This window comes from Hemiscyllium ocellatum, chromosome 26, assembly GCF_020745735.1.
Source record: "Hemiscyllium ocellatum isolate sHemOce1 chromosome 26, sHemOce1.pat.X.cur, whole genome shotgun sequence".
Lineage (NCBI taxonomy): Eukaryota > Metazoa > Chordata > Chondrichthyes > Orectolobiformes > Hemiscylliidae > Hemiscyllium > Hemiscyllium ocellatum.
The window spans coordinates 12,054,854-12,126,942 of record NC_083426.1 but is presented as its reverse complement, the minus strand read 5'-3'; the positions used below and the strand labels follow the sequence as shown (position 1 = coordinate 12,126,942).

Sequence of the window (72,089 nt, the reverse complement as noted above, 5' to 3'; positions counted from 1 at the left end):
ATAAGAATCATACCATTGTTTGATAATCTAGGTAGACATCAAAACAAAAAAAAACCTGTTTAAAGTGTAAAAAAGATTGAATATCCTATTGTCCAATATACAGAGAAGTCTGCAGTGGTAAAAATGGAATGTCTTGAGTTTGCAATTGTTTCTGTTATTTAAAGCACTTTGATAAAATATTGTTATAACAGTCACAGTAACACTGATCAACTGTTTGCATATATTACTCACAATATAAAAAACTGTTTTCTTCTTACTCTTAAACATCAAACACCTCAGTTTAGCTTTTATCCCTGCAATTCTATATTAACCTTAAAATGTTTTGCTACAACAGAATTGTAATGAATCGTACCCATTTCTCTGCTACTAATGGCAAGTATGTTTTCTCACCAGAATGCTAAACTCACCCAATCCTGCATCACGAATCTGATTTCTTTTGCATTCAGCCTGTTGATAACAAACCATGCCTCTAATTTACTATTTACAAAAACCTATTTCACAACTGACCAAATGTACTTCTGCATTTTCAACTGAAACATGCTCCAGTCTATCATTCTTCCTGTTTGCAATACTTTGTCTTTCTGATCTGATTTATCTTCTTTTCTCTTACCTTATCTTCCCTTTAATGTTTTTAATCCTTTCTGCAATGTTTTTGCTGTTCTCTCTGCTTCTCCACCCAATTTTTGGTCTTCTATTTCAGTATAAACTATTTCCCCATTTGCAAGTTCCTCCTCAGCAAGATAACCTAGTCTATTACATGTTCAAAGACCATTTTTGCATCCTCTACAGGTCATTCCTCCTCTGACAACTTCACATTGCCTGGAATCTGAACCCTGTCCCACTGAAACATTTCTACCATAAGATAATTACTTTCCTTGTCTTATTCTTATACTGGCTGCCCTAATGTAATGAGAATAACCCTGGGCTAAGTGTCAGTTGCATTGAGGCTTTCAGACAGATTTTCATCATGAAATGTCTTGCTGCTTTTAACCAAATCAGAAGTAACTCACAAGTCAACAAATATTGCAAACAGACTGCCATCCCTTGTACCTGCAATATCTCAATATGCCTGTTATGGATGTAGACAAATACCATTAGTCTAAAGTTGCCAATCTGGTCTGAGGTTGCCATATTGGCCAGTATAGTCTCTGCCATCTGGAGGAAGATACAGCATGATAGAAAGAAAGTCAACAAGCTTCTCCACTTCTCCAGTATGAGTCCCACTATCTTCTGCCCAATACATCATATTCCCTACCTCTCTGTCTCTCTCTCTCTCTCTGCTACTCACCTCCCACCTAGGCTCATGTTCCACTTTTCTCACTGTTGCCTGCAGCATCTGCCTTCATCGTTATCCTTCATCCAAAACTCAGGCACCACTATCCCTGAACATCCCCTGCTTTGCCTGCTCACTCACTTGGGATAATTTCCTATCTACACCAAAAACAATTCAGCTGTGTCATCATCTTTCATCTCCCTTAATACCGAACTCTCTCTCCTTCCAGAAGGGTAACAGTTCACAGTAGGGCAGAAAGAGTCAAGACAGGAGCTGGGCTGTCAGATATTCAGCTTCTCAGCCCTTAAATGAATGAAATCCTAACTGTGACCTCCCAAGTGGCTGACAGACTGAGTTCAAAACTCTAGTCTGGTATCAGAGACTGGTCTTGACTTCCTGTGCTGTGAAACACCTGAGAGAAGGCTATCCTTCTTGATTTGATTGAGACCACCTGACAATTATGAGCTTCCAAACTTTGTACCTATGCTAAATGGTGAGGCATGACACAAGTAATATAAGCCTGGTACCTCGGACTGAGAGAGTAGTATGCAAAAAGACAAGGCATGGAGAGGCAAGTTGGATGTTATAAGAATCCAGGTAGGTTTGGAATGAGTGCAAACAAACAGGCCAGATATGCAGCCTGGTCTAGTCCATGAACTGGGCGTATGTCCCTCACTACAAAATTACAATCATGGTTGCTTGTGCAGTGTTAAAGTCCAGATATGTACAGTAAATGGTTTGGAGATGTACCATGAGGGTTCTTAAAGACTGGCACCAGTTGTAGTGTCAATGTCTGTTGATGTGTGACTGAAGCCCATGGAATGGGCAGTGACATGTTGGTGCCCAGTATTCAACAAGAGCAAGTGAAGAGCATGATTTAGCTAGTTAGCTGCTCTGATACCATTTTGAAATTCTCGATGGCTAGCTTGTGAGACATACTCACTAAGGGCAGAAGTTAAATATTGATGAGGTGAGTTGTGACATTAATGAGGCATTTACAAGTTATAATCCTCCTTAACTGGTGTATCATCGCTTCTTGTTGAGACAAATACCTCACTATAAATCCACAAAAGATATAGCAAGTTTCTCCCGACGCAGAAACGGGCCTTACTGGAATTCTTACCCCATTCTGATACAAAATTGACCATATCCCAGCTCATTCACAATTCTATAGGAACTTGCTTCAAGTTCCTTCACGTTCCCTTGCTGAACATCAGTGGAAAATGTTGCCCTTGCCTAGTCCGGCTTACACATGACTCCTGACCCACAGTAATGCAGTTGACACTAATATCCTCCATGCAATTAATGCAGGACTTTAAATTCTGATCTGGCCAATGACACCCACAAACCATAAGGAATAAAGAAAAACTTCATGCAACAAGAACATAGAAAGGAACTACACGGTTTTCCCTCTCCAAATCCTGCTGCAGTTAAAGATGTTGTTACAGGATATGAAAAGATTAATAAAGATGTGTGCCAGTCACATTACCCACTATGATGAACCACATGGACCTGTCAGTGAACAGCTTAGGATCTCAAAGATGTTATGACCATATATAGAGATCCTATGCATAGTCTCTATAACAGTGTTTCTCATAACAATGTGACTTGTTGCTAATAGGCAATAATAGTAGAAGATGTCCATTTGAAAGATACTTAGATAAGAACATGAATAGGAAAGATTCAGGGAGTTATGGGCTAAGAGCAATCAGGCGGGACTACTTTAGTTTGGGATTATGTTCAGCATGGACTGGTTGGACCAAAGAGTCTGTTTCTGAGTTGTATGACTATGACCTTTGGGCTACTCCCTCATGAGAAAGAGAACTGATGATGGATTTAACCTGAGGATCACCATGCTTCAGGCAAGGGGAAAGGTCAAGGAGGTCTTCATGGTGTCTGTAGCCAGTGCGGAATTTAAACTCAGAGAGTTGGCATCACTCTACATTTTAAATCAACCATCCAGCCAACTAAGCTAACCAACTACCTCATGGGCAGCAAGCTACTTCTTGTTCAATGCAACAGTCACTTCTAGTTAGACCAGTAAGTGTTTTCTTTCCCTGCCACGTGGTACCAAGTAGTCATTGTAGATTCCTACAAAGAGGAAGCCAGTTGCAAACTTGGTTTCAATCACAGTGCACTTGATAACAGCCAACAATGGAGAGGCTGGAAATTCAGTTCCTCAGTGCTAAATGAATTGGAGAAAATCTCAAATTCAATTGTTGTTGCCATTATGAACACAGACTCACATTCACATAGAACCTTTCAAAACTCCAGATGTACCAAAGTACACAACAGTCATTTATTTATTTGAACTTCTGTAATGATGAGGAAATGGTCATGAATTTGTGCAGAGGAAGATTCCCAGTTAGTGGATGAGAATAACCAGATAATCTGTTTTCTCAGTGATTGTTGGATGAAGAGTAATTGTTAACGAGCATCTTGTGAAGTATTTTCCTGTTCTTGTTAAAATTACACCTTGGTTACTTTTCCACACAGGAACGTTTCTGTCCACATTAGAGGGTAAATATGGGGTTGCAGTCGCTGTCTGAAAAGCCAGTGAGACCCTCACAATACCTCTTTCCCAGAGGCCTGTGCATCTTGATATAATCTCAGCAGATGATAACTAGCCCTCCCCTCCAATCGGGGACCTAGTGATGGAGAGCCTGACACCAAAGGCAGCAGGTCTTCAGGACCTGAATGCCATTGGGAGGTGCTGACGATCGTTGGTATTTCAACAAACCAAGATTCCTGAATAAGCACAGAGCCAGGGACAGCTAAGTCACAGTGAAAGAGGTCTCATGGGGCATAGGTTATTGGGAAAGTGGCATGAAGAAGGAGATTATTGGCAGCAAGGAAGGGTTGGAGGCTTTCAGCAGGTAATCCCAGCGACCAACCCTCTTGAAGCAAGATCTCTTGGTCAGGTACTGAGGGGCTTTGGATAAGAGTCCCCCTGAGAACCCACAAGCAAACATGGCTGAGTTTAGATATTATACTGAACCCTCAGCTGCCACTGAGTTTATAACAATGGCAGCAAGATGAAGCCATGAATTGATCTCAGTTGAGGTCAGAGCGGAAAGCCTTTCAATAACAGTACTCAACAAAGTGGAAATGGGACAGTCTCCACCTCCCCTTTTTCCAACCAATTAATTGACTCTTACTACAAAACGTGGCACAAGTGGGAGGATACCAGATGACACACATGGCCTGGAAGTGAAGCGCCGTCCCTCAGCACTGATCTGAAGGGCTTTTGCCCGAAATGTTGATTTTACTGCTCCTCGGATGCTGCCTGAACTGCTGTGCTCTTCCAGCACCACTAATCCAGAACTGATCTAGAATGACAGCTGAGATCTTCAGCTGTGGGTGGAATTTGATCAACAACGTATTAGCACATACATGAGGGTGCCAATACAAAGCCACAGCTGTCACCACAACCATTGTAACTAAGGGATATACCTTAACCCTTTGGAAGCAGGTGGGGCTGTTAGCAGCTGAGGTTTGAATTGTAAGAAGCTTGAATCTCAACCCACCCAATTCTCATTCTGTTGGAAGAGTCAAGACACGGAATGTGCTTGATGGAGGCTCCAGGGAGGCATTTTGGCTTTTAAATATATTAATTAGTTCAAATTGCTTCATTGAATTCACCTATTGGCTGAGAACTATGACATTTCAAGAAGGTGTGGAACTGAGGGTATTGATTCAGTGGTATTGTATCTTTCATCTTCATTGATGGATCCTGTGTCTTCCCTTGGCCAGCAGCGACCAATCAGGAAGTCCCTTCTCTATCCTTCTGATCTCCTCCAACCTCATATAGCCACCAACATCTCAACCCAAGAAGCAGGTTTCTACTTTCCAACTCCACGATCAACCTGCAAACACAAGACATTATCCATGGAATTAAACCCCACAGAATGTGACTGAATCCCAATTTCCAGGTTCCCTGCTCTTGATTACTGCAGGCGGGTCAAGAAAGTTATCAATCTCTAAATGCTCCCACGAGACAAAACCATAGGATCTGTCACATTCTGAGGCTGTGACAAGTCACTGTACTAATATTTCCTTTCAACATAAACTATAAGAAATCCAACAGTGTTAATAGATGTACTTGAGATATTCCTATCTACAGGGCTAATTCTTATTAAAATGTGTTGGTTTGAAGTATTTCTTCCCTGTTCAACTTATGAAATGTTGTCTACCCAGCTTCAGGTGCATTGTCAGCGAAAAAGAAAGTAAAAGGAATTGTGGGAAAAACGATTACAATAAATTGTTCTTATGACAAACAGTACCAGCAAAACATGAAATACTGGTGTCATGATGGTACTAATCAATGTACATATGTGGTGAAAACAGACAATCCAGAGGGACAGTGAGGAAGAATGTCACTTAAAGATAACAAGGCACAAGGAGTATTTATTGTTACAATGAAAAACCTTCACAGGGAAGATACAGGATGGTACAGCTGTGGGATAGCTCGACCTGGCCTTGATTTAAAGTTTGCCCTAACGCTACAAGTATCTTATGGTAAGTGTCTCACTGATTTTCTTCCTTTCTCTCAACTGAAGTGTTTGATGAATGTTTCACAGTTTTGAATCCTACTGTGATAGATGATGAAACTTGAATTCACAACATTTTAGATTAGATTTACAGTGTGGAAACAGGCCCTTCGGCCCAACAAGTCCACACCGACCCGCCGAAGCGCAACCCACCCATACCCCTACATTTACCCCTTACCTAACACTACGGGCAATTTAGCATGGCCAATTCACCTGACCCGCACATCTTTGGACTGTGGGAGGAAACCGGAGCACCCGGAGGAAACTCACGCAGACACCGGGAGAACGTGCAAACTCCACACAGTCAGTCACCTGAGTCGGGAATTGAACCCGGGTCTCAGGCGCTGTGAGGCAACAGTGTTAACCACTGTGCCACCGTGCCGCCCACATGATCTGAAATTAAAATCTAATCGCTAGTGTCCATGTAATTACTGTTGATTCCCATAAAAATCTTTCTGGTTCACTGATGGCTTTCATGCAAGGAAATCCGTACCCAGTCTGGCTTACACATATCTCCAGACCCACACCAATGTGATTGAGCCTTAACTAACTTTAAAATAGTCTAGACCCTCAGTAATTGCTGGCCGGCTAGCAATGCCGATACTCATGAATGAAGAAAACAAACATAGGACCTGAGGTACAGGAGGAGGCCATTCAGCCCATTGAGCCTGCTCCACCTTTCAATTTGAACATAAAATATAGGACATCATCAGAACAGGCCCTGCAGCCCACCATGCCTGTACAGACTATGATACCATTCTGAACTAATCTTATCTACCTATGTATGGTCCATATTCCTCTATTCCCTGTTTGTACATGAGTCTTCCTAAATGCCTCTTAAACTTGGCTAACCTATTTACTCCTACTACTCACCTGGCAGTGTATTATTGCGGCTGCTGATCACCTCAATATCACCTTGTCACACTAACTTTGTAACTTTGATCAATCAATTTCAATCTTAAACAGACAGAAAACTGAGTCTCCATTACCTCTACAGCTCAAAGTTAAATAACCTCCCCTCTTATCCTGAAATTAGGTCCTGTGGTTTTACATTCAACAGCAGGAGAAACATATTATCTGTATCCAGCCTGTCACACTCTGTTTTAAGTTTCAATAAGGCCACCCCTTAACTTTCAAAATTCCTAGGAATGTAGACCCAGCGTCCCTGCATCATAATTCCACTCTCCCAGGAATTAATCTGATGAGCTCCTGGTGCACTCTCTGTGAAGCAAGTACGTCATTTCTAGAAAGGAAACCAAACTGTGCACAATCCTGTATGCGATATACAATTTGCTTAACTTCAGGCTATTGATAAGTATATTCCACAGGAATGAAATCACCACAGTTTGCTCCCTCTGTACTTGGTTCAATGTTATTACTATTAATAGTTGCAAATAGTCAGAGTATTGAACATGAAAAGTTAAATTTTGAGAAAATTTTAAAAAGATCATTAACATACTTAGTTGGTTAAGAGATATAACTACAGTCAGACATCACGTGTTGAACCGTGTGTGTTATGATCTGCCTGTACTGCATGCAAAACAATATTTTCACTTTACCTCGGTACACATGACAATAATAAATCAAATCAAATCATATCAGATCTTTATTAGATATCACACAATTAAATGCTTGAATTCAGGCTAAGGCTGATGAATTATAAATACAAAAGCAGTGAGTCTCAATTTATTACATATTACACAAATTCTCAGAAAATGATAAAGTTGGAATTAATCCAAGTGTTGGGAACTCAGCATGGTTCATAGGCTGCCTAGTATGCTGGATGGTACACATAATCAAACAATTTATCAGGTCAGCATAAAATAATTCAACTCTACGAGTGAACTAAATTTCTGTTCTGCACTCTCTTAATCTATAACTTAAGATATCGCAGATTGAAGGATAAATGAAATGAAATACATTCATCCCATGGAATCAGTGCATTTCATGAGACTGAATATCAGTGAGAAGAACAAAATGTCGTGACTGTTGCTCCTGCATCTCATCTGCCATTTCTCTGTTTCCCTGTTATAAATTCTCCAGATGATCTTCAAAGGATTCCATGTTTACTTTAGCTACTCTCTTGATATTCATGTATCTGTAGTAGCTCGTGATGTTATATTTTATATTTCTTACTAATTTCATTTCATTATCAATTTTCTCGCTCTTTAATAGATTTATAGTCACTTGCTGTTTCCTAAAATATTTCCATTCACCTGGTCTGTCACTAGTTTCTGCTACTTTGTATGCCTTCATCTTTGATTGGGTAAAAAATGAGGTCTGCAGATGCTGGAGATCAGAGCTGAAAATGTGTTGCTGGTTAAAGCACAGCAGGTCAGGCAGCATCCAAGGAACAGGAAATTCGACGTTTCGGGCATAAGCCCTTCATCAGCTTCCTGATGAAGGGCTTATGCCCGAAACGTTGAATTTCCTATTCCTTGGATGCTGCCTAACCTGCTGTGCTTTAACCAGCAACACATTTTCATCTTTGATTGGGTACTCTCCTTGGCAATCTTTGTTCATCCTTCTCACCAAGTCTGTCTTTTTGACTGGAATAAACATTTACTGAGGGTTATGAAATATCTGCGTAAATGTCTGCCATTGCTCTTCCACTGACTTCCCTTTTGTCTGTTTCCCAAACTGCATTCAACAATGTTTTCTCATACCTCTATAATTGCCCCTAAGTCGAGGACACTGATTTGAGACCCAAAGTGCTCTCCCTCAAATTGAATTTGAAATTCTATCATGTTGCGATTGCTAACCTCCAGGGCAATATTAATTATTAGTTTATTTTAATAACCCTAGGACATTACACATTATTAGATCTGAAAAAGGTGTTGCCTGGTTGATTCTGCAATGAAGAAACAAACCCTGTGTACCTTACAAATTCATCTTCCATGTTAACTCTCTCCACTGCCCAGAAAAGATACAGATTAGAATTACCCATGACAATTATAATGCTCTTCATACACACCTCCATTACTTCTAAATTTATACTTTGCCCCTCAATGATACAACTCTTTGTGCCCGATAAATGACTCCCATCCATTAATTCTCTCTCTTGCTATTCCTCATTTCAACCAAAATGAATTCCTATTGTGCCTACATCACTACTGACCACCACAAAACCTCTTGACTGTGGTACAAAGACAACAATGGAAACTGCTTCAGAACCACTACAAATTCTGTTCTTGTCACTGTACCTGAGGGCTATGTGATGGAAGGACTCATAATTGAGATGGCAGCAGAGCACTGAGCTATTGTGAATGTGTTAGCTCAGTTGGCTGGATAGTGAGTTTGCAATTCAGTAATAATGGCAACAGTGTGGGTTCAATTCCTGTATGAACTGAAGCTACATGAAGGGGCTGCCTTGTCAACTTAGCTTGTTGCCTGAGCTGTGATGACACTCAGATCAAACTCACCGTCAGTCATCTCATTCTGGTGAATTTACCTTTACCCACTGCCCATACTTCTAGACAGAATGGAAAATCCAGCTCATTAATGAGCTGGTTGTTGCTGCAATTAAATACTGTTAAAGTATACCAATTCTATCTTATACTGAGAAAAATTATTAGCACTGAATCTCACATTGACCTGTTTTCAGTATTTTTGTTGTTGTCCTGTTCAGTTCCTCAACTTATACTGGTCTTGAGAGTTCAGGCTTCTGGAAGGATGGCACAATATCGAGATGGAGAAGGTTTGGTGAAATTTCAACATGCCAGGCACTGGCTGAGGTAGACAAGTACTGCGAATCCATGAGCATTACCTTTCTACATATACAACCAATATTTAAATGTTTGTTTCCTTTTCACAGAAGCGGTATCTGTTCCAGTAATTTCATTTTCACCTTCATTAAATTTCCCATGCGCAATGTCAGCCTCCTGTGAATCTGACCAAAGATCGCTCCCTATTCAGTACGCATGGTATGAACAGTATTCATCTAAAAACTCAAAGGTCTCTGACACCAATAAACTGGATCTACGTTGTCAGTCCTTCACACAGCAACATCATCAATATTACTGCACAGCCTCAAATGCTCAGGGAATGAAATCCAGTGAAATGGTTAATGTGTCAGTCATCCACAGCTCAGATGTGATCTGCAGTTATATGGCACAAATCCACAACAGTAGTAAGTAATACTTTAAACAAACAGCATGATAATAATTTTTTTTATCAAAGTTTATCCAACAGATTGTAGTTCAAATTCCTTCAGACATTCATAAGCTATAACGGGTCAAATTTACCCTGTTTATTTTCTCAAGATTTAGAAACAGGGACATTGTTGTATGTTTCATTAGAAATGGAGGAGAATATTCCAAAGAAATGCTTCAACATTGGAGTAACTTCCATAATCCCATGAAGTTAAAAATGATGAAATCTTTAAAAATGACTTGGCCTGTTTCACACAAGTGGAATTCTGAAATGTAACCTCCAGCTGTTGTGATGAATTTAGAGGGCAATGGAGATAGGGTGAGAGATTGAGCCAAGCTGGGTAGCTCTTTCGGGGGCCATTATAAATCTGATGGGCTGAATGGCATCCTTCTGTACTGTCAAATTTGATCATTTTATAATAGGTTTTGATGAAGTAAACTTGAGCTAGTTGTTTCCATTCACCAGTCAGTGAGCAATTGATCGACATGAAGTGAATATCATCACCAAAATGAGATAGAGAAGTGCATAGGATTTTATGATTGCAAGTAATATGTCCAACTAGAATGGAACCTGCTCTTTCGTCATAATCTGCTACATATACAGTTATAAGACTTTTATCTTCAGCAGAGAACTTGCAATTGATGAGGCAACAATTATGTTAGCTCCTATAACAAAGTAATTGATCAGGGGTAAAGTAGAGCTTTTGGAAAGATTTGTTGCTCAGGCTGTGGGTGAGGTTGTAGATTAATTTGGCAAGCTGATGCGTTTTTCTTCAGGCATTCTGTCGCCTGCGGTGAAGCTTTGGAGGTCTGTCCCGCCTGGCGTTTGTATCTCTGTTTTCTGATACTTTGGTTCTGTATCTAGGTGTTTGTATGTGGGGTCCAGTTCAATATGTGTGATGATTGAGTTTTGGTTGGAGTGCCAGGCTTCAAGGAATTCTCTAGCATGTCTCTGTTTTGCCTGTGCTAGGATGGTTACATTGTCCCAGTTGATTTGTGTCCTTCATTGGCTGCGTGGGTGGGAATGAGAGTGTACTGGTCATGTCTGGCAGTGCCGAGCTAATGTTCATGCACTTGTATGGTCAGTTTTCTTCCTGTTTGTCCTATGTCGTGTTTTTTACAGTCCTTGCAGGATATCTTGTTGATAACATTCATCCTGTTGGATGCGGGTATTGGGTCTTTAACTTTTGTGATGAGCTGTTGAAAGATGTTTACTGTTTTGTGGGCCAAACTGAATCCCTGGGGGTCTCAGTAGTCAGATAGTCATTTCTGATATTTCCTTGATGTACGGTATGGTCACTATCATGTCTGATCATGTAGTATATTCTTCTTTGGGTTTGTTGAGTAAATATCAGAGGATAGTCTTCTTGGAGTACCAGTTCCACTTAAATCCCTTGAATAAGTGTTCCTGTTCTGCCTTCTGGATTTCTGGATTGCTGCAGTGTGTCCATATTGACTTATTTGAGAAGCTGACCAAACAGGTGAATGAGGATAAAGCAGTTGATGTGGTGTATATGGATTTCAGCTAGGTAAAAACAATGACTGCAGATGCTGGAAACCAGATTCTGGATCAGTGGTGCTGGAAGAGCACAGCAGTTCAGGCAGCATCCAACAAGCAGCGAAATCGACATTTCGGGCAAAAGCCCTTCATTAGGAATAACCAGTAAGGCGTTTGATAAGGTTCCCATGGTAGGCAATTGCAGAAAATGCAGAGGCATGAGATTGAGGGTGATTGAGCTGTTTGGATCAGAAATTAGCTAGCTGAAAGAAGACAGAGGGTGGTGGCTGATGGGAAATGGTCATCCTGGAGTTCAGTTACTAGTGGTGTACAGCAATGATCTGTTTTGGGGCCACTGCTGTTTGTTATTTTTATAAATGATCTGGATGAGGGTGTGGAAGAATGGGTTAGGAAATGTGCAGAAGACATGAAGGTCAGTGGAGTTGTGAATAGTGTCAAAGGAAGTTACATTTTACAGAGGGACATAGATAAGCTGCAGAGCTGGGCTGAGTGATGGCAAATGGAGTTTAATGTGGAAATGTGTGAGGTGGTTCACTTTGAAAAGAGCAAGAGGCATACAAAGTACTGGGCTGATGGTAAGATTCTTGGTAGTGTAGATGAGCAGAGAAATCTCAATATCCATGTACATATGTCCCTGAAAGTTACCACCCAGCTTGACAGGGTTGTTAAGAAGGCATATGGGGTATTAGCTTTAATGGTAGAGGGATTGAATTTCAGAGCCATGAGGTCATGTTGCAGCTGTACAAAACTCTGGAGCAGCTGCACTTGGAGTATTGCGTACAGTTCTGGTCGCCACATTATAGGAAGGATGTAGAAGCTTTGGGAAAGTTGCAGAGGAGATTTACCAGGATGTTGCCTGGTATGGAGGGAATGTCTTATGAAGAAAGGCTGAGGAATTTGAGATTTTTTTCATTAGAGAGAAGAAGGTTGAGAGATGACTTAATTGAGACATATAAGATGATCAGAGAACTAGATAGGGTGGACAGTGAGAGCCTTTTTCCTTGGCTGGTGATGGCTAGCAATAGGGGGCATAGCTTTGAATTGAGAGGTGATAGGTATAGAATAGATGTCAGAAGTAGTTTCTTTACTCAGAGTAGTAGGGGCATGGAACACCCTGCCTGCAACAATAGTAGACTCATCGACTTTAAGGGTATTTAAATGGTCATTGGATGAACATATGGATGAAAATGGAATAAGGTAGGTTAGATGGGCTTCAGATTGGTTTCACAGGTTGGGGCCTGAACTGCTGTAATGTTCTATATTCTATATCCTTGTTCATTTAAATAGTGTCCTAATGCAATTTCATTTGTGGGTGCTGTGATGTTGCTGTTATCCTTTGTTTGTCATCCTTAAATGCACACAACTGGAAGAATCCCACCACCACATCCTAACCAAAATAAAGCTCATTCAAGAAGAGGAGGACAACAGCAGACTCCCCTTTCTGGACATATTAGTGGAATGCACACCCTACTGGTGATCTCCAAATGAACACCCATACAGACCAGATTATAATTTCAAGGCAATCTTTCTTCCCCAACCAACAGCATGCAAAAACTGATTATCTGATGATTTATATCATTGTTTTTTGTGATATTATATGTGCACCAGTTGGTTTCCATCTTTCTTTACAACACAACCATGACTCTACTTCAGAAAATTATTGGTGATGTTTTATCTTCACCATGAGAAGATTCTCTGAAAGGTGTAACTCAAATAGAAGATATTGACCTTTCCAGATCTCCCATAGGGGATGACTGTTTTCATGTTGTTTGAGTCAAAAGTTAGTTCATGCTGTCTTTTGTCTAATCCATATCTGTTTTGACCTGAGTTGGTCAGGTGACTCCTCTGACCATAGTTAAATCAATATTTTGCCCCATAAATAGAAAGAATCAGCTAATGAATATTCCGATATGAACTGCCAAAGAAAATCAAAGATCAATATCAACATTATATATCATATGACAAGGGAAATTACATAAAGATTAAATCATTATGCACCCCAAAAAAGCCCCTAGGATCCATTTGGGAATAGACCTCTCTTGAATGACTGCGACTCAGAATCAGAAGAAATTTAATATTTTCCCCATTTCTCAGCAGGATTTGAATTTAGTTGTGAAGTTTTTCCAATAACATCAACCATATCAACAATAACTTCAACCACATTTTCAAGACCTGCGTCTGTCAGCAAAAGGTATAATATTTTCATTTGAGTGTTACCATTAGCATTGCTGTCAAATGAGAATAAATAAATATTTTGTCATAAGGGTTTACAATAGCTTGCTTCCTATCCCAGATAATAATTTATCAGAATGATTATGATGGCTGGATTTACACCATGTTATTTTATGAGCTTATTATCAGACATTGTAACCTTTGTGGGGGTGGTGGTGTAAGAATAAGAAGCAAAAACACTTGAATGAGCATTTGAAGTGTCATAACATTCAAGATTGTGGGCCTAGTGTGGGAAAATGGAATTACAAAGAACAAACAACAATGCAGCACAGGAACAGGTCCTTTCACCCTCCAAGCCTGTATTGACACATTTTGCCCTTCCAAACTAAAACTGCTTTCACATCCAGGATCTGTATCCCTACATTCTGTTCCCATTCATGTATTTGTCCAGGTGCTTTTTGAATGCTGCTATTGTGTTTGCTTCCACCACCTCCTCTGGCAGCACGTTCTAGGGATTCACCACCCTTTGTCTGAAAAACTTGCCTCGTCCATCTCTTTTAAACCCCTGTCCTCAAATCTTGAACCTGTGTCCCCTTGTAATTGACCCGTCGTAATTGACCCCTCCACCCTGGGTAAAAAGCCTTATACCTTCCACTCAATCCATGTCATTCACAATCTTAGATACTTCTTATCAGGTCGCCCTTAACCTCCTGCACTCCAGTGAAAACAAACCCAGTCTATCCAACCTTTCTTCATGACTAAAATCTCCCATACTCGGCAACATCCTGATAAAACATTTCTGTACCCCCTCCAAAGCATTGACGTCCTTCTGGTAGTGTGGTGACCAGAACAGTACACAATATTCCAAGTGCGGTTGAACTAAGGTTCTATAAAGCTCCAGCATCACTTGTTTATCCTTAAACTCAATGCCCCTTCCAATGATGGCAAGCATGCCATCGACCTTTTTTTACCACCTTATCTACCTGCACTGCCACTTTCAGTGATCTGTGGAACTTCATGCCCATATGCCTCTACATATCAATACCCTTAAGGATTATGGCATTCGCTGTATATCTTCCATCTGTACATGACTTTCCAAAATGCATCACTTTACATTTGTCTAGATGAAACTCCATCTACATTTTATCTGCTCATGCCTCCAACTGATCTTTATCCCACTGTATCCTCTGACAATCCTCCTCACTATATCCACAACTCCACCAATCTTTGTATCACCTGCAAACCTACGAGGACCAGCTACATTTTCCTCCAAATTACTTATGTAGACATCAAACAGCAGAGGCACCAGCACTGGTCTCTGTGGAACGCCACTAGTCACAACCCTCCATTCCAAAATGTATCCTTCCACCACTACCCTCTGTTTCCTATGACTAAGCCAGTTTTGCATCCATCTTGCCAGCTTACCACCAATACTATGTGACTTCACGTTTTATGCCAATGTGCCTTGAGGGATCTTGTCAAAGGCTTTACTGCAATCCATGTAGACAACATCAACTGCTTTTCCCTCATCAATCAACTTCATTACATCACATCCTCAAAAATTCAGTCAAGTTAGTGAGGGACTAAACCATGCTGTATATCACTAATAAGTGCATTTGCTTCTAAATGCATATACTGTAGATCTTGTCCCTGAGAACCTTTTCCAACAATTTCCCCACCATCAATGTGAGACTCTCAGGCCTGTAATTTCCTGGATTATCCCTGCTACCCTTTTTTAAACCATGGGACAACTTTGGCTGTTCTCCAGTCCTTTGGAAATCCACACGTGTCTAAAGAGGATATAGAAATGCCTGTCAATGCTCCAGCAGTTTGTTCTCTTGCCTCCTTCAATATTCTGTGATAGCTCCCATCAGGACCCAGGTACATATTTACCTTAATACTTCTTAAGAAACACAATAACTCTTCCTTTTTAATAGCAAATTGGCTTAGAGACTTGATATTACCTTCCCTGAGATCATCCTCCACCAATTCTTACTCTTTGGTGAATACAAATTATTCATTTAGGACCTCACCTACCTCTTCTGGCTCCCTACACAGATTCCCTCTTTTGCCCTGAGTGAGCCAACCCTTTCCCTGTCTACCTTCTTGCTTTTTATATAGGTATAAAAATCATTGGAATTTTCATTAATTCTGTTTGCTAACGACTTTTCATGACTCCTTTTAGCCATTCTCATTTCTTGTTTAAGTTTTTTTCCTACTTTCCTTATATACTTCAAGGGCTTCATCAGTTCCCATCCTCCTAGACCTTATGTATGCTTCCCTTTTCTTTTTGACTAAAGTCATTCCACGGTTCACGTAACTTGCCACAGCTATTCTTCACTCCTGTCGCTCCTGAACTTCTTTCAACTGCCATTTGAAGTAGTTCCACACCTGATGTGGATTTACCCTTAAACAGCCACGTCCAATTAACATTCTTCAGTTCCTGCTTAATATTGTTGTAGTTCATCTTCCCCAAATTTAACACCTTTGCCTGAGGACTGCTGTAAACCCTACACATGAGTATCTAAAAACTCATAGTATTATGATCGCCACTCCTGAAATGCTCCCCCCGAAACTTAGCGTACATTAGATTTGTGCAGATGGTAGTGTATTTTTATTAATACAAACTCAATGGGCCAAAGACTTTCTTCTGTACTGTACGATTCTAAGATAAACATCTCCAGTTTGCTGATCCTCGCATGCTGCTGGTTTCAGTTTTCACTTACTTCACCTTTAACCCTACTTCATAGAACAATCATTGTCACAGTCCGGTATTGCTTATTTTCCTTAACCTTCCCTATTTTGGAAATGGCTCTGTAAGAAAAGTTGCATTCTTTCTCATTTCATCCATATTATTTCCCTTTACAGATTGTTCCCAAACTGAGAATTAGTACTCTCTGCTTCTAGCTTGTTCCTAAAGTAGATGTGTAAAAGCAGTGTACAGTGATGATAATTTGAATATTCTTATGCCTTGAGAGAAATCTCACAATTGCCACTTGACCCCGTGCAGTGTTTCCCTTAGGTGATCAGGTTATAATGCTCTTACATGTAAAATTATGCCTAATTTTACACTTCTTATTTGTGGACACTGTGTGATGATGCTGCTCCCTTAACAAGGTTATGTTGTCCTTGGTTTTTTTCAATAGGAGATTCTGACATGTCTGAGTTTAGAGCACTTCGATTATAACTAATGGTTACTGCCGAAGGCAACAATCAGGGAAAAGGGCTTTTAGGTTTTTTTGTTTTAAAACACTTGTACAATGAAAGGGAAGTGGCCAGTTCTACTAGTTCAGGGGTTTTCTAGTTTGATTTAGTTTTTGCTGGGAATCCAGAGAAGTTGCTGGAATAACAAAAGAGACTCCGTGCTGATCCTCTCTCTCTCTCCCTCTGACATCAAGAACTTGTGCTTGAATTTACCTTTTTGCTATGGCGGGTGTTCATGGGATGCTGCAGGCAATCAGAACAGCTCTGTATTAAGTTGTAGGTGTTATTGCGTCAGTTGGGTTTTCAAATTAAGTTATTCTAAACTCTGTTTTCTTTTGTTTGTGTTTCTACCATAGAATATTCACTTTACATCTGCCTGAACAACTAAAAAAGTTTGAGTATGGGCTACCTTCTTAAATTTTTTTGGGGGGGGATGTTCCCACCTTTTCCACAACAAGCTGTAAATGAACTTTGATTATGCATGAAAGACAATTATGATCATCAAATTAGGACAAAATAAAGCAGAGTTTAATGCTTCAGATAAGGTCTCTTCACTCTAATGCTTTAATTGTTAATATATGCTAAAGTTAGACTACAAGCAGTTAATAATTGTTTCAAACAGAAAGCAATCCCATTTCCTTCAAACAATTTTTATTTATTCTCTTTTGCTCAGCTACATCATCTACAGTGTTATACGTTGGGTGCTCTTTGCTGTCCTAGTGATTTGTGCTGTTTCAGTGACATTGTTTACAAGAAAATCTAAGGTAGGGATCATGTACTTTGATACACTCCTCCACTTCTTTTGACGATATTGGTCACAGATAATGTAAATCAGATCACGAAAAAAAAATGTTGCAGCCAACACGTGTTACTGATATCAAGCAGGAAAATCAAGTTGACTCCTCATTCTGGATGGAGTTGTAATTTTTTAAACTTTGTTGCTTCATCCACCCAGAAGAAATCAGTATAATATCAGTCGAGGGTAAACTTCTGATATATGATTGTTTCACTCTAAGATTGATGGCTGTTGTGATAATTAACGACTTTCTTGTCTTCAAGACATCCTAAACAAACTCAAAAAGCTGCCTTTGAAATGTTATCATCAGTATTTTCAACAAGGTGAGGATTGATACACGCAGAAAGAAACACAGCAATGAAGAGATAAAGGTGTGGCAAAGGAGCTGGTGTAGGGAAGAAGGATTCACATCTTTGAGTCATTGGAATCTCTTTTGTGATGAAGTGATCTATTTAAAAAGGATGAATTGCACCTGAATTGGAAGGGGATTAATAAATTGGCAGGGAGATTTGCTTGAGCTGATTGGGAGGTTTTAAACTCATAAGGTGGTGGGGTGGGACTCAGGGAGATAGTGAGGAAAGAGATCAGTTTGAGACGGTTGCAAAAAGACGCAAGTCAAACAGTCAGGGCAGGTAGGAACAAAGCAGAGAATGAGATTATTAAACTGCAGTTATTTTAATGCAAGAGGCCAAGCAGGGAAGGCAGATGAACTTAAGGCATGATTTGGAACATGAGACTAGGATATCATAAAAATAACAGAGACATGACTCAGGAATGGACAGGACTGGAAGCTTAACATTCCAGGATACAAATGCTATAGGAAGTATACAAAGGTGGGCAAGACAGGAGGGGGAGTGACATTTTTGGTAAGGGAAAACATTACGACTGTTCTCAGGGACGATATTCTTAGGAATTTCTAGCAAGTTATTTGGGTGGAACTGAGAAATAAGAAAGGGTTGATTACCTTATGTGGGCTGTGCTCTAGACCCCCAATAGTCAGTGAAAAAATTAAGAAACAAATTTGTAAGGAGATCTCAATTATCTGTAAGAATAATATGGGGATAATGGTCAGGTGGAAATTGGTTTAGCTCAGTTGGCTGGATTGCTGGTTTACAAAGCAGTATGATACCAACAACATGGGTTCAGTTCCCATCAACATTTTGAGGACTCTCCTTCTCAACCTCATCCCTTGCCTGAAGCCTGCTGGCCCTCAGGTTAACTCACCACCAGTCAATTCTCTGTACTGACAGAGTAGCCTCTATGGTCTAGTAAGACAATGGTGACAAACAATAGTCAGGAAATTTGACTTGGAGGTGTAGTTGACAGCGAAGGTTACCTCAGAGTACAATGGGATCTTGTTCAGATGAGCAAATGAGCTGGGAATTGGCAGATGGAGTTTAATTTAGATAAGTATGAGGTACTATGTTTGGAAAGGCAAATCAGGGCAGGATTTATACACATAATGTAAGATCCTGGGGAGTGTTGCTGAACAACGGGACCTTGGAGTGCAGGTTGATAGTTCCCTGAAAGTGGAGTCACAGGCAGATAGGATAGTGAAGAAGGCTTTTAATTTGCTTTCCTTTATTGGTCAGACTACTGACTATAGGAGTTGAAAGGTCATATTGCAGCTGTACGGGACATTAGTTTGGCCACGTTTGGAATATTCTGTGCAGTCTTGGTCTCCTTCCTATCAGAAGGGTGTTGTGAAACTTGAAAGGGTTCAGAAAAGATTTACAGAAATATTGCCAGGGTTGGAGGATTTGAGCTATAACGAGAGGCTGAATAGGCTGGGGCTGTTTTCCCTGGAGCTTTAGAGGTTGAGGGGTGACCTTCTCAAGTTTTATAAAATCAAAAGGGGCTTGGATTGGGTAAATAGACAGGATCTTTTCCCTGGTTTGGGCAAGTCCAGAACTCAATAGCATAAATTTAGGGTAAAAGAGACCTAAGGGACAACTGAGCTGCTAGGGGAAGTGGTGAAAGCTAGTACAATTATAACAGTCAATACACATCCATACTGGTACATGAATAGGATTTGTTTGGAGGGATACAGGTGAAGTATGGGTAAATGGGACTAGATTAATTTTGGATATCTGGTCAGCATGGATGAGTTGAACTGAAGAGTCTGTTTCTGTGCTGTCCTCTCTATGACCCTATGACTCTAACTGAATAAATAATTGGGTTAGAGCAGGATTGTGAATAACTTCCCCTGCCCTTCTTCAAAATAATGCCACGACAGTTTTAGGCACCTGAACAAACAGATGGGAATCACAGTCGCCAATCAATTTCACAGTCAAAATCTATCCCTTTTTGAGACTGAGATGTTGTAGATTATGAAGCCAAAAACCCTCAGTCCCAGTCAAAGAACTCCACATGACATAGAAAAGCCAATATCACTGTAGAGAGGACTGTGCTCTGAATCTAGAGCATTCCTTGGGATGGGAACAGAACATCACAAAACAGAGAAAGGGCAGATTTATCCAGATGGCACTCAATGGGGAAGTAGAAGTTCATCTTTTTTGGATCTGATAAAGACAAGTCAGAATAATTTCTTAAACAAAAAGAAATTGCTGAAGAAACTCAGCAAGTCTAGCAGAATCTATGAAGAGAAAGCAGAGTCAATGCTTTGGGTCCTTCTTCAATTCTGTAGAAGGTTTACTAAACTCAGAATGTTAACTCTGTTTCTCTCTCTACAGATGCTGACACATCTGCCAAGTTTCTTCAGAATTTTTGTTTCTGTTTCCGATTTCCAGCATCCACAGTTTCTCTGGTTTGAGATCAAAATAATTTCTTAATGTTGAGAGACTGGAATATGTGGACAGGTAGCATGATAAGTATGCCATACGACATACCTCACAAAAAGGAGTGTATGAATGCAGGAAATAATTTGAGAATAATCTAATATTGACCTTTAGAGGAATTGAAAATTAAAAATGAGGAAGTGATGTTTGAGTTGCATAAAATCTTAATCGGATTCCCTTGAGAATTCTGCATTTAGATTTCTCACTGAAACCCAGGAGAGAACTACTGGCATTGGAAAGGGTGCAGTGTAAATTAATGAGCCAATGATTAAGGAGATCAATTGGGAGGATAGATTGAATCAATTTGGCTCATGTTCCCTTGAATTTTTAAAGATTACAACAGGCTTGATTAAGCTATTTCTAACTTGTTAGGGAATTGTTTGGATACATATAGATAATGGAGAAACTGTTTGGAATTCTAGTGCAGGGGGACATAATCTGAAAGTTTGAATAGGTAATGCGGTACCTGCAGAGGGTGTTTTTTTTCTGCACATGCAGTTGCAACATCAATGAATTTACAGAGAAAGTGTAGATTTTATCAAACTCAACAAAAGGCTAACAAGCAGAAACGGTGATGGTCTCATGTTTTAGGTTTTAATGGAAGCATGCGAATCTCAGTCTGTATACCCTAGTCATCAATTCTCCACTGCTTCTGTCTTCCTTTCACATGGAGTCATCTTTTTACTCAAACACAGCACACAGTTTCACTCACAGCTGAGGTGGATGGTAGTATGTTTGCTTCCTCACATGAATGATGTTTCAAAAACAAATGATAGCGATTGCCATTTCAACAGCAAAAGTGCCAGCACACACTTTGGGAACTCCTGTTAAAACATCTCTGCTATAATTCTAAAAGGTGAAGTTGGGTACGGCAGATGCTGGAAATTAGAATCAAGATTAGAGTGGTGCTGGAAAAACACAGCAGATCAGACAGCATCTGAGGAGCAGGAAAATCAACTATTGATCAAAAACCTATCATCAGGGATGACAAATTCTAAAAGATCTAGTTATTAAAGACTGACAGTCTGAAAGAAGACATTTGTACTAGAATGCAGAATTATACATCAGCTCAACAATTATTTTATCCGTTTTGAAGCACAGATGGTTTGTAAACAATAAAATTTCTGCAACCGATCAGGGCAGAAAATGACCTAAATTCCGAGGCCACTCTACAAATTGAATTGAAGTAAAAGATCTCATGAGATTATTTCAGAGAGCAGTGGAGTTAGTTTCAGAATCCTCATCAATATATCTTCCTTCTTCAGCATCATAAAAACTGATTGTGTTCTTTGTCACAAGTGGGAGTTTGCTGCGAGTAAACTGGCTGCTGTAAACCCAACATTAAAGCAATGGCTATACTTCAAAAGTATTCAGTTAAGATATTCAGTTAAAAATCACACAACACCAGATTATAGTCCAACAGGTTTAATTGGAAGCACATTAGCTTTCGGAGCGTCGCTCCTTCATCAGGTGATTGTCCTGATGAAGGAGCATCGCTCCGAAAACTAGTGTGCTTCCAATTAAACCTGTTGGCCTATACCCTGGTGTTGTGTGATTTTTAACTTTGTGCACTCCAGTCCAGCACCGGCATCTCTAAATCAAGTTGTTGTGAAAAGTATTAGGGATTGGCAATTTTTCTGTATTTTTAACTTTCAATGGAGTATTTGAATGAGCAGAAATAAAATTGAAACATGAGGAGACATTTTAAATATCATAAAGGCACTATCCAGATAACAGATATTGGTTGCTGTATAAAATACATATTTAAAATAATTCATGAATGGAGGAATGCACATGTGAAATTGGAAAGCATTTGCCATACAAGGTGTCATGGAAACGTGGAACTGTCCCATCCAAAACATAGAACATATCACAGCGCAGCACAGGCCCTTCGGCCCACAATGTTGCACCAACCTGTCATACCAATCTGAAGCCCATCTAACCTACACTATTCCATAAATGTCCATATGCTTGTCCAAAAGTATATGAACACATAGTCAATAGAAAATTACAGAAATGAAATCATTCGATATATATTTGGTCAGAGACTTACAGGATGTGAAATGATATTAAATGGAGCTACAAATCAGCTGTTATGTAATGAAATGGCAAGAATAATCTCAAGAAGTTGAATGGGCTATTTGTTGTGACATTCATATATAACCCTCTGTCAGAGAACACTTTCAAATACCAGTCTATTGTTATAAAACAATTGAGAGAAGAAATCAGAAGAAAAGAAATTTGAAAGTTGAAAAAATTTGGCACATTACTGTTGGGTGACAGAGAGATTTGCTTTCAGACAAGAATAAGGGACTAATTTTTATCTCCTCAAACACCAAGTTGTTCAGTCACAGACCCTATGCAATTGTTGCTGTGAATTATACAGACTGGCCCCAATAAAATAGACTTACTACAGCGGAGAATCATTGCTGTCGATACTCCACCAGCACAGCTACAGGGAAATGGTGTCAACCTGTGAGAAAATGATATTCTTTTAATGCAAGGTAACACCGATTACATTTTTTCTCACACATACTGTAACTGCTGATGAGGGAGGGACGAGTGTGTGCTCGACACACGTCCAGTCCATCACAAACTTTGCCTGATTTGTTGCCAGTTCTAGAATTCCTTTCAGAACTAACATTTGAAATGATACCTTGTGCTCAATGAAAGTGGAGCCTTAAATGTTTTCTTTTCCAGGCACTCAATGAAGCAGATGGCCATAACGACACCAAAGTGTGAAGATCCCCAGGCTACGTATATGTGAATGGGATTTTTGGTCTGAATCATATCATGCCCCTTGACTGATTTCAGAGAACAAAATGGACTTTGTCATCAAATCAACTTGACCACCAAACTGGGGAAGGAAGAAACAAAAACAAAAGCCTTTTCTTTGAAGTTGTTGTGTCTCTAACTGCACCTTAGTGTTAACCTACTGTTCTTGCGCTTCCTGGTTGCACAACTGGGATGGTTTGAAACTGACACAGAAATTGCTTGTGAAACTCAGCAAGTCTGGCTGAAGGAAGAAAGCACAGTGAACATTTTGATCCAGTGACTCTTCGGCAGAAGTCTTCTGGACATGAAACATTAAATCTACTCTCCTCCCACAGACACCACCAGACATGCTGAGTTTCCAGCAATTTCTGTTTCTATTTCAGATTACCAGCCTTTCAAGTCTTTTTGTTTTACTTTTGAATTGCTTGATATTTTTATCATGAATTATGCCAATTGCTAAGTTTGTAAATATCATGAACACATAAAGATTGTTCCATGAGAAATACTCATTTACTGGAAGCTAATGATTGAAATAAAATGTTCACTTTTACTGAGTTGGAATGATATACTATCATAACAGGATTGTCAGTTGGTCTTGTAGTGTAATGCAGATACAGGAAGTTCCATATTGTCACAACTCACTGGAATAGTGCACAGGAAATCAGTCACCACTATTCCTGAACACATCACAAATGTGAAAATTTAATTAAACACTCAAATTGCACAATTTTACCTCACTATCTAATTTGGGTTAAAAGAATACACACATCACATTTATTTCATTAACAAACCAAAAGGGCGAGCAAATTAGATATCACTCCATAGAAGACATATTTATCACACATGGGTAATGTGATATATTAATTTTCATGCCAACACAATGCCTGTTTTGTTGGTAAAACATTCCCAGGACTGGTGATGATATCAAATAGCATATCCTTTCTGCTGTTAGCAGAACCACCAGGAGCTGAATGTACCCCATAATCCCAGTCTTGCAAAATCTGCAACATTAGAACGGAATCTGCAATTGGACAACATTTGCTGGATACAATAATCTGAAGCATAAGTAGAAACTGCTGGAGAAACTTAGCAGGTCTGACAGCATTTGTCAATGTTCCAAATCCAGTGACACTTCTTCAGACTTGCTCGTAGCTACAAAAGGTGGTATGCATGCTGAAGATAGGGTGTGAATGAAGCTGAAAGTGTAAGTGAATAGGTTAAGAGACAAAGACAGTTAGGCAGACAAAGGGATAACTATTGTAAGCCTGGGAGGATGAAAAGCTGATAATGGGGACCATGAGTAGGTGAAAATGTGTTGGCAGTGCTGAAAGGAGTCCATATCATGACAGGGCCAGGAGTGTGGGGATGGAGAAAGAATACCGAGGAAGATGTTTGGGTTTTAAATTATTAAACTCGATGTTGTGTCTGAGGCTGCAAGGGCCCGGAATGGAACCTTTGATGAGATGATGAGATTTTCCGGTCAGCCCAATGGCTTCTGCTTGTTTCTGCTCCACAGAAACTATCTCTTTCTACTATGATTTGATTTTTTTTTCCCTCCCCTTATCCAGTTCCTTCTCACTTACAGCTGTGATTCTTGTAATACTCTACATTAGTTTCAGAATTTCCACTTTGTGGGCACCAGGCTCCTCCTCTTCACCATAGACATGCACTTCCTTCACACGTCCATCCTCAATTCTTCAGGAATTCCTGAAGAAGGGTTCATGCCCGAAATGTCGATTCCCCTGCTCCTTGGATGCTGCCTGACCTGCTGCGCTTTTCCAGTAACACATTTTCAGCTCATGTTATGACAAGGCCAGGGGTATGGGGGAAGGTGAACACTGAGAAAGATAGGTGTACCAAGTGAAAGAGAGAGCAGGCTGGAAAATGGAAGTGAAATTGATAAATTTTTCTAACTCTGGACCTGAGAGAGAAGTAGCACCAATGATGTCAGCGAAGAGGGTTACCTTAGATTACAACAGGATCTGGACCAGATGGGACAATGGGCTGAGAAGTGGCAGATGGAGTTTAATTCAGATAAATGCGAGGTGCTGCATTTTGGGAAAGCAAATCTTAGCAGGACTTATACACTTAATGGTAGGGTCCTAGGGAGTGTTGCTGAACAAAGAGACCTTGGAGCGCAGGTTCATAGTTCCTTGAAAGTGGAGTCGCAGGTAGATAGGATAGTGAAGGCGGCGTTTGGTATGCTTTCCTTTATTGGTCAGAGTATTGAGTACAGGATTTGGGAGGTCATGTTGTGGCTGTACAGGACATTGGTTCGGCCACTGTTGGAATGTTGCGTGCAATTCTGGTCTCCTTCCTATGGGAAAGATGTTGTGAAAATTGAAAGGGTTCAGAAAAGGATGTTGCCAGGGTTGGAGGATTTGAGCTACAGGGAGAGGTTGATCAGGTTGGGACTGTTTTCCCTGGAGCGTCGGAGGCTGAGGGGTGAACTTATAGAGGTTTACAAAATTATGAGGGGCATGGATAGGATATATAGTCAAAGTCTTTTCCTTGGGGTCGAGGAGCCCAGATCTAGAGGGCATATGTTTAGGGTGGGAGGGGAAAGATATAAAAGAGACGTAAGGAGCAACTTTTTCACGCAGAGGGTGGTACATGTATGGAATGAGCTGCCAGAGGATGTGGTGGAGGCTGGTACAATTGCAACATTTAAGATGCATTTGGATGGGTATATGAATAGGAAGACTTGTCACCTCCTACTGGAATGAAGGCCTGACCAATTCCCATCCGCCATCACTCTCCTTCGCCTGGCCAAGTTTGTCATCACTGTGAACAACTTCTCCTTTAAGTCTCCTCAATTTCTTCAGTTAAAGGTGTGGCCATGGATACCCACATGGGTCCCAGTTCAGTCTGTCTCTTTGTGGAGTACGTGGGACATTCCTTGCTCCAATTCGACTCAGGCCCTCTCCCTACATCTCTTTATCCGGTACATCATGACATAGAGTCATAGAGATGTACGGCATGGAAACATACCCTTCAGTCCAACCTGTCCATGCCGAACAGATATCTCAACCCAGTCTAGTCCCATCTGCCAGCACCCAGCCCATATCCCTCCAAACCCTTCCTATTCATATACCCATCCAAATGCATCTTAAATGTTGCAATTGTACCAGCCTCACTTTCCCCTTGTCATAACATAAGCTAATTTCAGCACAGCCAGCCCATTTTCATTGATTTATGGTCCTGATTATCAGCTTTTCTTATTCCTGGGCTTACCATGAGCCCTTTATCTACCTGACTGTTTTGGTTTCTTTCTGGGCTCCATCTCTTCACTTAAACCACCCCTCCCCCACCTTACGTAAGCTGCCTTCTTCCTTTTGACAAGAAGTTCCTCTGTTCTTGTCATCCAAGGCTCCTTAATCTTACCCCTTCTTACCTGTCTCAGAGGAACAAATTCATGCATCACTTGCAACAACTGCTTCTTAAATAGTCTCCACGTGTCTGCTGTGCCCTTTCTGTGGAACAATTGCAAATAGTCATATACCACCATTTCCGAGCTACTAATAGTTCTGAAGAAGGTTACTCAACCTGAAACATTAATTCTACTTCCTGTCCATAGCTGCTGCCTGAACTATAGAACATAGAACATAGAAAAGTACAACACAGAACAGGCTCTTGGGCCCACGATATTGTGCCGTAAAATATAGCAACTTAACCTACACACCCCTCAACTCACTGCTATCCATGTGCATGCCCAGCAGTCACTTAAATGTCCCCAATGACTCTGCTTCCACCACCACAGCTGGCAACCCATTCCATGCATCCACTACTCTCTGCATAAAGAACCTACCTCTGACGTCTCCTTTATACCTTCCTCCTAATACCTTCAAACTATTACTCCTTGTCAATCTTGCCCTGGGGAATAGTCTCTGGCTATTGACTCTATTTATTCTACTCATTATCTTGTATACCTCGATCAAGTCTCCTCTCTTCCTCCTTCTCTCCAGAGAGAAAAGTCTAAGCTTATTCAACCTTTCTTCATAAGGCAAGCCCTCCAGTCCAGTCAGCATCCTGGTAAACCTTATTTGCACCCTCTCTGTAACTTTTCGATAGTAGGGCGACCAGTACTGGACATAATATTCCAAGTGTGGTCTCACCAGGAACTTATAGAGCTGCAGCAAAACCTCACAGCTCTTAAACTAGATACCCCTGTTAATGAAAGACAAAACATCATATGCTTTCTTAACAACCCCATCCACTTGGGCGGTAACTTTGGGGCATTTATGTACTTGCACACCCAAATCCCTCTGTTCCTCCACACTGCCAAGAATCCTGTCTTTAATCCTATATTCAGCATTGAAGTTCAACTTTCCAAAATGCATCACTTCTCATTTATCCAGGTTGAACTCTATCTGCCATTTCTCAGCCCAGCTCTGCATCCTGTCTATGTCGCACTGCAGCCTGCAGTAGCCCTCTATACGATCAATGACACCTCCAAACTTTGTGTCTTCTGCAAATTTACTAACCCACCCCTCAACTCCTCATCCAAGTCATTTATAAAAACTACAAAGAGCAGAGGCCCAAGAACAGAGCCCTGCAGGGCCCCACTCAACACTGACCTCCAGGCAGAATACTTTCCATCTACAACCACTCGCTGCCTTCTGTCAGCCAGCCAATTCTGAATCCATTAGCCAAATCTTCCTGTATCCCATACTTCCTGACTTTATTAATTAGGCTACCATGGAGAACCTTATCAAATGCCTTGCTGAAGTCCATATACACCAATCCACTGCTTGACCATCGTCAACCTGTCTTGACACCTCCTCAAGAATCTCAATAAGATTTGTGAGGCATGACCTGTCCCTCACAAAGCCATGCTGACTGCCTTTAATCACGCTATGCTTTACCAAATAGTCATAAATCCTGTCCCTCAGAATTCTTTCCAAAACTTTGCTGACCACAGACGTACGACTGACTAGTCTGTTATTCCCAGGGATTTCCCTGTTACCCTTCTTGAAAAGAGGAACAACATTTGCCTCCTTCCAATTCTCCTGTGGAGATTGAGGAGGCAAATATCCTCGCCAGCGGCTTACCAGCCTCCTTTCTCGCTTCCTGAAGCAGCCTAGGATAAATCTGGTCTGGCCCTGGAGACTTATCAATTTTAATATTTTCTAAAATTTTCAGCACATCAACTTCATCAATCTTGATCTGGTCAAGCCTGTATCCCAGCTCCTCAAAGTTTTCATTTACAACAAGTTCCCTTTTAGGGTTTCCCCTATCTGCTCAGACTCCACTCACAAGTTCCCTCCGCTATCCCTGATCGGCCCCACCTTCTCCCTGATCATTCTCTTATTCCTCACGTATGAGTAAAATCCCTAATCCTCTTGCCAAACCTTTTTCGTGCTCCCTCCTGGCTCTCCTCAGTACATTTCTGAGCTCCTTTCTAGCAAGCCTGTAATCCTCTAAAGCTGTGCTAGATCCTTGCTTCCTCCACCTTATGTAAGCTGCCTTCTTCCTTTTGACAAGCAGTTCCTCTGTTCTTGTCATCCAAGGCTCCTTAATCTTACCCCTTCTTACCTGTCTCAGAGGAACAAATTCATGCATCATTCGCAACAACTGCTTCTTAAATAGTCTCCACATATCTGCTGTGCCCTTTCTGTGGAACAATTGCTCTCAGTCTGTACTTCCCAACTCCCGTCTGATAGCTTCATAATTTCCTTTTCTCCAATTAAATATCTTCCCTCGGTAACTGCTCCTTTCTCTCTCCAAGGTTATGCTAAATGTGAAGCAGTTGTGATCACTTTCACCAAAGTGCTCTCCTACCGCGAAATCTGACACCTGTCCTGGCTCGTTGCCAAGCACCAAATCCAAAATGGCCTCTCCCTGGTCGGTCTGTCTACATACTGAGTAAGGAAACCCTCCTGAACACACCTGACAAAAATGGCTCCATCCAAATCACCTGCACTAAGGAGGTTCTAGTCGACATTGGGAAAGTTGAAATCACCCATTACAACAACCCTGCTACTTCTGCATTTTTCCAGAATCTGCCCACCTATGATTCTTCAATCTCTCTACTGCTATTAGGGGGTCTGTAGTAAACACCAATGAGGGTCTGTTCCCTTACTGTTCCTAACTTCCACCCACACTGACTCAGTAGACAAACCTTCCTCAACAACCTTCGTTTCTGTAGCTGTGAAGCACACTCTGATTAGCAATGCTACACCCCCTCCTCATTTTCTACCCTCCTGTTCTTTTTAAATGTTCTAAATCCTGGAACATCAAGCAACCATTCCTGCCCCGGTAGAACCCACACCTCCGTTTTGGCTACAACGTCGTAGCCGCAAGTACTGATCCACTGCCGAGTTTCTTCAGCATTTTTTGTTTTGTTTCAGATTTCCAGCATCTCATGGATCAGTGCTATTAGGTTTTATGTCCAAAACTCAGACATGGATTTCCAAAATGTCTAACAATTAAATAAACAATTACAAAGCCTGAAGCCATTATCTTTCTCCCCAAATTTTACCTACGCACTGACTCATCACTAACCTTTACCCTAACCATAGGAACAAAGGAATCACAGCAGGCCATTCAGCCTCTCAAGTCTGTTCCACCCTTCAATGAGATCATGGATGATATATGGCTTAAACAGACTTTGGCCAGTATCCCTTAATACCTTTGCTTAACAAAAATGTATCTAAATCAGATTTAAATTACCAAACTGTTGTAATATCTACTGCCACTTGTGAAAGAGAGTTTCAAACATCTAATATCCTTTGTGTGTCGAAGTGCTTTCTAATGTCTCCACTGAATAGTTTGGCCCTCATTCTTGTTCTATATCCACTCATTCTAGAACCCCAAACCAACGGAAACAATTTTACAATATCTACTCTTTAACTCGATCTCTCTTGCCTAACCCCACTTACTGCCACTAAATTTCTTACCTAACTGTTCTGATGGTCCCCTCCTGGGGCCTCCCATCATCTGCCTTATATCAATTTAAATCTCTCCAAAATGTCTGCAAACGGAATCCTGACTTGAATAAAGTTAACTCATCAGCCCTGCACTCTCTGATCTACTGTGGTTACCAGTCCTCAGTATCTCAGTACCTCAGTATATAAAATTATTTTTCTTGTGTTCAAATCCCTTCTTGGCTTCACTCGTTCTTTTCTTTATAAACCCGCTCTGTGAAATCACTGTTCCACTTTGTCATTTCCACATCCTATTGCCTCAGGATTAGCAGCAAAATGTCTTAATTTGTCTAATTGCTCAACTCTAGTGTTCTTCCCCTGAACCAGTTACACTCCTTTCGACACATTTCTGTCACTACTTTAATTTGGCTACAACATTTGTCTGATCATTTGTGAAATATTTTGCAAAGTTTTTGCAATGTTGAAAGTGCAATATAAATATAAGTTATTGCTATCATTAATCTTTCCAATGATGGATTCCAAGAAAGATAAATGAAGAAGATGTTTCTCAAGCCATTGCTGTTGTTAATGAGAGTTTTATCATTGTAGTTTTATTAAGCAAAACATTTCTCCATGTATAACAGATTGACTTTGGAAATTTTCCTCTATTTTTCCCTGGTTAAAAATATTTTTCCATGTGGAGTGTTTCCAGTGAAAGCTCTATCCTAAATAAAGTCAAATTTAATTTTAGTTCAATTCCGTTAACTCCTCAAATGCTTTGATGGTTGATGACGATTGCAGAGAAAGGGCTTTCAAAATAATCTGTAAGGAGTGAGATTCACAGGGTTCTGTTTTGAAAGGATTCTCAAGAGAAGCAATGGTAACATGAGGAAATGTTTTTTACATTTTGAGTAGTTAGGATCTAGAATGCCCTAGCCCCAGAGTTAAAATTTTAAGTCCAGTGACCCTTCTTTCAACAAGAACACAAATTCAGAGAAAAAAAACTAACGTTTATAGTGCATGAGAGGCGACACGGCTGAACGGTTAGCAAGTGGATTTTGATAAATAGATGCAATGCCATGGGAAACACAGATAATAATGCTGATTGACAATTAACAGTAAGATTCTGGATTAGTGGTGCTGGAAGAGCACAGCAGTTCAGGCAGCATCCAACCAGCAGCGAAATCGACATTTCGGGCAAAAGCCCTTCATCAGGAATAAAGGCAGAGAGCCTGAAGCGTGGAGAGATAAGCTTGGGAGGGTGGGGTGGGGAGAAAGTAGCGTAGAGTAAATGAGCTGGGAGTTGCAGTGAGAGAGGGACTCCCTGAGATTCTTGTAGAGAGAGGACTTTATTATTCTTTAAGCTAATAAGGTTGACTCTGATTGGCCAAAGCATAGCCTTGAGAACTAAACCAGTCAATGGGTGTCAGACATTTTGTTGATTTGAATCAGATGTTATGTGTGACCATAAGACCAGAAGATCTTGGAGCAAAATTCATTTGGTCCATTGAGTCTCCTCTCTCATTCGATCATAGTTGATATGTTTCTCAAACCCATTCTCCTGTGGTCTCCCTGTAACCTTTGGTTCCCTTACTAATAAAGAAACAATCTGTCACTGTCTTAAATACACGCAATGGCTTGGCCCCCACAGCAATCTGCAGCAATGAGCTTTACACATGAACCTCCCTCTGGCTGAAGAAATTCCACCTCACCTCAGTTCTGAACGGTCATCCCTTCACTTTGAGGCTGTGTCCTTGGGTCGTAATCTCTCCTACTAGTGTAAATATCATCTCCAAATCCACCCCAGACTTCTGAGTGTTCTGTAAGTTACAATGAGATTTCCCCCTTCTCCTTCCAAACTCCATCGAGTACAGAACCAGAATCCTCATTAGCTCCACATATGACAAGCCCTTCATCCCCAGGATCATTCTTGTAAACCTCCTCTGGACCCTCTCTGGCACTGGTACATACGTCCTTGGATACAGGCCTAAAACTGCTCATAATATTCCAGTGTGGTCTGATCAGAGCCTTACACAGCTTCAACATACATCACTGCTTTTGTATTCTCACCCTCCTGTACTTAATGCTACCACAGCATTTGCCTTCCTAACTGCCAACTAACTTGCATGTTAACTTTAACAGAATACTAAACTAGCACTTTTAAGTTCCTATGTGCTTCAGATTTCTGAAGCTTTTCTCTCACAGAAGCCTCCTGAAGGGCATCTTTTTAAAGGCCTTCTGTTTACAAAGAATGGGTGTGGTTAGCTTCTAAAAGCTTGAAATTGTGCCACACTGTGAGTCCGACTGACAATCTTAAATTGGTTGTCTAGGTAGCTCAGATTTGGCTGTACTCACACAAGGAACATACAGGGCTGTTGCACAGGTGTAATTGAGAAGGGAAATAACATGTTTTCTTTAGAGAAGGGAAAACTGAGAGGGGATCTGATTGTGAGGTACTGAAGAAGGTTTGCACCCGAAACATTGACTTCTCCACCTCTTGATGGTGCTTGGCTTGCTGTGTTCTTCCAGCCTCCTGCCTGATTATGAGGGTCATGGATAGGGAGTGTATGAAACACCTGTTCCCCTTAGGTAAAGGGCAATAACAGGAGGGCATAAATTTAAGGTGAGGGCAGGAGGTTAAGAAGGGAGTTGAAGAAATTTCTTTTCATTTTTTTTTGGGAGCTGATGATAGCCTAGTGGCATTATCACAAGGCTGTTAATCCAGACACCCAGGTAATATTCTGGGGATCTGGATTCGAACTCTGCCATGGCTACTGATGGCTGTGAAACTATTACCGATTGTTGGAAAAACCCATCTGGTTCACTAGTGTTCTTCAAAGAAGGAAATTGCCATCCTTAACAGATCTGACCTATGTTGACTCCAGTCCTACAGCAATGTGAGGGTCAACTTTTAACTGCCCTCTGGGAAATTAAGCAATGGGCATGAAATACTGACACAAACAGCAAAGCTTTCTTCCTCTGGATGAATAAAACAATTTACAGGATGGTGGGAATATGGAATGCACTACTTGGGAGGGTAAAGGAGCTGGGTAAGTTCACAGCCTTTAAAAAGTACTCGGATCAGCACTTGAAATGATTTGATTTATTGTAGTTACAAGATCCTACAGCACAGTGAAAAGCTTTGTTTTGCGAGTAGTACAGGCAGTTCCTATCGATCAAGGACATACAGGTCACAGAGTGCTTAGACAGAGTGAGATGTACAGGTTACACTGCACAGAAGGTGCGCAAAGCAAGATCAACATTGTTTGAGGTTAGAGAGGTCCACTCATTAGTCTAACCAGAGCTGGGAAGAAGCAGTTTTTGAACCTGCTGGTGTGTGTGTGTGTGTGTGCGTGTTCGAGCTTCTTTATCTTCTGCCTGATGGAAGAGGTTGTAGGAGAGCATTACCGGGATGCGATGGGTCTTTAATGATGTTGGCAGCCTTCTCACACAAAAGAGCCATGTAAATGGACCCCATGGATGGGAGGTCAGCTTCTGTGATGGTCCAGGCTGGGCCCATAACTTTCTGTAGCTTCTTACAGTCCTGAGCAGAGCAGTTGCCATACTAGGCCATTTTGCATCCAGATACAGTGCTTTTGATCCTCCATTGGTAAAAGTTGGTGACAGTTCTTATGGATATGCCAAATTTCCTAAGCTGCCTGAGGAAGAAAAGATGTTGTTATACCTTCGTAACCTTGCCATCTACATGGAGAAGTCTGTTAACATCACTCTGAGGAAACTGACACTCTTCACCCTCTCTGCCTCAACTCTGTTGAGATAGATAAGGGCATATCCTCCTCCTCCTGTCTTCCTGAAGTCAATGATCAATTATTTTGTTTTGTGAACATTGAGGAAGTGGGTGTTATCATTGCACCACTACACCAAGTGCTCTGTCTTGGGGCGCATCGTCACTCAGAGGTAAGCCCTGCTGCCTCAGGGATATTTTCGAATCTAAATTAATAATTCCAGCAAAGAGACTGAAGTGAATAACTCTATATTTACTGACAGTATAAAGCAAGGTGGAAAAGTTAGCTCTGAAGGTGAACAAAAGGGCTTTGAAAATCTCTAGTCAGTTTGATTGTGGATGCTTTTATCATTGAATTTATTTCAGGATGAAATAAAAAGATTTTCAGCTATGAGAATCAAGGATATAGAAAAAGGGTGGAGAATTGATTTAAGGTCAATGATCAGCTAAGGTGATGTTGAATGGCAGGGCAAGTTCAAGTGACAGTAAAGCCTACTCCTGCCCCTCCTTCTTCAGTACTTGTTTCATCATCTGCTTCACGATGGTTTCATCACTGGGCTTCCTGTTATCTTCTTCTTCTTTTAAATTATTACCACAGTTCTATCAGGCATTTATTTCAATATCAGAACTAAGACCTTGGTGACTGAGGACAAGCAGTGATCAGGTCTTTGTGAATAAGATATGTGGCGTCTCGTTCTTCTCATTTGTTCCCTGCCTGGTGAGTGTCAGTCAGAGCTGAATAATTTGTATTTGTTTAAATCTGGTGTATGGGTTATAGGGAAGAGATGTTAAAGGACTTGGAGGCATGAAATGGTTTAAAAGAACCAGCAAAAATTAATGAATAGTATTTTGGCAAAGTCCAGTAGTCTTTCAACTGCACAACTGGACCACAGAAATATTTATCACTATGTCGTAAACCATGTTAATTGTTGTAAATAGTAAATAGTAAACAATAAAAATCATACCATTGGTTGAAAATGTATCTGAGTAATAATCAAAACATAAAAGTGGCCTATTTAAGTTGTAAGAAAATTATTTCTTGAATAGTCTAATGTCCAATATACAGAGAAGCCTGCAGTAGCAACAATCTCTCAAACGGAATATGTCTTGAGTTTGCAATTGTTCCTGTTATTTAACTTCTGTTAACAAAATATTGTTATAACAGTCAAGTATCACTGGTACACTTTTTGCATATAGTACTCCCAAACCATAACTGTTTTCTTTTTACACTTAAACATCAAACAACTCCAAATCCAAATTAACTTTAAAATGTTTTGCTGCAATGAAATTGTAATGAATAGCACCGAGTTCTCCCCTATTACTGGCAAGTATGTTTTCTAACCATAATGTTAAACTCACCCATTTCTGCATCATGAATCTGATCATTCGTTTGCTTTCAGCCTGTTGATAAAAATTAATGCCTCTAATTTACTATTTACAAACACATTTCACAACTTACCAAATGTACTTCCACATTTTCAACTGAAACATGCTACAGTTTATCATTCTCCCTGTTTGCAATGCTTCCTCTTTCTGATCTGATTTCTCTTCCTTTCCCTTACCTTACTTTCCCTTCAGCATTTTAGTCCTTTCTGCAATTTTTCAGCTCTTCTCTCTGCTTCTCCACCCAATTTTTAATCCTCCATTTCGATGTAAACTATTTCCCCAATTGCAGATTCCTCCCCAACAAGGTAACCTACATGTTCAGAGACCATTTCTACATTCTCTACAGGCTGTTCATCCTCTGACAACTCCATTTTGCCAGGAATCTGAACCCTGTCCAACTGAAACATTTCTCCCTCAAAGTAATTAGTTTCCTTGTCATATTCTTACACTGGCTGCTCTAATGTACTGGGAATAACCCTGGGCTAAGTGCTAGTTGCATTGAGGCTTTTGAAGAGATTCTCGTCATGAAATTTCTTAGTGCTTTTCACTAAATCAGGAACAACTCACCAGTCAGCAAATATAGCAAACAGGCTACCATCTCTTGTACCTGCACCATCTGAGTATGCCCACTAGGGGCGTAGACAAATCAGGAGTTCTCATGAAGGGCTTATGCCCAAGATGTCGTTTCTCCTGCTTTTCAGATGCTGCCAGACCTGCTGTGCTTTTTCAGCACCATATTCTCGAGCCTGAAGTTGCCAGTCTGGTCTGAGGTTGCAATCCAGGCCAGTACAGTCTCTGCCATCTGGAGGAAGATACAGCATTGTAGAAAAAAGGTCAATGAGTTTCCTCACTTCTCCAGCACTAGTGGCACCATCTTCTCCTCAGTACCTCATACCCCTTACCTCTCTCTCTCTCTCTTTCTCTCCCTCTCTGTGCTACTTACCTCCCACCAAGGCTCATGTTCCACTATTCTCACTGTTGCCTGCAGCATCTGCCTTTAGTCATTGTCCCTCATCCAAAACTCTGGCACCATTATCTCTGAACATCCCCTGCTTTGCCTGCTCACTCACTTGGGATAACTTCCTGTGTGCACAAAAAACAATTCAGCTGTGTCATTATCTTTCATCTCCATTAATAGGGCAGAAAGAGTTAAGACGAGAACTGGGCTGTCAGATATTCAGCTCCTCAGCCCATTATGTGAAAGATATCCTAACTGTGACCTCTCAAGTGGCTGTCAGACTGGGTCCAAAACTCTAGTCTGGTATCAGAGACTGGTCTTGACTTCCTATGCTGTGAAACACCTGAGGGAAGATTATCCCTCTTGATTTGATTGAGACCAACTGACAATTATGATGAGGTTCCAAACTTTGTGCCTGTGTTAAGTAGTGAGACATGACACAAGTAATATAAGCCTGGTACCTCGGACTGAGAGGATAGTATGCAAAAAGATAAAGAATGGAGAGGCAAGGCGGATGTTCTAAGTTTGCAGGTAGGCTTGGAATGAGTGCATGAGCTGGTGAATGTCCCTGGTCTAGTCCATGAGCTGGTGAATGTCCCTGGCTATACAATGTCCTTACTACAACGTTATAATGATGTTTGCTATTGCAATGTTAAAGTCCAGATCTGTCCTGTAAATGGTTTGGAGATGTATCATGAGGGTTCTTAAAGGCTAGCACCAGTTGTAATGCCAATGTCTGTCAATGTGGGGCTGAAGCATATGAAGTACACAGTGACATGTTGGTGCCCAGTATTCAATATAAAGGCCTTTGGAGCAACCGAAGAGCATGATTTAGGCAGTTAACTGCTCTGATTTCCATTTCGAGAATTCTCAATGGCTAGCTGAAGCTAAGTATTGATGAGGTCAGTTGTGACATTAATGAGGCATTTAACAAGTTATAATCCTCCTTAATTGGTGTATCATTGCTTCTTGTTGAGAAACATGCCTCACTATAGATGCATAAAACATGTAGCAAGTTTTTCCCGATGCAGAAATGGGCCTTGCTGGAATTCTCGCCCCATTCTGACACAAAATTCACCATCTCTCATGTCATCTACAATTCTATAAGATTCTGCCCACTGTGTTTATTATCTTCAAATACTTTCTTCAAGCCCCTTTGCTTTCCCTTGTTGAACGCCAATGGAAAATGCTGTCCTTGCCAGGTCCGGCCTACACAAGACTTCAGACCCATAGCAATGTTGTTGGCAATAAGGTCCTCCGTGTAGTTGATGCTGGATCATAAATGCTGGTCTGGCCAATGTCACCCACAACCTAGAAAGGAATAAAGAAAAACCTCCTTCTTATGTTTTTGTTGCATGAACTATGTGGTTTTCCCTCTCCAAATCCTACTGCAATTGAGGGCATTGTAGAAGGATATGAAAAGTTAATAAAGATGTGTGCCAGTAACACCACCCACTATGGTGAAGCACATGGACCTGACAGTGAACGGTTTAGAATCTCGAAGATGTTACAGCCTAACATCCAGGCCCTATGCATTGTCTCTGTAACAATGTTTCTCATAATAAGAGATAAGGTAGGGTAGTAGGTTGCTGTTCAATGGTTTGGTGTGGGTTCGATGGGCCAAATGGCCTGCTTCCACACTGTAGGGATTCTATATTATAACAATGTAACTTGTTGCTAATAGGGATTAATAGTAGAAAATGTCCATTTAAAAGATACTTAGATAGGTACATGAATAAGAAAAGTTTGGAGGGAAATGGGCTACGAGCAAGCAGGTAGGACTAGTTTAGTTTGAGATTATGTTCGGCATGGACGGGTTGGACCGAAGTGTCTGTTTCTGAGCTGTTTGACTATGACCTTTGGGCTGCTCCCTCATGAGAGAAAGAGAACTGGTGGTTGGTTTAACCTGAGGATCACCATGCTTTGGGCAAGGGGAAAGGTCAAAGAGGCCTTCATGGTGTCTGTAGTCAGGGCGGGATTTAAACCCGAAGTTGGCATCACTCTACATGCAAACCAACCATCCAGCCAACTAAGCTAACCAACTGCCTAATAGGCAGCAAGCTACTTCTTGTTCAATGCGACAGTTGTTTCTAGTTCGACCAGTGAGTGGTTTTTCTCTGTCATGCTAGGCCAAACAGTCATTGTAGTTTCCTAGGAAGTGGAAGCCAGTTGCAAACCTCCCACACAGTGAGGTGTAATCTTGATTTTGCTAAACACGTGATAGCAGCCAACAATGGAGAGAGTGTAAAATATTTCACCGATTCCACAGTGATTAGATTCCCTACAGTGTGGAAACAGGCCATTTGGCTAAACAAGTCCACACCGACCCTCTGAAGAGTAACCCACCCAGACCCATTTCTCTACATTTACCCCTGACTAATGCACCTAGAGTATGGGCAATTTAGCATGGCCAATTCACCTGATCTGCACATCCTTGGATTGTGGGAGGTAACTGGAGCACCTGGAGGAAACCCATGCAGACACAGGGAGAAATGTATAAACTCCACACAGACAGTCACCCGAGGCTGGAATCGAAGCCGGCTCCCTGGCACTGTGAGGCAGCAGTGATAACCACTGAGCCACTGTGCCACCCATAAATGAATGAATTGGAGAAAATCTCAAATTTTATTGTTGTTGCCATTATGAAGAAAAGTTCACATTTATGTAGAATCTTTCACAACCTTCAGATGTCCCAAAGTACACAAAAGTCATTATTTATTTGAAGATATGCCATTTTTGTAATGATGCAGAAATGGTCATGAATTTATACAAACCCAAGTTCTCCAGTCAGGCAGAAGAAAATAACCAGACTATCTTTTTTCCTCAGTGATTGTTGGTTGAAGAGTAATTGTTAACGAGCATTTTGTGAAGTACTTAAACTTACACCACAGCTACTTTTCCATCAGGAACGTTTCTGTCCACATGATAGGGTAAATATGGGGTTGCATCATATGCACGTGATACGGGTTGCAGTGGCTGCCTGGAAAGCCAGTGAGACCCTTATAATACCTCTTTTCCAGAGGCCTGTTGCATCTTGAAACAATCAGGCACTCAACAGATGATAACGAGGCTCTCCCCTACAATGAGGGACCTAGTGATGGACAGCCTTCCCACCAAAGGCAGCAGGTCTTCAGGACCTGAATGCCATTGGAAGATGGTGAGCATAGAGTCAGAAACAGGCAAGTCACGGTGTAAGAGGTCTCATGGGGCAGAGGTCATTGGGAAAGTGGTGTGAAGGAGGATTTGTTGGTAGCAAGGACGAGTTGAAGGCTTTCAGCAGGTAATCCCAGCAACCAAGCCTACTGATGTAAAATCCCGTAGTCAGGCACTGGGGGGCTTTGGATAAGGATCCCCCTGGGAACCCACAAACAAACATGGCTGAGTTTAGATATCATACTGAACATACAGACTTTGTAACAATGGCAGCAAGATGAAGCCATGAATTGATCTCAGTTGAGGTCAGAGTGGGAAGCCTTCCAGTAAAGGCTCTGAACAATATTGAAATGGGACAGTCTCCATCACCCCCTTCTCCAGCCAATTAAATGGCTCTTATCAGAAATGTCGCACAATCGGTAGTATTCCATGTGATACACATATAATCTGAGGTAACCCTCTTCGCTGATGAATAAAGAAATTGAGGGTTTGGTTAAGAAAAAGAAGGAAGCATATGTCAGGTACAGACAGGATAGATCGAGTGAATCCTTAGAAGAGGATAAAGGCAGAAGGGGTATACTTAAGAGGGAAATCAGGAGGGCAAAAAGTGGACATGAGATAGCTTTGGCAAATAGAATTAAGGAGAATCCAAAGGGTTTTTACAAATATATTAAGGACAAAAGGCTAACTAGGGAGAGAATAGGGCCCTTCAAAGATCAACAAGGCGGCCTTTGTGTGGAGCCACAGAAAATGGGGGAGATACTAAATGAATATTTTGCATCAGTATTTACTGTGGAAAAGGATATGGAAGATATAGACTGTAGGGAAATAGATGGTGACATCTTGCAAAATGTCCGGATTACAGAGGAGGAAGTGCTGGATGCCTTGAAATGGTTAAAGGTGAATAAATCCCCAGGACCTGATCAGGTGTACCCGAGAACTCTGTGGGAAACTAGAGAAGTGATTGCTGGGCCTCTTGCTGAGATATTTGTATCATCGATAGTCACAGGTGAGGTGCAGAAGACTGGAGGTTGGCAAACGTGGTGCCACTGTTTAAGAAGGGCGGTAAGGACGAACAAGGGAACTATAGACCAGTGAGCCTGACCTCAGTGGTGGGCAAGTTGTTGAAGGGAATCCTGAGAGACAGGATGTACATGTATTTGGAAAGGCAAGGACTGATTAGGGATAGTCAACATGGCTTTGTGCATGGGAAATCATGTCTCACAAACATATTGAGTTTTTTGAAGAAGTAACAAAGAGGATTGATGAGGGCAGAGCAGTAGACGTGATCTATATGGACTTCAGTAAGGCGTTCGACAAGGTTCCCCATGGAAGACTGATTAGCATGGGTATTTCTCATGGAATACAGGGAATACGTGGTGTCATTTGCAAACTTACTAACTGTACCTCTTATGCTCCCATCCAAATCAGTTATGTAAATGACAAAAAGTAGAGGACCCAGCACTGATCCTTGTGGCACTCCACTAGTCACAGGCCTTCAGTCTGAAAAACAACCCTCTACCACCACCCTCTGTCTTCTACCTTTGAGCCAGTCCTGTATCCAAATGACTAGTTCTCCCTGTATTCCATGAAACCTAACCTTGCTAATCAGTCTCCATGGGGAACCTTGTCGAACGCCTTACTGAAGTCCACATAGATCACATCTACTGTTCTGCCCTCATCAATCCTCTTTGTTACTTCTTCATGGGCTGAGAAGTGGCAGATGGAGTTTAATTCAAATAAATGCGAGGTGCTGCATTTTGGGAAAGCAAATCAGAGCAGGACTTATACACTTAATGGTAAGGTCCTAGAGAGTGTTGCTGAACAGAGAGACCTTGAAGTGCAGGTTCATAGCTTCTTGAAAGTGGAGTCGCAGGTAGATAGGATAGTGAAGAAGGCGTTTGGTATGCTTTCCTTTATTGGTCAGAGTATTGAGTACAGGAGTTGGGTGGTCATTTTGCGGCTGTACAGGACATTGGTTAGGCCACTGTTGGAAGATTGCGTGCAATTCTGGTCTCCTTCCTATCGGAAAGATGTTGTGAAACTTGAAAGGGTTCAGAAAAGATTTAAAAGGATGTTGCCAGGATTGGAGGATTTGAGCTACAGGGAGAGGCTGAACAGGCTGGGGCTATTTTCCCTGGAGCATCAGAGGTCGAGGGGTGACCTTATAGAAGTTTACAAACTTGTGAGGGGCATGGATAGGATAAATAGGCAAAGTCTTTTCCCTGGGGTCGGGGAGTTCAGACCTAGAGGGCATATGTTTAGGGTGAGAGGGGAAAGATATAAAAGAGATATAAGGGCCAATCTTTTCACACAGAGGGTGGTATGTGTATGGAATGAGCTGCCAGAGGATGTGGTGGAAGTTGGTACAATTGCAACATTTAAGAGGCATCTGGATGGGTATATGAGTAGGAAGGGTTTGGAAGGATATGGGCTGGGTGCTGGCAGGTGGGAGTAGATTGGATTGGGATATCTGGTCGGCGTGGATGGGTTGGATCGAAGGGTCTGGTTCCATGCTGTACATCTCTATGACTCTACGGCATGTAGTGCCCTCCTTCAGCACTGAACTGGAATGACAACTGAGATCTTCAGCTGTGGGTAGAATTTGATCAAACAACGTATTAACACAGACATGAGGGTGCCAATACAAAGCCACAGCCGGCACCACCACCAACATAACTAAGGAACATACTTTAATCCTTAGCATGTAGGTGGGGCTGTTACCAGCTGAGGTTTGAGTTATAAGAAGTTTGAATCTTGACCGAATCCCATCACCAATCCACCCAATTCTCACTTTAGCGGAAAATGTGAGACGCCAGGGAGGTGGCTCGGCTTTTAAATATGTTAATTAGCTCAAATTGTTCCTTCAAATTCTCCTATTGGCTGAGAAATATGACAATTCAAGGAAGGTTAGGGACTGAGCTATCAGGGGTATTGTGCCTTTCCTCTTCATTGGTGGATCCTGTGTCTTCCCTTGGCCAGCAGCGACCAATCAGGAAGTCCCTTCTCTACCCTTCTGATCTCCCCCAACTTCATATAGCCACCAACATCTCAACCCAAGAAGCAGGTTTCTACTTTCCAACCCCATGATCAACCTGCAAACACAAGACATTATCCATGGAATTAAGCCCCACAGAATGTGACTGAATCCCAATTTCCAGGTTCCCTGCTCTTGATTACTGCAGGCGGGTCAAGAAAGTTATCAATCTCCAAATGCTCCCACGAGACAAAACCATAGGATCTGTCACATTCTGAGGCTGTGACAGGTCACTATACTAATATTTCCTTTCAACACAAACTATAAGAAATTCAACAGTGTTAATAGATGTACTTGAGATATTCCTATCTACAGGACTAATTCTTATTAAAATGTGTTGGTTTGAAGTATTTCTTCCCTGTTCAACTTATGAAATGTTGTCTACCCAGCTTCAGGTGCATTGTCAGCGAAAAAGAAAGTAAAAGGAATTGTGGGAAGAACGATTATAATAAATTGTTCTTATGACAAACAGTACCAGCAAAACATGAAATACTGGTGTCATGGTTGGACTAATCAATGTACATATGTGGTGAGAACAGACAATCCAGAGGGACAACGAGGAAGAATGTCAATTAAAGATAACAAGGCACAAGGAGTATTTATTGTTACAATGGAAAACCTTCACTGGAGAGATGCAGGATGGTACAGCTGTGGGATTGATCGACCTGGCCTTGATTTAAGGTTTGCCTTAATGCTGCAAGTAACTCACGGTACGTGTCTCACTGATTTTCTTTCTTACTCTCAACTGAAATGTTTGATGAATGTTTCACAGGTTTGAATCCTACTGTGATAGATGATGAAACTTGAATTCACAACATGATCGGAAATTAAAAGCTAGTCACTGGCATCCATGTAATTACTGTAGATTGTTGTAAACACCTATTTGGTTCACTGATGACTTTTATGGAAGGAAATCTGCCATCCGTATCCAGTCTGGCTTACACATATCTCCAGACCCACACCAATGTGATTGAGCCTTAACTAACTTTAAAATAGTCTAGACCCTCCGTTCATGGGCAATAAATGCTGGCCCAGCTCGCAATGCCAATACTCATGAATGAAGAAAACAAACATAAGACCTTAGGTACAGGAGGAGGCCTTTCAGCCCATTGAGCTTGCTCCACCTTTCAATTTGAACATTTAACATAGAATATCACACCATGCCTGTGCAGACTATGATACCATTCTGAACTAATCCTATATATGGTCCATAATCCCTTGCTCCCTGTTTGTTCATGTGTCTGCCTAAATGCCTCTTAAACTTGGCTAACCTATTTACTTCTACTAGTCCCCTGACAGTGCATTATTACGACTGATCATCACCTCAACATTATCTTGTCACAGTATTCTCTGTCACCTTGATCAATCAATTTCAGTCTTAAACAGTCCCAAAACTGAGTCTCCATTGCTTCTGTAGTCACCCCCCACCACCACAGCTCAATGTTAAATAACGTCCCCTCTTATCCTGAGATTAGCCCCTGTGGTCTTACCCTCAATAGCAGGACAACAGACAATAGACAATAGACAATAGGTGCAGGAGTAGGCCATTCAGCCCTTCGAGCCTGCACCGCCATTCAATATGATCATGGCTGATCATTCCTAATCAGTATCTGCTTCCTGCTTATCTCCATAACCCTTGATTCCACTATCTTTGAGAGCTCTATCCAACTCTTTCTTAAATGAATGCAGAGACTGGGCCTCCACTGCCCTCTGGGACAGAGCATTCCACACAGCTACCACTCTCTAGGTGAAGAAGTTTCTCCTCATCTCTGTCCTAAATGGTCTACCCCGTATTTTTAAGCTGTGTCCTCTGGTTCGGCATGCACCCATCAGTGGAAACATGTTTCCTGCTGCCAGAGTGTCCAATCCTTTCATAATCTTATATGTCTCAATCATATCCCCTCTCAGTCTTCTAAACTCAAGGGTAGACAAGCCCAGTCGCTTCAGTCTTTCAGGAGAAACATATTATCTGCATCCAGCCTGTCACACCCTGTCATAAGTTTCAATAAGGCCACCCCTTAACTTGCAAAATTCCTAGGAATGTAGACCCAGCTTCCTCAAATCTCTCCTTGCATCATAATTCCACTATCCCAGGAATTAATCTGATAAGCTCCTGTTGCACTCTCTATAAAGCAAGTACATTCTTTCTGGAAAGGAAACCAAACTGCACAATTTGGTATGATGTATACAATTTGCTTAACTTCAGGCTATTGATAAATACATTCCATGGGAATGAAATCACCACAGTTTGCTCCGTCTGTACTTGGTTCAATGTCATTAATATTAGTAGCTACAAATAGTCAGAGTATTGAACAGGAAATATTAATTTTCTAGGAAATGTAAACAAATCATTAACATATTTAGTAGGCTCTCTGATATGATCAACTAGGAGAAAGCTAGGACTGCAGATGCTGGAGATCAGAGCTGAAAAATGTGTTCCTGGAAAAGTGCAGCAGGTCAGGCAGCATCCAAGGAGCAGGAGAATCGACGTTTCGGGCATAAGCCTGAAGAATGACTTATGCCCGAAACATCGATTCTCCTGCTCCTTGGATGCTGCCTGACCTGCTGCACTTTTCCAGCAACGCATTTTTCATCTCTGACATGATGCATGATAGGCAATAATTAATAACTACAGTCAGATATCCCCTGTTGAATCCTGTGTGTTATGATCTGCCTGTACTGCATGCAAAACAATACCTTTCACTTTACCTCGGTACATGTGACAATAATAAGTCAAGTCAAATCATATCAGGTCATTGTTAGATATCATGTAATTAAATGCTTGCATTCAGACTAAGGCTATTAGATTATAAATACAGAAGCCACGAGTCTCAAAAGCAGTGATTCTCAGAAAATGATAAAATTGGAATTAGTCCAAATGTTGGAAGCTCAGCATGGTTCATATTATCTGCACATCCACTAATATCATTTATTGTATCCATTGCTCCCAATGCGGTCTCCTCTACATTGGGGAGACTGGGCGCCTCCTAGCAGAGCGCTTTAGGGAACATCTCCGAGACACCTGCACCAATCAACCACACCGTCCCGTGGCCCAACATTTCAACTCCCACTCCCACTCTGCCGAGGACATGGAGGTCCTGGGCCTCCTTCACGGCCGCTCCCTCACCACCAGACGCCTGGAGGAAGAATGCCTCATCTTCTGTCTCGGAACACTTCAACTCCAGGGCATCAATGTAGACTTCAATAGCTTCCTCATTTCCCCTTCCCCCACCTCATCCTAGTTTCAAACTTCCAGCTCAGCACAGTCCCCATGACTTGTCCGGACTTGTCCGACCTGCCTAGCTCCTTTTCCACCTATACACTCCACCCTTTCTTCCCTGACCTATCACCTTCATCTCCTCCCCCACTCACCCATTGTACTCTATGCTACTCTCTCCCCACCCCCACCCTCCCCTAGCTTATCTCTCCATGCTTCCGGCTCACTGCCCTTATTCCTGAAGAAGGGCTTTTGCCCGAAACGTCGATTTCGCTGCTTCTTGGATGCTGCCTGAACTGCTGTGCTCTTCCAGCACCACTGATCCAGAATCTGGTTTCCAGCATCTGCAGTCATTGTTTTTACCCCATGGTTCATAGACTGCCTAGAGTGTTGGATGATACACATAATCAAACAAATAATCAGGTCAGCCTAAAATAATTCAATTCTACAAGTGAACTAAACTTCTGTTCTGCACTCTCTTAACCTAAGTCTTGAGATATCGCTGATCAAAGGATAAATGAAATGAGATGCATTCATCCCATGGAATCAGTGAGACTGAATATCATAGATAAGAACAAAATGTCACAACCTTTGCTCTTGCATCTCCCAGTTGAAATTGATATGAGAATCTGGGGGTGTGTGGTCACTGTTTTAAAAGTAAAATAAGTCTCTTTATTTATTGTTTAGTCATTGGGCTGTATTTTCCTGACCTGGTGGAGCATTTGGACCAGGTTGTGACTGGAAAAGTGATACCGATAAAGCTCCTTAACATCTTCCTGCCTGTTAGGAGAATTTCTCAGATGCAGGATGGCTGGATACAGGCAGACTGTCAGCTAGGCCAAGAGACATTTTGCAGAGGTGATCGCATTGTCCCCCTTCCTCCAATGTAACCTCCTTGGAGGTGAACTATTGAAGGCCATTGAAGCTGGAGGCTCCAATGAGGGAGCCATAAGGATGGAGTGTCTCAACTACATACAGTACCAATTTAGGGCAGAGTATTCAACATAATGTTTGCCCAACTAACTGTTGGAGAGCTTGGAGCAATGATAACAATTGTAGAAGTTAGTGTCAGGATGTTCAAAGGTCTGTACCTGCTTTAACAAAATGATGGCATCAATGAGCAGTGAGAGAGCGATGCTGTCTCAGAGAGCAGCAACAGTTTGAAGAAACCAACAAAGCTGATATGGCTGAATATTTTTGAAGAAATCAGAATTAAACAACACTTCTGGAAAGAGAGAAATAGCTGTCAAAACCTGACCAGATGAAGAAAGCTGAGTGTAGTCGCATATTTACCCACATCCCACTGTCCAGATGAGGATATAAATAACATCACAGAAACAGTGACATATCAGGAAAGGGAAGGGAGGGATGAGCTCAGGATTTCACAATAATCAGAGAATCAGGAATGAGTAAATTGTTGGACCTGCAGGTGACAAGTGCCAAGGTCTTGAACAGACTTTAGTCTTGGGTTAATCCAGGAAGTTTCTGGTGAATCCTTTCTGAATATATAATGGATGGATTATTCAAAAATGATATTGTTATTGATTGTTTAGGAACAATGGTTGGACTATCTCTTTTTGGAGAGGATTGTGCCTGACATTAACATAGAGGAAGTTGCTTCACTTACCATCATAATGTCCACCAACCTGAATGTCCGGGGGTGGCTGTATACAGATATGCATGTTTCATTAACTGAGGAGTTATGGATGGAACTGAAAATGTGTGACAATGCATGTTCAGAGAAACTGGTTCCTTCTGAATTTGTGTGCTTGCAGGATTTATGCTCACCATGCACCAACATGGAGTGCTGGACTTCAATGGTCCAGTTAGATAACTGAAGGCTCACACTTCACAAGTGAATAAAGGCAGCCAATGGTGGAGGTTGCAGCTGTGTAGACTCTGTGGCAGAGACTATATCTGTATAGCTGGCCATGGGCTTCTAAAACAATGGATAAAATGTTAACCATTGAGAAGCAGCAGATAGTCTGTGATGTGATGACAGGATTGCCAAACTCATTGTCCATAACTGTACACAGATTGGAGGAGTCCAAATCAAGCCTATCTGAAAACAAAAAATGTTGGAACTCACAACAGGTGAGGCAGCATCTACGGAGGGAAAGCAAACTAACATTTAGAGTCTAGTTGACTCTTCACTTCAGCTCTGATATGCTTTAATTGGAAGGCAAAATATGCTTAAGGAATTGTATGATGTTACATGTTTTGTTACTTTAGGGACTTGTGTGTATTTTCCAAATGAATGAAGACTGTGTGTAGTAAAGCACTCAGGGTCAAGCTCAGAACCTGGAGCATTTCAAAGGCAAACTTCCCCTTCGCAAGTTAACTCAATTATTTATGAATGTATCGTATTGAAGGACCATCAACTTTTTTTTTAAAAGTCTGCAATCCTGCTATTTCTTATAAAACCACAGTGTCATTGAGTCATAGAGATGTACAGCATGGAAACAGACCCTTCGGTCCAACACGTCCATGCCGACCAGATATCCTAAATGAATCTAGTCCCATTTGCCAGCACAGACCCCATATCCCTCTCAACCTTTCCTATTCATGTACTCATCCAGATGTCTTTAAAATGTTGTAATTGTACTAGCCTCCACCACTTCCTCTGGCAGCTAATTCCATATACACACCACCTTTTGCGTGAAAAAGTTGCCCCTTATGTCCCTTTAAATCTTTCCCCTGTCACCCTAAACATATGATCTCTAGTTCAGGACTCCCACAAGTCAGGGAAAAGACCCTGTCTGTTTATCCTATCCATGCTCCTCATGATTTTAAAAGCCTCTATAATGTCACCCCTCAGCATTTGATGGTCCAAAGAAAACAGCCCAAGCCAATTCAACCTCTCCCTATAGCTCAAACCCTCCAACCCTGGCCAACATCCTTGTAAATCTTTTCTGAACACTTTTGGATTTGAAATGATGGAGTATCTCACGCTGGAGAGACAGGTCAGTGATTAAAATTTTCTAATGAGGTTCCATTTCTCCTATTTTTGGGATCAATTTGAATTTAATGAATTTAGGCTTTGTTTTCCTTGGTCTTCCAGCTGGAGCAGGGAAATACATTTCCAATGATGCTCATGAACTGGGAACTGCAGGAGTCCAATCTGGCAGTCTCCCCCTAAGCAAACTTCACGCCATGAGTCACCTTCATCTCAGTTGATTAACATTCATATGATCAACAAAGATCCCATCCACCACCCAAAATATCCTCACCACCAGCTCCCATTTCACTTTGCCATGATCTATGTTGCCTTCCTCTCATACCGGTCCAATGTCAGATGAAAAATGGATTGTAAAATTCAAAGAAGGTCATTCCATTAATTTTTCTCAACCTTCACCAACCATCTCATTTTCTGATTCTCGCACACCCTCACAACCTCCAATTTCAGATAAAGTAATCTCTTTCAGCAGCAGTTCACTGAGCTCCAACGCAATTACATTCCTTACTTAAATCTGCAAAACCTGTAACCAATACCTGGTAAATTTTCATTGTAATTTTCTGCTCCATTAATCACTGATTTGACTTCATCATATTTGAGAGTAAAATCGTTCAGTAACTTTGAAGGCTGACTGCCTGTTGCCGAAAGAAATTATTGGCACTGACATTCATGTTGATTCATCCTCAACATTTCTGCCCTAATCTGGAGACCTACTCTGCTATTATCTAATGGTAGTCATTCTAGTTCAGGTTGCTAGGAGAGTCATGGAGAGTTAAATATGCTGGTGAGATTCCAACAAGAGGAGCCATGGCTAAACTGTGTTAGATACTCAGCATTTAAGTTTTGGATATTTATGCAGTACATGAATATTTGTTTCTTTTCCACAGAATCCGTGTCCATTCCTGTTCTCAAATTCACTTCACCACCAAATGTCTCATGTTCTGGGGGGTCAGTGTCAATCTCCTGTGAATCTGTCCGGGGATCCCTTCCCATATACTACCAATGGAATGAAAGGACCTCGTCTCAAAATTCAGAGATATCTGACACCAATAAATTGGATCTACATTGTCAATCCTTCAAACAGCAAAATCATCAATATTACTGCACAGCCAAAAATCAGCAGGGAATAAAAGACAGTAGAATGGTTGAAGTATTAGTTATCAACAGATCAGCGAACAATTGCAAGTATGTGGTAGAGATCAGCAGCATTGGTAAGTATTGTTTTAAACAAACAGTTAAATTTTTTTAACAGAAATCTAACCAAACTGGTCACTGATTAAGTTCCTTCAGGAACTCCGCGAAGCTGCAACTGGCCAAATTCACTCATTTGGTCTCTCAACAGTTCTGAACACAGCTACTGATTTGCATTTTCCTTGTAAAAATGAACAAAAAAAATCCCTAAAACCTGTACACAACCCATAAAACATGATGTATTCCCATGAAACTAACATGTAACTTGATTGGCTTGATAATTATTAAGGAGGAGAAAGTGAGGACTGAAGATGTTGGGGATTAGAGTCGATAAGTGTGGTGCTGGAAAAGCACAGCCAATCAGGCAGCATCTGAGGTGCAGGAGAGTCATTCACGATGAAGAGCTTATGCTCAAAACATTGACTCTACTGCTCCTCAGATGCTGTCTGACCTGCTGTGCTTTTCCAGCACCACACTTTTCAACTCTAGATCATTATTAACCTCACCTGAGACATGGTGGCTCTTAGGTCTGACCACCACCAGCTATCTCTCTCTCCAATGCGAGAACCCTGTATTTCAGCAGGGCTATGGCGACTTTATCTTTTTACCATTAACCAATATGTCTATATTGCAGATTGGTTGAAGATCTGATGCTTAATGAATTACAACTGGCCCCTTTTGTTCATCCTTCTTTTGTCAATTCTTTTTGGAGAGCGGCGATTTACCAAATTTCTTCACAAAAGGGTCCTATAATATATAAATAATCCAACTGGCCTATGTTGTACATCCACAGCCCTTGATGGTCTAGTGTATCCTTATGACTGCAAGAACCCTTCCTTTCCTTTGGCCTGACATTAATCCCAACTGCTCCAGTACATGTAGTAAAGTCCTATGTATTCCTTAATGGCTTCTGGGATAATCAAAAGATTGTCTATATGTTAGATCACTGCGATGCTTCTTAAACTTCATATCATTTTCCAATTGAAGTGCTTGAAATAGCAACCCTTATATAATTATTCATCAATTCCAATTTCAGAAACAATTATCCACACTTGGCTGTTTTATATCGTTCATTTAGATCAGAGACCCAAGCAGAAAGAGTCAAATTAGCAATTTTGTCACAGACTGATCAAGGCCAGTCTATAGAAGGCAAAGCTTTTAACCCAATTGGAGATTGGCATATTTCCAAAACTACACATGTAGCAAATGGAGAGTGTATGGTGAAATTAGATGATAGATGCCAGCAGAAAGATTAATTATTATATTTGTAGGTCTGAGAAGGAGGGGTGGGGTCCAATTCACTGAGCGATTTATATATTGCAATTTTACTTTGTTTAGAAAACTGTTGAAATCTGCTGATCATTTCAAACTGTCTTTTGAAATTTTGATAGTCCTTTCTTGGATTTTCCAACATGTTCAATTGTCTCAAAGCCCTTTCAGTATTTCAGAGCTCACTTTCATAATAGAAGCATATATCTCAGAGATTTTTGTTTTTCACACTTTCCCTTAAACATTTTTAAAACACAGTTCATTTAGATATTTTTCAAACTAGTTAATCTCACAATTATTAAGGAATAAAGAATAAAAGTAGACAGACATCAGGATCCATGCTGACATTTTTTTCAAAAATAAAAGCACATATTGCAAGTAATGTTATATTTTTGTTCACTGCAATTGATATCACTTTAACCCCTTTAAGTTTTTTTCATTCATTCACAGGATGCAGATCTCATCGGCGGGGCCAATATTTATTGCCCATCCTCAAGAGTCAATCAAATTGTCGTGGGTCTGGAGTTTCATGTAGGATGGCAGTATCCTTCCCTAAAGGGCATTAGTGAACCAGATGGGTTTTAGCTGACAATCAGCAATAGGTTCATGGTCATCAATCATTGCTTAATTTTAGATTTTTTTTATTGAACCCAAATTCTACCATCTGCTGTAGTGGGCTTTGAAACCAGATCACCAGAACATTACCTGATTCTCTGGATTACCAGTCCAGTGATAACACTGCTAGACCACATCTCCCAAACTATTAATCTATTAATAGTTTTAACTTTAAATTATTTTAAAGCATTTATATCCTTTCAAAGATAATTCCCTCATGAAAATAAATATTAATTGTCCATTCCTAATTGCTCTCAAATACAGTGGCATGCTCAGTCATTTCAGAGAGAAGGTAAAGTCAACCACAATGCTGTAGGTCTGGAGTCCCCTGTAGATCAGGCCATCTAAGGATGTCAGTTTTCCTTCCTTAAGGACATTAGTGAACCATGTGGCTTTTTATAACAATTGATGATGATTTCATGGTCACCGTCACTGATGCAAGCTTTATAATCCAGATTTACAAACTGAAATTAAAATTTCATCAGCTGCCATGGTAAGAGTGCCAACCCATACCACTCACCTAGATCTTTGGAATACTAGCCCAGTGGTATTGCAACTATGTAACCAACTTTCCATGGCGGTGAATGTTGGGTGATCTTGTGTGGTGGATGTAAAGACAATGAATCATGGGTGGGGTTGTGGTTGGTACCACAAAGACATAGGAGTGATAATCAGATATGAGGAGCAGAGTGGTATGGGTTGGCATGAAACGTGAGAAGGGTGGGTAGAGGGCATTATTTTGACATTGGGTAGTTCAGTTGGTTAGTGCGACCTAGGAAACCATGCAGGATCAAAGGGGTGACTGGAAACATGAGATGCCATCAATTGGCATGAACAAGTCATGTGTGGGTGATGGGGCGTGAGAGCTGGAGGACTATTTAATGTTTTATTACAAGTGGAACCAAATCCTGGAGCACAGAGATGGGTCCATTATCCAGTCCTTCATGACACCCAGCAGCCCTTGTGCCTGGCATAGCACCCATTCCAGAGTCAGCAGGCCTGCATCCTGTTAGTACCTATCCCATGGAAAGAACATCCAAATATCCGAGCTTCTTTCTCTAGAGTCATGAGTCCAAATAATCCTGCAATATTACAATTCTGCCTGAAACCAGTGATCAGCACCAAGGATTTCCAATGCTGTAAGAGGAGCTATTGGTCAGGTTAAACATTAAACTGATGGTCTATCCACTGCGCTCCCCAGTCAGGCAGATCCGGTGCTGTTCAAAGAAGATTGTGGTTTTAGAGTAAGTCTTCATCCCTCAATCCACGGCAAAAGAAAACTGACTGGTAATTGATCTCATTGAGTTTTGTGAGATATTACTGTGTGAAAATTGACTTCTGACAATCCCTGTAAAACAATCACAGTGACACTTCACTTGTGAAGCAGTTCGCATTTTCCTGGGATTGGAAAAGGCACTGTATAAATGCAAATCATGTTGTCATTTTTGAAATAAATGATTCACTCAAAACTCTCCTGAGACAACTATCTGAGTGGTGACTGTTCTGTAACATGGATTATAATTACTACTAGGACTTCATTGTGCCCATTGCCAGTTGGTAATGTTTCCTATTACTATTGTAAGGCCAGAAAACTGACTCAATAAGTGAGAACTGAGCACTTTACTAAGTATTTTCTAATCAATCTGTTCAGAACTGTCATTATACCCCAAAATGTGACTTGAATCATGACTACTTGGATATTATGACTGCATATAATGGCCCTTGAGAATTGTTACTATTAACTGCTGGTTCTTTAATATGTTCATGTGACTATTATTTTAATAGCACTATTCATTTAACAGAGAAAAGCCAGACAAATATGTTTTAAATGCTTGATCACTAACATTGACAGCAATTATTCCTGGTCTACCATTTCCCTGTCTGTTCAATGTGCAGCTATCCTTCCATGACAGGACTGTGAATACTTGTCTCCACAACTGTATATTTCCTGGTGGTGGCAAAGCCCAGTTCTTTGACCGAAACTTTCATTTCACTTATACAGGGCAATGAAAGGGGACACTCTAGATCATAGCCACCAACTTGAACGCTTTGACTGGCCCAATATTAACTTTCCACTCTCAGAGACAGGAAGTTATTAGAACTTTTTGAGAAAAATGAGTCATTGCCAGGTATTTGCATCTCCTCATGCAACCACGTGGGAAAATTTCACAGGAATTAAATCATCCAAATCCATTGTATTAGTCGTGCATATAACAGAGGTTTCTTGTTTGAAACGTGAAATCGTAAAGGAGTCTCGACAGGGCAGATGTGGAGGGATGTGTCTTCATGTGAAATAATCTAGAACTTGGAGTCATGGTTTAAAAATCAGGGGTGACTCACTTAAACCACAGATGAGGTGAATTTGTTTTCTCTCTACGGGACATGAGATGTTAAAACTCTCTTCCTAGGAAAATAATGGAAGCAGAGTCCTTTAACATTTTTGAGACAGGGTAGATTGATTCTTGCTAAGGAAAGGAACAAAAGGTTACCATGGGAAAGCGAAAATGTGATTTGAAGTTGTAATAAGAGCAACCATGATCTCATTCAATTGGAGAGCAGGCTTAAGGAACTGAATGTTTAGATTATAGTGGTGCTGGAAAGGCACAGCAGTTCAGGCAGCATCCGAGGAGCAGTAAAATCGACGTTTCGGGCAAAAGCCCTTCATCAGGAATACAGGCAGAGTGCCTGAAGGGTGGAAAGATAAATGAGAGGAGGGTGGGGGTGGGGAGAAAGTAGAATAGAGTACAATAGGTGAGTGAGGGAGGGGGTGAAGGTGATAGGTCAGGGAGGAGGATGGAGTGGATAGGTGGAAAAGAAGATAGGCAGGTAAGACAAGTCATGGGGACAGTGCTGAGCTGGAAGTTTGGAACTGGGGTGAGGTGGGGGAATGGGAAATGAAAACTGGTGAAGTCCACATTGATGCTCTGGGGTTGAAGTGTTCCGAGGCGGAAGATGAGGCGTTCTTCCTCCAGGCGTCGGGTGGTGAGGGAGCAGTGGTGAAGGAGGCCCAGGACCTCCATGTCCTCAGCTGAGTGGGAGGGGGAGTTGAAATGTTGGGCCACAGGGCGGTGTGGTTGATTGGTGCGGGTGTCCCAGAGGTGTTCCCTAAAGCGCTCTGCTAGGAGGCGTCCAGTCTCCCCAATGTAGAGGAGACCGCATCGGGAGCAACGGATACAATGAATGATATTGGTGGATGTGCAAGTAAAACTTTGATGGGTGTGGAAGGCTCCTTTAGGGCCTTGGATGGAGGTGAGGGAGGAGGTGTGGGCGCAGATCATCTCTCCATCTCCATTAATGACGACACCTTAAATTTACCTGGACCATCTCTGACACCTCCCTCCTCTTCCTGGACCTCTCCATCTCCATTAATGACGACTGATTTGATACCATTTTTACAAACCCACCGACTCCCACAGCTACCTAGATTACACTTCTACCTCCTGCAAAAATGCTATCCCATATTCCCAATTCCTCTGCCTCCACCGTATCTGCTCCCAGGAGGACCAGTTCCACCACAAAACACACCAGATGGCCTCCTTCTTTAGAGACTGCAATTTCCGTTCCCACATGGTTAAAGATGCCCTCCAACGCATCTCGTCCACATCCCGCACTTCCGCCCTCAGACCCCACCCCCCCAACCGTAACAAGGACAGATGCTCACCTTCCACCCTACCAACCTTTGCGTAAACCAAATCATCCATCAACATTTCCGCCACCTCCAAACGGACCCCACCACCCGGGATATATTTCCCTCCCCACCCCTTTCCGCCTTCTGCAAAGACCGTTCCCTTTGTGACTACCTGGTCAAGCCCACGGCCCCCGACAACCCACCCTCCAGTCCTGGCACCTTCCCCTGCCACTGCAGGAATTGCAAAACCTGTGCCCATACCTCCTCCCTCACCTCCATCCAAGGCCCTAAAGGAGCCTTCCACACCCATCAAAGTTTTACCTGCACATCCACCAATATCATTCATTGTATCCATTGCTCCCAATGCAGTCTCCTCTACATTGGGGAGACTGGACGCCTCCTAACAGAGTGCTTTAGGGAACATCTCTGGGACGCCCACACCAATCAACCACACCGCCCTGTGGCCCAACATTTCAACTTTCCCTGGAGGCACGGTGGCACAGTGGTTAGCATTGCTGCCTCACAGCGCCAGAGACCCGGGTTCAACTCCCACCTCAGGCGACTGACTGTGTGGAATTTGCACGTTCTCCCCGTGTCTGCGTGGGTTTCCTCCGGGTGCTCCGGTTTCCTCCCACAATCCAAAGATGTGCGGGTCAGGCGAATTGGCCATTCTAAATTGCCGATAGTGTTAGGTAAGGGGTAAATGTAGGGGTATGGGTGGGTTACGCTTTGGCAGGTCGGTGTGGACTTGTTGGGCCAAAGGGCCTGTTTCCACACTGTAATCTAATCTAATCTAATCTTCCGCCTTGGAACACTTCAACCCCAGGGCGTCAATGTGAACTTCAAGAGTTTCCTCATTTCCCCTTCCCCCACCTCACCCCAGCTCCAAACTTCCAGCAAAGCACTGTCCCCATGACTTGTCTTACCTGCCTATCTTCCTTTCCACCTATCCACTCCACCCTCCTCCCTGACCTATCACCTTCATCCCCTCCCTCACTCACCTATTGTACTCTATGCTACTTTCTCCCCACCCCCACCTTCCTCTCATTTATCTTTCCACCATTCAGGCTCTCTGCCTTTATTCCTGATGAAAGGCTTTTGCCCGAAACGTCGATTTTACTGCTCCTCGGATGCTGCCTGAACTGCTGTGCTCTTCCAGCACCACTCTAATTTAAACGCTCATTTCTAGCATCTGCAGTCATTGTTTTGACCTTAAGGAACTGAATGGCCTATTCCTGTTTCTTGTTCATATGTTCCTCAAGTAATCTGGTTCTGTTGAACAATAATGCTGTGTCAGTTGACTACAGGTTAACATGAAGTAAATCTGAATGATATTCCATTGTTTCAACAGGACAGAAATATTCTTGTGAAGTTTCTTCAACAACTGCACCATCTACAAGTGCAAGTAATGAGATCCGATCTCCAAAATCCAAACGGTACTACCTTCTCAATACTGATTTGTTTTGATTAGCACCTCTTCTTCTACCTGATACGTTAACACTGTTCTTTTTTTGGCTAAATAAGTGAAAATTATCTTTTATTAGAGAATGTATCTCATCAAATAGAAATGCTGACTGGATTTACAACATATTGTTGTGTCCTCAGGAAAGCATTTTGCCGTTAGTCGGATTTAAGAATAAGAAGTAACAATCTTCATTTTGATAACTCTCAGATAGTGCTCTTTGCATTATGCATTGAGATTGCTTCATCTCCAAGCTTCTCTTGTGGTGAGATTTGCTTGCCAAATTGACCTTTGTTATCTGATTTGGAATGACATTGACATGGTAGTTGTATTTCTGCTGGTCGAAAGGAGCGATTGGGCAATGTTCTTACACAGCTTTGTTGTCTTACCGATGACAGACAGCTTGCAGCATTGATCTAATTTCCACATTATTAGCCTGCGCTGTTGGCAATAAGCAGAAGGAATTGCAAATGTGAGGTAAACAACAAATAACTGAGTCTTTCACATTACAATGGAGATAAGGTGAGAACGCTAAATAAATGTAAAAAAAGTGCATTGGAAGCACAAGAGTTAAGTACACACCTACAGAGAAATAGACTCATTTATAGTTTGGTGTGGAATTCTTTACAATTCAATTCCACAGCTGAATTTAAACAGACCACAGTAGTCAACTGACCTTAGAAAAACAAAGATTACTGGAAGAATTCATTCAGATTTCTAGCAGACACACACTATTTATTTTTAGCAGGAAGTTATTAAGGAAACTTTCAAAAATGTTGGGCTGGATCCCGTTAATGCGGGTTGGCTGAAAGGAGTTATCCTGATCCCTTTAAGATGGAGGCTTTTTGCTGACTTGTGACTTGCTCCCAACAAATGGCAACAGAATGACTTTCACTTCTACCTTCAAATGTAGGGGTGCCAAATGAATGTTCTTCAGATATGACTTTCACAGCATGTATCAGCCCCACACAACTCAACAAAAAATTACCACATGAAGTCCCATTTGCAGTTGAGTTTTCTAACTCCTTTTCTTATGTATCACTGGAAGGGGAAACCACAAATATGTGTTCCATCCAGTACTGCTTCATGTCCAAAATGTGGGATAGAACTCATAGGAGGTGCTTTTTGCTGAAGTGGAAATTAATCTCTGTTATCTTTGCAACTACATGTAGTCATTGTTCAGATTTTGCACTGTCTCTCTCCATTTGAAGCGTCTCTATCTGAAGTTTCTTGATACCCACTAGGTGTTACATTTAGGACTGAACATAATCGACACAGGAATTTTCCAGAGAGAAAGTAAATTTTGTTCTTAGAATTTACATCCCCACATGCCTTTGGCTTATATGTCCACTCTTTTTATTTTTTGAACAAAGAAACTTGTCTTAACTAAAATTTCAATATGTCCATATAAATAATTTGGGGCGATGATCGGTTGCCATGAGACAGTACACGTGTTTTTTTTAAAACAAAGCACCAATTCTTTAAATACTAACTGTTGCATATCTTCTAATCAAACCTTTGAATGCAAATTTACAATCCACCAATGCCAACATCCTCCTCATATCTTCATAATTACTCCGATATAAATACAGTACCCTAGTTTCAGATGAACTATATCTTATTTAAACTTAATGTAAAATTGAATCATAGTATGGTCATTATTCCCTAATTAGTTTTACAACAAGATTATTAACTAACATACTCGAAAAACACACTTGACCTCATCCTGCATGCTGCATGACAGTATCAGTAAGAGTAACCACCGCACAGACCTGTGGAAATAAAGGACCACCTTCACACTGAAAAAACCCTCCATCATGTTGAGTAGCACAAGCACAAGCACTGTGCTTAATGGGACAGACTTCAAGCAGATCTGGCAATTCAAAATCAAGTATCCATTTAGCACTATTGACCATCAATAGCAGCAGAATTGTACTCCAGTGCAATCGGTAACCTCATAGCCCAGTATATCCCCTACTCAACCATTACCCTTAAGCAAGGGAATCAATCCTCATTCAATGAAGAGTGCAGAAGGACATATCAACAGCAGCACCAGGCATGCCTATAAATGAAGTGTCAACCTGCGAAGCTATCAAAAAGTATGACTTGCATGCCAAACGGCATAAACAGTAAGTGATAGGCAAAGCTAATTGATCCCACAATCAATGGGTCATACATAAGCTCTGCAGTCCTTCCATACTCAGTAATGCTGGACAATTAAAAACTTACTGGACCAGGAGGTTCCACAAATATCCCCATTCCCAATGGTGGAAGAGCCTAACATATCAATGCAAAAGATAAGGCTGAAGCATTCACAGCAATTTTTAGCTAGAAGCACAAAGTGTATGATTTATTTGAGCCTCTTCTAATAGACTCAGCATCACAGATACCACTCTTCAGCCAATTCAATTCACTCCATGTGAAAATGGTTGGAGGCACTGAATATGGCAAAAGCTGTAGCCCCTGATAATATTCTGGCAATAGTACTGAAGACCTGTGCTCCAAAACCTGCCAATCCCCCAAGCCAAGCTGTTCCAGTACAGTTACAACACTGGCATCTACCAGCAATGTGGAAAATTGCCCAGGTATGTCCTGTACATAAAAAGCAGGATAAATCCAACCCAGCCACTTAGCGCCCCATGAGTTTTCTCTTGATCATAAGTAAAGTGGTTGAAAGTTCCATCAATAGTTCTATCAAGCAACATCTGCTCAGCAATAACCTGCTCAATGATACCCAGCTGGTTCTGCCAGGGCCACTCAGTTCCTGACCACAATGCAGCCTCCGTTCAAATACAGAGAAAAGAGCTAAATTCCAGAGGTTAGGTGACAATGACAGCCCTTGACACCAAGGCCGCTTTGATCAAGTGTGGCTTCAAGGAGCCCTTGCAAAACTGGAATCAATGAGTATCAGGGGCAAACTCTCCACTGATTGGAGTTATACTTGGCGCAGAGGAAGATGGTTGTGGCAGGTGGGGGTCAAAATTCTCAGCCCCAAAATATCTCTGCAGGGGTTCCTCAGGGTAGTGTCCTGGCCCAACCATCTTTAGCTGCTTCAACAATGACCCTCACTCCACAGTAAGGTCAGAAGTGGGGACATTCGCTGATGACTGCACATTGTTAACCACCATTTGCGATTCATGTTCAAATGTAACAATACCTGGACTAAATAGAGTCCTGGGCTGACAAGTGGCAAGTAACATTTATGCCACACAAATGCCAGACAATGACAATCTCCAATAAGAGACAATCTAACCATCATCACTTGACATTCAATAGGGTTACTATCACTGAATTCCTTAGTATTAACATCCTGGAGGTTAACATTGACCAGAAACTAAACTGGATTTACCATATAAATGTAAATATATATACCATGCATTGGCTACAAGAGCAGATGAGTAGTTAGGAATACTGCAGTGAGTAACTCACCTCCTGACTCCCCAAAGCCTGTCCACCATCTAAAATGTACAAGACACAAGTCAGGAGTGTAAAGGAATACTCTCCACTTGACTGAATAAGTGCAGCTCCAAAACATTCAAGAATCTTGACACCGTCCAGGACAGAGCAGCCCACTTGATTGATATTGCATCACCAGGCATCTGAGCAATTCGGGTTGTTACAAGCTTGGCTCTTTCGACATTCCTTTGATAAACCATGACCTCACCAGCATCCAATATGGAAAAGTGGTTAGTTGAGTGGGAGGCTGAAGGAACTCATCTTTCACGTGCCTGATCTTTCTGGATTATCTAGCAGTCACCCATTCCTCCTCAGTCTTTCTGGGCTTAATCTGCAGTGTATCTGCTTTGTTAAACATCCTATGCAGAGTTAATGGCTTCACTGATTCACTACAGCAACATTAAGTGTTGCTTAAATTTCAAAACCTAGAGCTAAGTTTCTACAACTGAAAACACTCTCCATGCATGAAACAAGCGCAGCTCAGTGCATGACACTAGATGGGGATTTCACACAGCTGAACTGTCCTGCCATGTCTTCAGACTAACCTCAGGATAGTTACTTTGAAATGGAGGTGAAGAAAGCAAAAAATAAAGCAACTCACCAATCAGCTCCAATTGATCTACGTCTTTGCAAACAGACACTCACACTGAATACTCAGCAATCAATCAGCTTTCCCATGATACCACTGTTTGATTTTTGTTTGAAACTCAGTGTTCTGGAAGCTGTAGTGGCAACAGTCTCTCTCCTAGGCATTTCGCTGCTTGTTGGATGCTGCCTGAACTGCTGTGCTCTTCTAGCACCACTGATTCAAAGTCCAATCATAGTATGTTTACTTTCTGTGATTGACTCCAGGGGTATGTTATTTAAGTTGATAGTTGAGAGCAGCACTGGGAGCACTGTTGAGGTTACCAGAAGGGCCAACTCGGGGCTGTGATTTTGAACCCAGGTCTCTAGGTGTCCTCTCAATGGATTTAACATATCCCACAGCAATATCTGATGAAATGTAAGGAAGACATTCCTGGAAACATGGCCAAGATGTATTCTTTAACCAACACCAGTGATAAAAACAAAATCTGGTTATTAACACACACCTATCTTTGGGACCATACTGTGTGCAAATTGGGTGGCATGTCTTGTATATTCTAACAGTACCCACATTCCAAAATTACTTCATTGCTTGCAAAGTAATGTCCTAAAGTTAAATTTAAATGACCTCTATAAATATAAATATTATTTCTTTAAACGGATGTCCAAAAATCAATTGAGAACCAACATTGACCCTTGACTATTCTTTATATCACAGACTGGTTTTCATCATAGTTGGTGTGCTGGGGGCGTTTCTTATTGTTTTTGCAGTTTCTCTGCTTTGGTACATGAAGAAAATGAACAAGGGTGAGTCTCTCTTTCTCTTTGATCATTTCATTACATGTCAATAGTACAATACAACAAATACATTGCTTATTATAAAACATCCACAATTGCAATGTACTGCACATTCCAGTCAATATTTTAGATGTGATAGACTAAGACATTCATGTTGCCAGTTAAAAGCTAATATTGCCCCGAACTGTGCAGAAATCTGTATTTAACATGGATTTTGAATAATTGAGAAATGGCATGAAGTGATTTTGGTAAGAGTGAGATTTTGCCAGAAGAGTCCTATCAAACTCAAAACATTAACCTTGTTTCTCTCTCCAATGATGCTGCCAGACCTGCAGAGTTTCTCCAACATTTTCTGTTTTGATCCTCCAGTTTGATGTGAATGGCAGAGTGGTGAATATACCAGGCCTATGAAGTTACAGGTTGCGATAGAACGCAATGCCACTCCAGGTGAAAGCACAGATCATTCATCGAATCCCAGTTTTAGGTTCTGTTTGAAATCTATCCCATTTTGCAGGGGTGGTGCCACAGAAGGTGGCATGGTGACTTAGCACTGCTGCCTCACAGCACCAGGATCCCAGGTTCGATTCCAGCCTCGGGTGACTGTCTGCATGGGTTTCCTCTGGGTGCTCCTGTTTCCTCCCATTGGTCATGCTAAATTGCCCTTGGTGCTAGGTGCATTAGTTACAGGGAAATGGGTCTGGGTGGGTTACTTTTCAGAGGGTAGGTGTGGACGGTTGGGCCGAAGGGCTTATTTCCACACTGTAGGAAATCTAATCTAAACAAAAAAGGGATTATCTGCAAAGTGAAGTCACATGGAGAGCAGACCAAGTAATGGCAGAGGTAAAAACAAGGACTGCAGGTGCTGGAAACCAGAGTCTAGATTAAAGTGGTGCTGGAAAAGCACAGCAGGTCAGGACAGAATACAATTCCCCAAAGAGGAATTAGTGAACCAGATGCTTAGTTATATGCGACAATCAATGACAGTTGCTTCAATTTTGGATTAATTGAGATTTAATACCAATGCATGCTTGGTAGGATTTGAGGAGAAAGTGAGGACTGCAGATGCTGGAGATCAGAGCTGAAAATGTGTTGCTGGAAAAGCGCAGCAGGTCAGGCAGCATCCAAGGAGCAGGAGAATCGACGTTTCGGGCATGAGCCTGAAGAAGGGCTCATGCCCGAAACATCGATTCTCCCGCCCTTTGGTAGGATTTGAACCTATAGTTCCAAAACATTAGGCTGATCACATGAATTACTACTTTAGTGACATTACTACGACACCACTGCAGCCATGTGGTGGTGCAATTGAAAGTAATGAGCCAAATTTCTTTAATTTGACCCAATCATATTATGCATCAGTAAAATACAGGATTAACATTTTCTCTTTAAGAAAATTTACATGAAAACGTGAGAGTGTGGTGCTGGTGAGGAGCAGGAGAATCAACATTTCAGGCATAAGTCCTTCATTAGGAATTCCTTGGCTTACACCTGAAACAGCGATTCACCTGCTCCTCAGATGCTGCCTGACTTGCTGTGCTTTTCCAGCAACACACTCTCGACTCTGATCTCCAGTATCTGCAGTCCCCACATTCTCCACGGAATAATCCATAATGGAATGTGTATTCAAGCAGTTATTAGATTATCTGTGATTTATAAAAAATACAGTCTAATTTATTTTAGCTTTTCAGTCATTTGTGATTGAGAAATTGCTCTGCTTAAGTACAAACCCATCCTTCCCCAAGACATGCGAGGTGAAATCTTTAGGTGAGTAATCTTTCAGGATAAATGCATGTGGTATGTTAGTCAAATTCCTCTCAGTAATATCTTAAGGGTAACATGAATGGAATGAGTCATTAGTAGCCTTCTATTCATACAAGCATGAAGTTGCTGACAGCACCATAACTCCACATGCAAAAAAAAGTGTGCATCAAAGGATTCTCCTTGTGACAACTCTGACAAAGTTAGATTTTGAGTAAAATATTAGGTCACATTTGTAGACAAAATTTAGTACAACAGGAATCCAGATGTGTTTAGGGTTGACATCTGAAGTTAAATCTAGATATGAAGCACAAAAGACTGTCCTAAAGAACACATGATGCTGGCTGGATGTGTGAGAGAGCAATGGCAGCAACACAAGTTTATAAACCTGTTAAAACTCATTATTTATCATTTATCAACTATTTTTCCCTTTCATTTTTAAAAAGAAATAATTAATCCTCATGCAGCCATAGTTCATGATGAAGAAGTAGTGTAAACAGTTTCTAGGCTCAGATGTAGAAATAACAGTAGAATTTGTCAACTTGAACCTGTTTCACAACTCTTCACTTCCATTAAGAAAGTAATGTCAGTAAAATTCCTGTCATTAGGAGATAGGTTTTTAATACTATTGATTCATTAAAACTACTCCTGGTATTTTCATGAAACTTGTACACACTTATGGTCATTCTTGTGCAAATTGAACATCAACAAACAAAATTGTTGCATGTTAATTCTTCTATGTTGCATCACATTTGCTTCCTTTTCCTTTCTCATTTAAAAGATTTTTTTAAAATGTGAAGCATATGGATTAAAATTCTGGGGAATGAATGATTTCTTCTGGTTGAGGTTGATGAGTCATCAACTTAAAATCATGAGCAGAAGAATGATGAGAAGTTTTAGGAGAAGGTATTATCACAAAGAATGGCAAAGAACATTACATTTTTTAGGGAAAATTCAGATAATGACTTGAAGTGGAGGAAGATAAAGATCATTGAAGAGGAATAAAAGGTATTCATATTCATGTGGCCCATAAAGTGCTGTCGTCAGCAGCTGTGGTTCTCCAAGCCAAATATGGCTCATAAACCAACAATAGAGATGCATTTTCCACTGATGAAGTAGTTCCAGAGATGACTCTGCTGATCTCTTTTACTGATCTCTCCCAGATTCTCATTGTAAATCACTATTTCTGGTCAAGATGATGGTTGAACAATTGCCATGTCTGTCATACCTTTAAAAGTGAACAGTCATAATTGATTGGGATTGATTGTGCACACATGATTTGTATATAAATATCTTCCACACTTTTATACAGTAAGTCTATTTTAAGTGGAGAACTGTCTCCTTTTCAGTCACAAGTTCTGCTTTGTCTAGTTGTTAGAGACTTGTTTAAAGTAAACTGTGCAGACAATTTGTCATTATGCACCTTTTGTTGAGTAAACAGACTTTGTTTGCTTAATGTTGCATAAATAGATCTGGTTTACTGTCTTAAAAATTAATTCTGCCTGTTGCCAATACACCCAGTCATTGGCAACAGACAGGGCCCACCTTTACTCTGTAGAAGTGAATGACATTTGAATTAAAATTGGGTGCTGATTTCTCCCTGTAGTGAATTATTTGGTTTCTCTTTTACTGGCATGATAGAACAAGGGGTCTTTGTCAATACAGACAAAGGAGCGACGTGGTGGCTCAGCGGTCAGCACTGCTACTTCACAGTGCTAGAGACCCAGGTTTGATTCTGGCCTTAGGTGACTGTCTGTATGGAGTTTGCACATTCTCTCTGTGCCCAATTGGGTTTCCTCCCACAGTCCAAACTATCTGCATATTAGGTGGATTGGCCGTAGGAAATGTTGGGATGAGACTGGGTTGGATACTGTGGACTCAAGGGGTCGCTTTCACACTGTAGAGATTCGACGTAGAATTGAGGGATCTTTGAGTTGCAAAACCCCAAACAAATATTGGGTAGAGGGACAGGGTTTAATTTTCACTTTCACATATTGAACAATGTGCTGACAGAGCACTTGGTAGAAATCAATGGGATAGAACCTGAATGGATTCTACAACAGATGGTGACCTACTCTATGAGATAGTGCATGAAGATTGCCTCCACACTTTCTGAGTGCTATGTAAAATGACCAAGAGCAGTATTTTTCTCCATACAGTGTGATGAAGGTTCAAAATATATCATTATTATTTTGAAACATGGGTTCTAAAGTCGAGGAAAGAAATGGATCTTAGTTTTCAGACCATGAAAGATTGTTTCTCAGAAGTCAGAAAGTAATTTTGCACGAGTTAAAATAAATTTCTAAGAAATCATGTGATTTAGATAAATGAAAAGCAAACCACCCAAGAAGTTTTAAAACCATGAGAGATAAGTAAGTAAGTCTGAGGCAGGTTCATTCAGACAGGAATCATTCAGGGAGAAGAGGCCCTTTACAGCAGATATGCTGTCGTCAGCAGTCCAACCTGTCAGGCCTGAAGGAAGCTGAAAAAATGTCAGAAATAGAAGGCTGTTGAGGTGTCAGAGGGGCATCGTGCAAGGCTGTTGAAGACTTGAGTTTAAGAAACGTATGTTCTGCAGTAAATAAGCTGAGTTGTCAAAATGTTTAAAGGTCTCAGGAAGAGACATTAACTAAAGAAAATGGCATGTGGTGAATGCAAAAACCTTTCCATGAGTAAACTAATGACAGCTCCACCATCTGAACAATAAGCTTTACAATGGAAAGAGGGGTCACCCTTCATTGAGGTTCAGATTCTATAAGGTTGTTGTTGTTGTTGTGATAAAAGGGTTGAATTGATTTTCTGATATTTGGAAATATCAGAATAGACCTTGAATAGTTTATACGTGCTTTGGTTTTGTGTATTAAATATTGATTTTTGTTTGTGATCTCCCAGATATAGGAAAGATGCTGTGAAACTTGAAAGGATTCAAAAAAGATTTACAAGGATGTTGCCAGGATTGGAGGGTTTGAGCAAAAGGGAGAAGCTGAATATGCTGAGGCTATTTTCTCAGGAGGATCAGGGGCTGAGGGGCAACCTGATTGAAGTTTATAAATTCATGAATGACACAGATAGAGTGACCAGCAAAGGTCTTTTCCCCAGGGTTGGGGAATACAAAACCAGAGGGCATATGCTTAAGATTACAAAATGTAAAAGGCACCCAGATGGGTAAATGAATAGGAAGGGTTTAGAGAGATCTGGGCCAAATGCTGGCTAATGGGGCTAGAATAACTTAGGATAAGGGTTGGCATGAGCAAGTTAGACCGAAGGGTGTGTTTACATGCTGTATGTGTCTATGACTCTATGAGTCCACATTGGCGACCTCCTGTAAATATATTCAGTGACTGGCCTCCATGGTAAACAAAGTAAAATAAAACCTATGGCTCATCAAAGCTGGCTCCCACTTTGGGATCTTACTTGTTCAATATTACCATCAACTATGATTGCAATAATAGGAAAATCATGTGTATGATACAGATGAAGTTCACCTGAATATAAAGCAATGTGAGGTTATGCACACCACAAGACATACTGACTTTAGAAATGTTATGCTGATTAACTATTCCTGCCACAGCTCTTTCAACAATAACTTTGTAATCTTTCAGGGAATTGCTGCATTATACGTAGTCGAAGAGGTCAGAATGCAGATGATAATCAGGTAAGAATATCAATTCTGAGTTCTCTGAATAATATTTTGAAATTTGCAGAACTATCTAATCAACATTTTGTAGAATCCAGAAACTAACCAGTCAGCTGATGCAATCAATCCTTTCTCTCTCATGTGCATATCTAGCTTTACCCAAAGGTAACCATGCTAATTGCTTTAACCAATCCTTTGAAGAGAAGGATTTCAGGAGAAGCTTCTTTACCCAGAGAGTGATCGGAGCGTAGAAATCTCTACTAAAGGGACAGTCTGTAAAAATACCATAAATCCATTTGAGGGGAAGATAGATAGGCTCATAAGGACAAATGAACAAAAAGATATGTTGCTGAGGTTAAGAGGATTGGGAGAAGGTTCTCGAGAACAGTGATACAAGTATAAACTTGTTGGGCCAAATGGAATGTTTCTGTGCTGTAAAAAATTTCAAAACTTTACAAACTTATAATATTAAACAAGTATATTTGTCCTCATAATGCTACAAATCTATGTTGAAGTTACTCAGAAATAAATTGGATTGTGTGTATTTTTATAATGCAGCAACTAGCAGCAGCAGAAGAGACCATCATATATGCCAATGTAAGAGTCACAGAAAGTAGCTCATCTGAAACACGCAGTGATGGAAATGTCCAGTTCAATAAGAATGAAGATGGAATCAATTACGCAACAGTACAGTTTCAAAAGAAATCATCAGCACGGACAGGTGAGATGGAAAAGGACATGATTAACAACACAAACAGTGTCATCTACAGTGAAATCAATACTTCAAGGAAGTCCCCAGAGAACATTGGATGAACTTCATCTTTCATAATCTGCAAGATTCTCAAAAGGAAATTTATGTAATATTACTCATGAGGGAAGCCATTTATCATAAGTGATTCTCTTCACTCCTTAGACTATAAAAACGAAAGAGCGGAAGTAGGCCATTCAGCCTATCGAGTCTGGTCCACCAATCAATGAGCTCATGGCTGATCGGAAAATCCTCAACTCCACCTTGCTGCCTTATCCCCATGATCATTGAGACCCTCACTGACTACAAATCTGTCTATCTCATTTAAAGTATACTTAATGACCCAGCCTCAGCAGGCCTATGCAGTAAAGAATTCCACTGATTCACTTTCTTCCGAAAGAAAAGAATCATCCTCATCTCTGTCTTAAATGGACAACTCCTTCCTCTGAGGTTATCCCCTCTGATCCTAGATTATATAACAGGGAAAATAAACTCTCTGTATCTAATCTACCAAGCTCTCTTGAACTCTTATATTCTCAACAAAATGTTCTCTCCTCCTTCTGTACTCCAATGAGTACAAATCCAATCTACTCCACCTCTCTTCATAATAAAATCACTTCATATCCAGAACCAACCTAAAGAATTGCTTCCAATGCCAGTATATTTTGTCTTAGACAAGGGGACCAAGCTGTTCATAGCATTCTGGCTATTGTCTGACTTGCCCATTTTTCTTTGCATTTCAATGACACTAAATTTCTTCTGGATATAAGCCACCTATATATATATATATATATACATACACACACATTGTCCAACTCTACCTGCAGCTTGGGAATTATTCCTGACAGTTTTCCCCAGTTTAACTGATAACCTGATAATATCCTTTGAAGATATAAGAGTAGACTAGGTTAATATAGTAGATGTCACATAATTAGATTTCAAAGAAATCTATACAAGAAAGATGGATTGCACCTGAATTAGAAGGGGACAAATATACTGGCAGGGAAATTTGCTCGAGCTGCTCAGGAGATTTTAAACTAGTAAAGTTGGGGGGTGTGGGAATCGCAATGAAATAGAGAGGAAAGAAATCAATCTGAGACTGGTATAGGTGGAACAGGGAGCAAGTCAAACAGTCAGGACAGGAAGGAATAAATCAGCAAACAAGATAGCACTGATCAATTAAACTGTATTTACTTCAATGCAAGAGACCTAATGGGGAAGGCAGATGAACTCAGGGCATCGTTAGGAACATGGGTCTAGGATATCAAAACAATTACAGAAACATGGCTCAGGGATGGACAGGACTGGCAGCTTAATGTAACTGGATATGAAATGCTACAGGAAGGATAAAAGAGGGGGGGAGGGATGGCAAGAGAGGAGGGGGAGTGGCATTTTGATAAGGGATAGCATAACTGCTGTTCTTAGGGACCATATTCCTGCGAATACATCCAGGGATGTTATTTGCGTGGAACTGAGAAATAAGAAAGGGATGATTACATTATTGGGGTTGTATTATAGACCTCCTAATACTCAGTGGGAAATTGAGAAACAAATTTGTAAGGAGATTTCAGTTATCTGTTAGAATAATAGGGTAGTTATGGAAGGAGATTTTTAAACTTGCCAAACATAGACTGGACTGCCATAGTGTTAAGACTTTAGATGGATAAGAATTTGTTCAGTGTGTACCAGAAAATTTTCTGATTCAGTATGTGGATGTTCCTACAAGAGAAGAAGCAAAACTTGACCTAATCTGGGAAATAAGGCAGGGCAAGTGACTAGGGTGTCAGTGGGGGAGCACTTTGGGGCCAGCGACCATAATTCTATTAGTTTTAAAATAGTGATGGAAAAGGATAGACCAGATCTAAAGGTTGAAGTTCTGATTAGGAGAAAGGTTAATTTTGACAGTATTTGACAAGAACTTTCAAAAGCTGACTGGAGGCAGATGTTCGCAGGTAAAGGGATGGCTGGAAAAAGAGAAGCCTTCAAAAATGAGATAATGAGGGTCCAGAGTCAGTATATCCCTGTTAGGGTGAAAGGAAAGGCTAGGAGGTGTAGGGAATGCTAGATGACTAGAGAAATTGCTGTTTTGGTTAAGAAAAAGAAGGAAACCTATGTCAGGCATAGACAGGAGAGATTGAGTGAACCCTTAGAAGAGTATAAAGGCAGTAGGAGTATACTTAAGAGGGAAATGAGGAGTGCTAAAAGGGGACATGAGATAGCTTTGGAAAATAGGTTTAAGGAGAATTCAAAGGCTTTTTATAAATACATTAGGGACAAAAGGGAGAGAATAGGACCCCTCAAAGATCAGCAAAGCAGCCTAAGTGTGGAGCTGCAGGAGCTGGGGGAAGATACTAAATCAGAGTTTTGTGTCAGTGTTTACTGTGGAGAATGACATGGAAGATATAGAATGTAGGGAAATAGATGGTGACATCTTGGAAAATGTGTATATTATAGAGGAGGAGATGCTTGATGTCGTGAAGCAGATAAAAGTGTTTAAATCCTCAGGACCTGATTAGGTGTACACTAGAACTTTGTGGGAAGCTAGGTAAGTGATTATTGGGCCCCTTGCTGAGATATTTGTGTCATCGATAGTCACAGGTGAGGTGCCAGAAGATTAAAGGTTGGCTAACGCAATGCCACTATTTAGGAAAGGTGGTAAGGAAATGTCAAGGAATTATAGATCAGTGAGCCTGACATCGGTGGTGGGCAAGTTGTTGGAGGGAATCCTGAGGGACAGGATTTAAATGCATTTGGAAAGGCATGGCTTTGTGCGTGGGAAATCATGTCTCACCAACTTGATGAGTTTTTTGAATAAGTGACAAAGAGGATTGGTGAGGGCAGAGCGGTGAATGTGATCTATATTAACTTCAGTAAGGCGTTCAACTCCTCATGGGAGACTGGTTAGCAAGGTTAGATTTCATGGAACACAAGGTGAACTAGCCATTTGAATACAGAACTGGCTCAAAGGTAGAAGGTGGTGGTGGAGGGTTGCTTTTCATGTGGAGTGCCACAAGACTGGTGCTGGGTCCACAACTTTTTGTCATTTATATAAATGATTTGGATGTGAACATATGAAATACAGTTAGTAAGTTTGCAGATGACACCAATATTGGAGGTGTAATGGACAGCGAAGACGGTTACCTCAGAGCACAATGCGATCTTGATCAGTATATTGGGTATACTGATATACCAATATACCAATCACTACAGCGGACAGCTGAAACTGACACCCGGAAGCGGCAAGGACAGACCACTATAAATGCCGGAAGAAACATCAAAGAAGCGCTTCGCAGGAGGCTCCACAGCACTGATGATGTCTCCTAGCCAGGGGACGAAACGTTTGCAACAAAAGCTTTCAGTTCGGCGAACAGAACCACTACAGATCTTGATCAGATGGGCCAATGGGCTGAGGAATGAGTGATGGAGTTTAATTTAGATAAATGCGTGGTACTGCATTTTGGAAAAAAACATAAATCTGAGCAGGACTTATACACTTAATGGTAAGGTCCTAGGGAGTGTTACTGAATAAAGAGACCTTGGAGTGCAGGTTCATAGCTCCTTGAAAGTGGAGTCGCAGGTTGATAGGATAGTGAAGAAGGCATTGGTATGCTTCCCTTTATTGAGTATCAGAGTTGGGAGGTCATGTTACAGCTGTACAGGACATTGGTTAGGCCACTTTTGGAATATTGTTTGTAATTCAGGTCTCCTTCCTATCAGAAGGATGTTGTGAAATTTGAAAGGATTCAAAACGTACTTACAAGGACGTTGCCAGGTTTAGAGGATATGAGCTATAGGGAGAGGCTGAATAAGATAGGGCTGTTTTCCCTGGAGCGTTGCAGGCTGAGGGGTGACCTTATAGAGACTTATACAATCACAAGGAGCAAATAGACAAAGTCTTTTTCCTGAAGTGGGGAAGTCCAGCACTAAATGGCATAGGTTTAGGGTGAGAGGGGAAAGATATAAAAGGGACCAAAGAGGCATTTTTTTCACGCAGAGGGTGGTGTATGTACGGAATGAGCTGCCAGAGGGAGTGGTGGAGGCTGGTACAATTACAACACTCAAAAGGCACCTGGGTGGGAATATGAATAGGAAGGGTTTATGGAGATAAGGGCCAATAGGACTAGATTAGGTTAGGATATCTGGTCGGCACGGACAAGTTGGACCAAAGGGTCTGTTTCCTTGCTGTACATCTTTATGACTCTAAATGTTTGATAATGTGTCATGCAGTAAACTCATGACAAAGTGGAGTCTGTGGGAAAGTAGCTAAATGGATACAGAGGAATATTTCCACCTGTGGAAGAGTGCAAATCTAAGGATGATCAATATCGTGCATTTATTAATAAATCTCACAGAAAAATAAGAAAAAGAATTCCTTAATCAGAATATAAA

The 72,089-nt window shown here is 41.1% G+C and overlaps 2 protein-coding genes across 4 annotated transcripts in view; both read left to right on the top strand.

Annotated features, from left to right (window-relative positions):
- Positions 1-23,684, top strand: part of LOC132828343 (uncharacterized) — a 23,988-nt gene extending 304 nt beyond the window's left edge. Inside the window, exons 2-6 of one of the 3 annotated variants that reach the window (XM_060845365.1) lie at positions 5,471-5,791; positions 9,638-9,952; positions 13,591-13,684; positions 17,543-17,633; positions 23,164-23,684. In XM_060845365.1, the coding sequence (XP_060701348.1) occupies positions 5,647-5,791; positions 9,638-9,952; positions 13,591-13,684; positions 17,543-17,633; positions 23,164-23,205 (687 nt within the window). In that variant the 5' untranslated portion in view covers positions 5,471-5,646 and the 3' untranslated portion in view covers positions 23,206-23,684. Of the gene's footprint in view, positions 1-5,470; positions 5,792-9,637; positions 9,953-13,587; positions 13,685-17,542; positions 17,634-23,163 lie in introns of all 3 variants that reach the window. The other 2 variants (XM_060845364.1, XM_060845366.1) reach the window with 2 other exon arrangements.
- A 10,804-nt stretch (positions 23,685-34,488) lies between these two features.
- On the top strand, positions 34,489-67,822 carry LOC132828080 (uncharacterized). The gene is made up of 7 exons (XM_060844993.1): positions 34,489-34,567; positions 42,773-43,093; positions 49,444-49,767; positions 56,611-56,695; positions 61,481-61,569; positions 66,918-66,970; positions 67,511-67,822. Exons 1-7 carry the CDS (start codon positions 34,531-34,533, stop codon positions 67,763-67,765), a joined length of 1,164 nt encoding a protein of 387 aa, XP_060700976.1. The 5' UTR covers positions 34,489-34,530; the 3' UTR covers positions 67,766-67,822.
- Positions 67,823-72,089: the final 4,267 nt, after the last annotated feature.

What these genes read in the sequence shown, in the direction of transcription:
- LOC132828080 (XM_060844993.1), top strand. Translation starts at nt 34,531, where the DNA reads ATGTGGCGTCTCGTTCTTCTCATTTGTTCCCTGCCTG. An exon ending in CATGAAGAAAATGAACAAGG is followed by an intron (nt 61,570 to 66,917) that starts GTGAGTCTCTCT and finishes GTAATCTTTCAG; the next exon opens with GGAATTGCTGCATTATACGT. An exon ending in AGAATGCAGATGATAATCAG is followed by an intron (nt 66,971 to 67,510) that starts GTAAGAATATCA and finishes TTTATAATGCAG; the next exon opens with CAACTAGCAGCAGCAGAAGA.